The sequence below is a fragment of the Rosa rugosa genome, chromosome 1 (genome assembly GCF_958449725.1).
Source record: "Rosa rugosa chromosome 1, drRosRugo1.1, whole genome shotgun sequence".
NCBI classification, from domain to species: domain Eukaryota; kingdom Viridiplantae; phylum Streptophyta; class Magnoliopsida; order Rosales; family Rosaceae; genus Rosa; species Rosa rugosa.
In genome coordinates this window covers 18,868,433-18,938,627 of record NC_084820.1, presented here as the reverse complement: position 1 = coordinate 18,938,627, position 70,195 = coordinate 18,868,433, and the positions used below count along the sequence as shown (strand labels likewise).

The window sequence follows — 70,195 nt, the reverse complement described above, 5'->3', positions numbered from 1 at the left end:
AAACACAAATCTTAACAGGAATCATAGACATAAAAATTAAAGAACCGGTGTTGCGAGCAAAAACATTAGCTAGTCTCTCTTAGCTAGGTATCTACAAACATGGATCTCCCTCTGTCTAATAACATAAACTTTAGGTTAATCAACCTAATGCTTATTTGTTATTATATTTTACACTGATATATTTTACACTGATCAAATTTGAGGTTTGCTCAATGCTCACTGCTCGATAATACTGTAGTAACAAAAGCATATATATATATATATATATTCATGGTTCTTGCATATGTAACAATTGGTAGGTAGTTGCTCTTTGATTTGTATAGCGTGTGATCTAGGGCAGTGCGTAAATGTTTTTATGTCTGGCATCTTTCAAGCTATGTACGTATCGACTTCCATGGTCAAAAACTGCGGCAGCCGGCAGTAGGTAATATTTTACCAAGCTGCACAACTTGGCATGAATGTCTCAAACACTATGCAAATCCAATTATTTGAAGTTTTTTACCATGCAATCACTCAATGGTCGAATATATAATATCGATGTGAAAAACAATCCCCCACTGGCCTCGATCCTAAATGCTCTGCACTTCTTGATAACTGTCTTGAGGATCTTTGAACAAGACCCTGATGAAGTCCATATTGTTCAAGCATAAATTTTATACGATTTAATAACTTCGATCAAGTTACATTGACCGGTTTCGTCGCTGCTTCTCGTGAGAGCAGGCACCTCCGGAGACGATGGGGTGCCGGAGTTGTCCCGTTAACGAGGTTAGGAGTGCACTGTGAAGCGGGTTTCCTAGTGCGGGCGTTCTATGAGTCTCAAATTTAATAGGGTTTGACGTTGTGGTTGTCGAACTTAAAGTGGTACTGGTGGTCTAGATCGGCCTTTGAGCCAAGGGAGCGGTGGTCCGGGTGGCTTGTGTTTTGATCCAATCAGGTTTGCGCCTTCGCGGGTTAGGTTGCGTTGACAAATGTAAGGAGATGATGTTTTGGTAGGGCAACCACTTGATCTAGAGACATATGGGGTGAGGCTTTAATGATTACCATTAAATTGAGGACTTCATGAAGATTTTCTAATCAACGGTTGTGACCAATTTTTCGATTACATTTTGACAAGTCAACCCTTAAATGTTTAGATATTTATGAATAGATAATTTCTGGTTTGGTGTCTCGTGTGATTCCCTCTATGGATGATGAACTCTTCTATCAAGTATGTCTGCTGCACGTTTAATTTGCCCGTGGTCATTCTTGGATGTCACCGAGTCTGCTCCACCCAAGAGTTATGCGGCGGTGACGGCGTCGCCGGTTATTCCAATAGCTAACCTTCCTTTGCCGGTAATCCATGACGGCAAAACAACGGTTACCATATCAGAGGAGGGGTATCAATCTGGTTTGGAGAAGTGCAAATATATGTTGTTAGGGCGTCTTCATTTGTCTGCTAAAGACAAGCCTTATTCTCCCTCTGACTTGTATCGCAAATTAGGATTGGTGTGAGGAGAGATTGGCCGCTGGAGACTCATACCAATGGGAAGGGATACTTTTCTTTCAGTTTTTCTTCAGATGAAGCTCGTTCGATGGTTTGGGAGAAGGGTACTATTGATCTTAGGCCAGGAACGCTTAGGCTTATGCGTTGGACTCCAAATTTCTCCCCAGCGCATCAGAAGAACACTAATGCTTAGGTGTGGGTTAATTTCTGGGATCTTGGACTTGAGTTTTGGGAGCCTCTCACCCTATTTGAAATTGCTAATGGCGTTGGTGTTCCTGTGAAAATTGATCAGAATACTTTGGACAGAACTTTGGTTAATATGCTTCGCTACTGTTTTGTGGTATATTTGGCATGCTAGAAATCAAATCAGATTTGAGAGTAGGACATTTTCAGTTCTTGGAGTTTGTCGCCAAATCTCAGGGCATATCCAAGCAGCTAGTCGACTTGCAATAGGTCATATGTAGAGGTGGCAAACGGGCCGCTAAGCACGAGCACGGCATGCTTAAAAGAGGCCCGGCACGACCCAAGCCCGTTAGTGGCCCGGCACGATCCAAGCACGTTAGAATAACAGGTCAGGTTGGGCCTAGGAATATTGGCCCATTGGCCCAGCACGGCCCGAGCACGACATATTATGGGCCGGCCCGTTACAAACACAAAATTTCATTTTGTTCTTAAAAATATTAAAAAACCACAATGATGAGATTTGAATATTAGACCTCTTTATTTAAAATCTCATGACAATTCCACCAATGCTATTTCTTTTATGTTGTCAAAATAGTGAAATAAAACATTATATCCTTGTTTTGACATAAAGTATTTTTTCTAATCTCATAATAATACAACTATAAAATTAAGGAAAGAATAATATGATACTAAATCTTCATTATATTAATAAAGATTAATCTCACAATAATATAAAAGCAATATATTTTGAGTTATTTTTTTCTTTCTTTCTTTCTTGTAGTGGAATATAAAAAATTATTAGAAAACTAATCTTAAAAAGCTAAGATTAAGAAAAACATTGTAGAACTTAATTTATTTTAATTTTCTAAATAGTTAAATAAAATTAATTTTTATTTATTCAAATTAAGATTTTAAAATCGTGTTTTATAGTGAGTAGGCACGAGCACGGCCCGTTTATTGACCCGGCACGATATGGGCTCGGGCCATGGGCCGGACCGGGCTTAATGTTTAAATAAATGGGCCGGCATGAGCCCGGCACGATAATAAATGGCCCGGCCCAAGCACGGCACGAAGCACGATTAGGCCCGCTTAAAATGGGCTAGGTCGGGCCGGGCCAGCCCGTTTGCCACCTCTAGTCATATGCATAATACAATCAAGATCTACGTATCTTGAAAAGTTTTGGTGCTTGTTGTAGACCGCGACGTACTCCTAGAGTGGTTGAGGTTAATTGGCATCCCCCCATTATTGGGTGGATCAAGATTAATTCTGACGGCGCTTGGAAACATGAAGAGGGTATTGGAGGATTTGGAGCTGTCTTTCGTGATTATAAAGGTAAGTTTATTGGTGCTTTTGCTTCTAACCTGGATATTCCTAGTTCTATTGCGGCAGAAGTAATGGCAGTCATTACGGCTATAGAGATTGCTTGGCTTTGCGATTGGAAACATATATGGCTAGAGGTAGATTCATCTACTGTATTGGATTATATTCGCTCTCCTTCTCTTGTGCCTTGGCAACTCCGAGTACATTGGTTAAATTGCTTATATAGGATCTCACATATGAACTTCAAATCTTCACACATATTTAGAGAAGGGAATAAGGTAGCAGATGCTCTAGCTAATCATGGAACATATTTGTCGGAGAAAGTATGGTGGGATATGCCTCCTCCATTTCTCTTGTCGTTCTATGAGAGTGATGTTTTGGGTCTTCCATAATTTAGATTTCGTTGACTTGTTTGTTTCGCTAGTTTATTCTAGAGGTTTTTGTTAGGTCCCCCTCCACTGTCATTCGCATTTTTTTGGCTTAATAAATTGGAGTGTTAGAGAGATTGCTCCTCTGCTATCACTCATTGCATCAAAAAAAAAAAAATGAATAGATAATTTCTGCAAATTTTTTCAACCAAATTGAAAATTGTTAAGACATTTATAATCGTAATTTATCATTTATGAACATGAAAGGTTCAGGTTTGACAGATTTAGTTTGTCCATTAATTTGATCTAGTTTCGTACCTTAACAATTAGCAATTACAAACATAGTACTTTTGTTGTTTAGAATCACAAAAATGACAATTTTGAAGAAAAATGCAAATCTAGCATTTTTTGGATGCCAAAAAGTCCAAACTATCCAAACTACTTTAATTCGAAGTAGGGGTGGGGGGAAATTGTCACTATCCACTAAGGTGATTCTATTCAAACCTCTCAATTACTATTTGGACGTCCTCTCTTAATTTTTTCGTCAAATTTTTTATTTTACCCTTATACTTTACACCTGCACCTCCCATCTATACGTGATTGACCTCTACGTCCCTCACCACCTTCATCTTCACCCCATTTTTTTTTTTGTAATTGCCTCCAATAATAATTTCTGGCTTTTGACAACCTGGATTTGATCTAAGCTTCATGTCTAACATCATTCCGCATGCAAACACCAAGAAGGAGGAGATAACTAATTGATGACTAGAAATTGGAAGTCTGACAGTCCACATACCTTCTTTCAAGAAGGAGAATCAAAGCTTCATATATCTCATAAGTGATAATGTGAACTCACACTTTTAAAAATTAAAGGAACTCATAATGCCCTCAGCCTTGCAAGTCAACTATTATAGCAAAAGAGAATTGTGTTTGTGATGCCTCTCTCCAACTTGTTATGAGCTCATCTATGAGAGTGATTCGCTTGAAGAAGGAGAGAAAGATCTTCCTAGGAGACAAGAATTTAAGTACTGTACATATGCAAATGTTATCTTTGAGGGAGAGCCTTGAGGGTATAAGAGTTCCTTTAATTATTAAAAGTGTGAATTCACAATATCGCTTATAAGTGAAAACACTAGATGGTACAATGATTAAGGACTGATCAACAGATGCAGTCCTATAATGACAATCAAACAAACACAATTTGACACAAGTATTTGCTAACACAGTGTAAACCTCACCATTGAGGAAACTTCACTGCGAGGCTTATAACGTAGCCTACACAAGAATCAAATCCAATATGAAAACAAAGTGATTACAGTTTACAAGTAGTGGTATTCAACACAACCACATTAACTAGCAACAATGTTAACTTGCTTACAACTGAAAGCCCTATTCTACTCAAAGTACGAATCAATCTTTGTTGATATAAGAAACTAGACACGCCTTCTAATTCAACCTTGTCTCGAAGCCTCACTGATCTCAAGCACTATGCAAGTGAAGAATGCAGTGAACAAGCAATGAGCACAATAAAAAACAAAAGAGAGTTTTGTAAAACCAGTTTATGTAGACTTATGCAACACAAAGAAATTTCTCAATCAAAAGCTCTAACTTTGGGAATGTTGTTTCAATACCTTTTATAGAATAAAAGACTTCCCCTAAATCCGATCACATTGATCACAGATTGAGATAAACATGGAAAGGTTTTTCAATCAAATCATGAGACTTAATCAATCTTAACTCACATCATGCAATTGATATCTCAAAAGATATTTATCTGATATGCATTTTAAACGACCTTAAATGAAGATAAGATATTTGAAAACTCTTTCCTAAACTCCGATAAGATTGCAAACAGTTTAGATCCACAATATAAGCAACAATCACATGCAATATGATATGATATGCAGACTACCTTAAATCGAGATCAGTGAACTCTTCAGTTACTTGATTTACGCTGCCTTGAATGCACACGATTCATGTCAGGTACTGCAACCTCTTTGCTTGATCTTTAATCTCCCAGAGCAACAGGGAAAGTAGGAGAGAAGAGCTCTCCTAAGCCTTTGGTCCTTCAATCTCCTAGTACAGTCAGAAGAATTTGTGTTGAATGGGGACTTGCCAAAATACTTACAATAAGATATATGAAACTTTGATTCTTCTTTTTAAAAGAAGGTATGTGGAATTGTGGACTGTCAGACTTCCAGTTTTCAGTCATCAATTTAGTTATCTTTTTGCATGAGGAATAATGTGAAACACAAAGCTGAAGATCAAATCTAGGTTGACAAGAGTCGGAAATTATGATTGGATGCAGTTACCAAAAAAACAATGGTGTGAAGATGAAGATGCTAACGGATGTAGAGGTCAATCACATATAGGTGGGAGGTGCAAGGGTAACATAGGAAATTTGATGAAGAAAATTAAGAGGAAGGTCCAAATAATAAATTGAGAAGTTTAAATAAAACCACACACAATAAATAGTCTATACTCGCTAAAAAAAATGTATGTAAATGACTTTTTTTTTTTTTTTTGGTCAATATGTAAATGACTTTCTAGGTTACGGAAAAAGTGAAATCACAGTTCTGACGGTTCAAATCAATTTAGGCCTAAAGAAAGGAATTCAAAATTGGGCCGAAAGACTACATTGCCTGTGGCTCTTTTGGTCTCAGGCCCTTAGTCATATGATAGGGTCGTAGCTGTCTTATGATGAAGGGACTAAGGGAGGTTACAATATACAAGATGATATATTATTGGCTCCATTATACAGTATTCTGAAACCTTTGCTTGTTCTTTTCTTTTTTATTTTTTGTTCTTTTTTTAAGTGCAATGAAATCTTTGCTTAGTTCTGTACAGCCAACAGCTTTCTTGAAGTCCATTCATGAAAAAGTAAGTTATATTTAAAATCAGCAAATATTTCATTTTATTCACTGAATCTGTACCTGCCCATTTAACACATTAGTAATTTAGGACTTTTTTGAAACTGCTTTTGAAAATATTACAAAGCTTTTTAAATTTATCAAACACGCTTTTAGTTGAGAAGAAAGTGCTTCACAGAACTATTTTCAAGTGCTTCTAAAATTCACCTGAGTCAATTTTTTTTTTTTTTTTTTTGCATTTTATTATTATTTATAGTTAAACTTTTTTAATAATTCAAAAACCCTTATGAGTATCTGAAAAACAATTTCAAATAAGCCCTTAAATTACTCTGTGATTTGAAACTTATAAACACTAAAAGTACTGTAATAAAGTACTGTTAGACTGTAATCAATGTCTTTGACAAACAGCACATCGAAATCTTTGGCTCCCTTATTCGCTGTTAATGATTAGAACATAGCACGAGCAATTTGTTGACAATTTTTGTTCTATCAACTTTGATCATTGCCAGACGGCCTCTAGAAACGTATGCATATAAAAATGCAGGGACATACATTTGTCATTTCGGCAGATATTGACCTTATTGTCGTTCTTCTGCAAGTGCTAAGTAGCTAAGCAGAAAATTCTCAGTAGAAAGGAGTCAAAAGAAAATGCACACGAGGACGACTACACACACGAGGACGACTACAAAGCACAAATCACAAAGAAAATGGTTACATATAATATCTCTATGTCTGCCTAAATTTCCAGTCAAAGATAAGATTTTAATTAGGACATCGAACATGATGGGCCGAAAGCATCCCAATTAACAAAGTATGAATTATGCTACCATAAGTCAAAAATAGTCATTTCGATCGACTACTTCTACACTTTTGAGTCCAACTCTAGCTTTCTTAGTAGTCGCAGCAATAATATGCCCTAAGAATTCAGAAAGGAGGAGGAAGAAGAAGAAGACAGCTTAACATTGTACATATGTTTTTGGATAGGAATTTTTTTTGTTTTTTAATTTTTTTAATTTGATGGAATGGGATAGACCCAAGTAGGTTAGCTCAACAACCTTGGCTTTGTGTCACCACGAATAGCATTACAGATGACCAACAAATTAAAGTTGGTCCATCTATGTTGAGGAAAACATAAAAAATTTAGGTATTTTTTTCCAGTTAACAGTGGCCTAACAATCAATCAGCATCAGCATATATTGGCTTGAAGTAAAACTTAAGCTACAAAATCCAAGCTTGGTTGGATCAGCAGCATCAACCTTCCTGGCATAAAGTTACTCTACTTTTAAACTTGGATAGCAAGGGGGATCAAAATGTGCGAAAGATGGATGTTGGATAGAAAAGTTGTATCATGTGATACGTTCGATCCACTAATTAAATTTTTTCATGCTAAAATTCTATACTTCAGCAGTTCTTATCACTTCAAGAAATACCAAACACTTTTACTAACTACTACAATAATGTTCTATGGTTTTCCTGTATATATCCCAACAAATATATACCAACAAATTGTTCAACTTATGAGAATGAAGGGGTCGAATTGGAATTTGTTAGCTCAAGCAAGATGATGAAAATAAACAACTATAACTATAGCTGGTTTTTTTTTTTTGGGTCTAAAATAGCTAGGTTTCTTAATGGACAACCCATATACCAAACAAAAAATTTAGCTTGAGGTTTAACAAACGATAACATGTCATAACATCCGGACTTGTCTTGACCAGAGAATATGAGTCCTACGTGCTACAGATTAGGTTTCACATTCTGGGATAGATACCCGAACAAAGGGACACATTCGCTCAGCTCTAGGCACATTCCAGGGTACAGACTGTTTTAAAGCTGGCATGATCGAAGTGGCTTTGAACAATCTGATATGAAGTCAACATATATGGGGAAGCTGAAGCTTCAGGGAACATAAAGGTTCGACAGCTTCGAACCCAAACAACCGAGTCTTCACGGAGACGCAGAGCCCTCATGTTTTTGCCTGCTGGATGATCTCTGCAACTTCCCATGCAGCAACCATATAATTAAGAAAGATTATATCTCTCTCTTAAATTAAAGAATATAAATATTAAAGCCCGATTTGGTCTATATATGCTCCCTGAAAAGCAAGTTGTTGGAACTCTAATTTGTTTATTTGACTACTTCCCTGACAATTAATGTTTGCAATTTACTATCCCAAATTGTAACTATTATGGCTTTGAGATTAGAGCAGATCTGTCAGGTTCCAAGTTGTTCAGGCGAGGTCCGTTCTGGCCACCTCCAGAAAATTTTAATCCACAGCCTTAAGCTTTTCATACTGGCCGGTTAGACTAAGGACACACTACATCTTATATATATAAGTATAGATTTTTTTTTATAATCTTAGAGAATGGAGATTTGAATTTGGGGTACGTCGTCTCAAGACTAGATTTTGATGAAAACTAACTTTTTCTATAATTTCGTGTTTTTGTTTCTTTTCGTAGCTTTTTATGTTCAATCTTGCTTGATGATACCAGTATTTCAAAACTAGACATTCTTAGGTTTCAAATGAAACTAGCCTTGCTTTTTTAGAGTTCGTACAAAGGATTTATGTCATCACAAAGTTAGCTCTATGCATTAACATTTATGTTGCATAGGCAACTTTGTTATTTCATTTGTATTTCAAATCCGATCCGGACTGCAACGTTTCTTTATTATGCTTCTTCTCTATACAAGTCATACCTTATTAGGGTTTTCCCTCCTCATAAGAAATGACCCTATTCTCTCTAGCAACGCTGGTTCTAGCGTTAACCCTAACGCCGTCTACTGATGTCGGCGACGCATACGGCGGTTCCAACCACCTTCCAAATCCAAAACCTATAGGTCCAATCATCTTCCTCCCATCTGATGCCTTTGCGGGAGATGAGCATAATCCTCCTTATTTGTCAATTGTGGCACTGCCCTCTTGGAAGGGCAATTTTATGCTCAATAGTGACCTGAAATCGTGGTGGTGGTCTAATGGGTGGTGGCCTGATTGGAGGCAGCCCGATTTCCAGAAGTCTCGACATGATGGTTGGGTCCAGGGATATGGTGGTGGAGGCGATGAGATCTTGATGCCAGAGACCTCTAACTCTCTCCTTGTGACTTCAACGGCGTTGGCGTCGTCATATAAGGCGCGGACGGGTGGAGGAATAAGACTGAAGCTGCTGGCAGGAATGATGTACGGCAGGATTCGATCGGAGCTGATGAAGATAACATGCTCGATCTGGGTGTTCCGAGCCCAGTTATTGATGGTTCACATGATGGTTTCCTAGTGGTGGCCCCAGGTGGCTGGTATGGTCGTGGCTAGGAGGGTCTTTGGCTGTGGTCCAAGGGGTCGTGCGACTGACGGGATACTTCCCTATGACAGCGAGGTAGGAAACTATGGCAGGCATGCTGCTACCTGTGGGATATTGGGTTTGAACCTAATTGGGCTAGGTCAAACTATTGGGCCTATGCTTATGGCTCTTGGAAATGGGCTCAATGCTGTGGGCCAAAAAAGACAGATGAAGGAAGATAGTAATGGGCTTGGGCTCGTTAATGAAGCATTCGAGTCCATTCGGGTCTTCAAAAGTTTGGACAACTGTGGGGCTCGCTTCACTCTGTTGTTAGGCCCAATCTCTCTATGGATTGGGAAGCAATTGTGCCCGACAGAACCTCCTAGCCCTAGCTTGAAAGGCGAGGAAAAAATATAGATAGGTGTGGTAGGGGCCTATTTACTATGTCTTGCTATTTTCCATAGTTTATAGGCTCACTTTTAATAAGTGAGCGGTTAGTTTGAATATAGGTGGTCTGTTTCTATGTATCACAGTAGTTCTCTTACTACAACTTCTTGATCTGTTTAGTCAAAGGCAGCAGAAGGATATGTAATGGTCATCTTGACATGAGTTAATGAAATCCTCATTTCTTTAAAAAAAAAAATACAAGTCATACCTTTAATTCAAAAATAACAATAATAATAATAATGTGAGTTGGGGTGTGATAAGGTGCTATAAAAATGTTGCTTATAATTATTTCAAGAAAAAAGAAATGAAGGATCCTTGTCGGTTTTAAATTATGAGTGTTTAATCCTAGAACCCCTAAATTTTTTTTTTTTTTTTTGAAAACTCGACCAAGCGAGTGAAATTTATTAAAGAAAAGAAGGTTACAAAGAGAAAGGAGATATGACAGGCATAAGAAACGCCGCTAACCTCCTATCTAAAGAATACAAATTAACGAAATCAAAAATTAGGAAGACCTAAACGGTCTCTATTACAATGACTCATCATAAAATCTGGAGTGAATCCCACCAAGTAAAGCCATCTGATGAAGCACCATAGTTGGCAAGGGCATCAGCAGCTTGATTGCCTTCACGAAAGATTTGGCTAGATTTGAAATGCATTTGAGAGATACGATGAGCAATTGCTCCACTGCACACGAAGCCTCCAAGGCACCAGTCCACCAGATGAGGAAAACGGAGAAAAATAAGTATAAGGGATATTAAGTCCGCCTCTAACCATACATACTTCCAATCTCTAACCCAAGCAAGTTCGATAGCCTTAATGACTGCCATGACCTCTGCAGCCACAGAACTAGGGATATTAAGAGTAGAAGAGAAAGCACCTATAACCAAGCCTTTGTAGGGCACGTTTACTTACTTGGAATGAAATGGAATGATTACGGAGTAAAAATACCCCTGTGTTTACTAACACATAAAGGAATCAGAATGATTACAGGTAAAAGAATTCCTGTGTTTACTAACACATGAAGGAATGGGAATTGGTGTAGGTCTCACCTATTTATGAGGAATCGATTCCTGAATACTCAGGAATTCGATTACGAAAGGGGGAGATGGGTTTAGGAATCATTCATCCGGAATCAATACCGATTCCTTTCTTCTCCAATTCCACTTGTCTCCGATTCATGATTATTTTCCATTCCAAGTAAGTAAACGTGCCAGTAGTCTCTATAAACACCACCATAGCCAGCCTGGTTGGAGTCCATTTTCCATGCACCATTAGTATGAACTTTAATCCAACTAAAAGGGGGGGTTAACCAGTTTACTTCAATAATTCGAGGCGCCCGACGTGGTTTGCATATAGCACCCATTCTCTTTTAATGACACAAAGCTCCTGCACATTATTGAACATGCAACCCGAAGACAACCAACTTAAGGCTGCAACATTACTAGAAATTAACCGACTAGCTTGTGACACACTAACTTCAATACCCTCATATCGAGCTCGGTTTCTGACCCCTAAATCTAATTATATTATGATTTTAACGGGTAACAGGCTGGGTAAAATAAAATGATGATTCTAAAACAAAAATTAATAAATTGTACTAGATAAAAAGTAGAGAGCATCACAATATTTATAAAAGTAAATATAGTCGCATAATTGGTGTGAAAGAAGGGGGACCCTAAACTAGTAACTCACTGTGAATGCATATTGTCCCAGCTGGATGTCACGAAGTCACTATACAACAACGTTGTCTATCGTTTTCTGATATTGTGAAAGAGGATTCTCAGTGGCACCACATAGAAAGTTACATGCATCGGTAATCAGAAGGTCATACAACTCAAAAATGTTAATATTATTTTCGGTCATTACCTATAAATTTGATCTTTTCTATTCAAGGAAGGAAAAGAAGAAAACGAAAGACAGAAAAAGAATTGAGGGAAAAAGTGGTTATTTGTTCTCAAATTGACCCCAATCAAACTTTTGCCATTTTTACTCCTGGCTTAAATTGTGCCACCTCTTTCCCATTGGAAGGTGCATGCAACCTTCCAATCCCATTCTCTTCCAATTGCCTCAAATCCAAGCAATGAATCTGACCAAGTCCCAAAAACTTCCTCAAACATCACATTCATTGCTTAACGATCCAGGAAAAAAGAGTAAAGGCTCTTCCCGTTGATTCCTATTCCCACGCCACTAAAATTTAGAACCTGTCCCTCTTCCATTCTCCCTCCAAATTCAAAAAGATCAATTTCACCATCTTGTGGAAAAAAATGCATTGGCCCCAGAGATTCTTTCTTTACTATAAGTCTATAAGAGCAACTCCAACAGCTTCCCTATAATTTTTGTATAATAGGGAAGCAAAAGTCAAAGCTTTAGCATCTTTTTCTTCTCCAACTCCAACAGATTCCCTATTTTACAGCAATCTCTAAAATCTCCATATTCTTTCTTAAATTTTTGGAGATTGCTGTAAATATAGGGAATTTGGTTTTCTCTTTCCTCACTTTCCTTAAAATAGAGATATTTATAGGGAATCTGTTGGAGCAAAAGATGCTCATTTTTCCCTAAAGTAGAGAAAAATCAAAATATGGGGAAGCTGTTGGAGTTGCTCTAACAATACAAAATCACCCATCAACGTTATCAATTATTTTCTCTTTATAACTATTTTTCAAAACCTTATCACTGCTGGTCTTCTTCTTCTTTAAACACTTGTGAGTCCCAACAGGTATACTCTCCTCGAAAAAATCCAAATCGAATCACGTTTCTTTTGCTAACCAAAGCAATAATTTTGCTCCATAACTATTAGTAAAACCCTTCCGTTTCTGATCTGCAACTAAATCCCAAAACCAGAGAAAAGCCATTTAAGCACCTTCCATGTGAGCCCTTTTTAAAATTGAAACTTCCTCATCCTCCCTCCATCAACAGACAACCCTCGTTCTTGTTTTCCTCCTACTTATTTGGTCATCTTAAACCCTTCAAAAATGTCCCTTCACTCTCTCTGATCACACCTTTTGTGTCTCTGTTACTAGAAAATGATGACGCTTTTAGCTCCAAAACCGCTGCTGATTCTCTGTACTCTATCATTTTACTTCTCCTACGTTATGGCCTTTTCTGCCGGAGACACCCAGATCCTGCTCCGGGTAAAAACCCAACTCGACGACCCGGATGGAAACCTCAACGACTGGGTTTCCGGCAGCAATCACAGTCCATGCAATTGGTCAGGAATCACTTGTGAGGAGAAAAATTTCTCCATTGTTTCAATAGACATGTCCGGTTTTGGTGTTCACGGCGGATTTCCAGCTGAGTTGTGCCGGATTCGGACCCTTCAGAACCTCACTTTGAGCTTCAACTCCATCAACGGTACACTCTCCACTAAGCTCCTGTCTCTCTGCTCACACCTTCAAGCTTTGGAGCTCGAGGAGAACGATATCGTCGGAGAATTGCCGGAATTTCCACCCGAGTTTACTGGTTTACGAGTCTTGAATCTCAAAATGAACAACTTTACTGGAGATATCCCGGCGAGTTTCGGGCGGTTGCCGCAACTGAGAGTGCTGAAGCTTTCCGGGAACTTGCTCACCGGTCCGTTTCCAAAGTTCTTGACCAACCTGAGTGAGTTGACTCGTTTGGATATTGCTTACAATCCAACAATGAAGCCCAGTTTGCTCCCTCCAGAAATCGGAAACTTAACCAATCTCCAGGAGCTGGTTATCTTCAATATCAATCTAACAGGCAATATTCCGGACTCCATCGGAAACCTGGTCTCCCTCAGAAACCTGGACTTGTCCCAGAATTCGTTATCCGGGACAATTCCAGAGAGCATTGGAAGATTGAGAAGTGCAACACAAATAGAGCTCTATTTGAACCGATTGTACGGCGAATTGCCGGACAGTATTGCAAACTTGACGTCTCTGCAGAACTTGGATTTGTCACAGAACGGATTCACCGGCAAATTTTCTGAAAGAATCGCCGGAATTCGTTTCGTTTCTCTGCGACTGGCCGATAACCTTCTAGAGGGCTCTGTTCCGGAGATCGTAGCCAACAGTCCTGATCTGGTTCAGTTGCATCTCTTCAATAACAGCTTTTCCGGTTCACTCCCGGAAAATCTCGGCCGAAATTCAGCTCTGCAAGATTTAGATGTCTCAACCAATAAATTCACCGGCGAGCTGCCTCGGCATCTCTGCTACGGTAACAATCTCAGCAGTCTGGTTATATTCGGGAACCAATTCTCTGGAAATTTACCGGATACACTAAGCGAGTGTCAATCCCTGAACTATGTTCGAATTGAACAGAATGAACTCTCCGGTCAAGTGTCGGACAAGTTTTGGGGTCTGCCTCTGCTTATACATCTTCGAATGCATAACAACAGACTCAGCGGACCGGTTTCGTCTTCTATTTCCTTTGCTAATGATCTCGAAGCCCTTACAATCTCCGGCAACGTCTTCTCCGGCCAGCTTCCACCGCAGATTTGCAAGTTGTCCAAGCTGGTAGAGCTGGACGTCAGCGACAATCAGTTTTCCGGTGAAGTTCCGTCTTGTATGACAGAGCTGAAGAATCTTCAGAAGCTGAGGATGCAGCAGAATTTGTTCACCGGTGAGATTCCAAGACATTTGAGTTCATGGACCCAGTTAACCGAGTTGAACCTATCCAAAAACCGATTCTCAGGTCCAATTCCTCCGGAGCTGGGTGACTTACCGGTGCTGAATTACTTGGACCTCTCTGATAACTCACTCACCGGTGAGATTCCGGTGGATTTGACCAAGCTCAAGCTCGGCCAGTTCAATCTCTCAGACAACAAACTGTACGGTGAGATACCAACTGGGCTGGACTACGAGCTCTTCGCACCGGGTCTACTGGGCAACCCGGGTCTATGCAGTTCGAATTTAAAGCAGGTTCATCCATGTCAGAGAACCAAATCCCCTACTCTTTTATTGGCTGTTATTCTCTCCATTTGCGTTTTACTGCTGGTTGGATCTGTTCTTTGGTATCTGAAAATTAGAGCACAAGTTTTTGGCGGTAAAGCCAAACGGCTTTACAGTGTGACCTCTTTTCAACGGGTCGGGTTCAATGAAGACGATGTGTTACCCTCGTTAACCAATGAGAATATGATTGCAACGGGCGGGTCGGGTCATGTTTACAGAGTGAAGTTGAAGTCGGGCCAAGTTTTGGCGGTTAAGAAGCTATGGGGTGGAATTAGCAGGAAGCCGGAAAGTGAGTTGGTCTTTAGATCCGAGGTGGAGACGCTGGGTCGGATCCGGCATGGCAATATTGTAAAATTGGTGTTCTGTTGTAGTGGGGAGGATTGTAGGATATTGGCCTATGAGTACATGGTGAATGGGAGCTTGGGTGATGCTTTGCATGGAGAGAAGCTTGGGCCTTTGGTGGACTGGGCCGCGAGGTTCAACGTTGCTTTGGGCTCGGCCCACGGGCTGGCCTATCTCCATCACGACTGTGTTCCGTCCATCTTGCACCGGGATGTTAAGAGTAACAACATATTGCTCGACGAGGAGTGGACACCGCGTGTGGCGGATTTCGGGCTCGCCAAGACGTTGGAGCGTGACGTGGCATCCGGACATGGTGCCATGTCACGGATAGCTGGATCCTACGGCTATATTGCGCCAGGTACATTTGGTTTTTGAATCCTAACCTTTAAATCGTTTTTTGTCTTGTTATGACTAGCAATAGATTATGTGGACCCTTTGTGATTAACATTCAAAACTTAGAAACACATGAAGGACTTGGCTCAATCTCATGTCTTGAATCTTGATTAGTGTCTGGTCTTATTTGTGGACTTGTATGCATTATGGATGTCAATTTGTGTCCAATATACTGTTCATACATGTGGATTGTGGCTACATCTTTAGAAGCAACAAATGCTCTCTTCCAACATCTTTCACTGTCGTACTGTCATGGTGGGTGACCTACCTCATAGTCAAGTCAACCGTTTCTGTTGATGATGTAGTACTAGTTGGCGTCCATGATTAGATTTTTTTCTCTACTTGGATTTATTATTATTAGGGTGTAATGCTTTCTCCCAATAGGATCATGACATTGTTTCTACTTTGCTGTCATGAATAGTGACTGTTTTTACATAGATTTATTAGGGTGTAATGTTTTTCTCCTTTCAGAAGAAATTCTTGCATAGAGGCTGCCGCGTGGCGGTGCGGCCTTTCAATCAGAATAAACAAATTTTTCTCTCTTTTCTAAAACTGCCTCTGGTTTTTAATGTGAAATATCCAAAATACTCCCCTGATTGGACCGCCGCACTGCCACGTGGTGCGGGTGCCGTACGGTAGTCTCTCTCTTCTCCCAGTAGGATCATGACATTGTTCCTACTTTGTTGTTTTTAAATATTGATATTGATAATTGATTGTTGTCTGAATGCATTGTGAAATAATTGTTAGTTGACGTATGTTCGATCGTTTTTTGTACATATATCATAATACATTACATTTATCATAATTAAGTTGTTGATCATATGTATGTGTGGATATATGATAAACCTTCAAATATGTAGCACAAGATTCCCTCCAACTTACTAGTTTGATTTCTCATCATGGGGAAAAAGTGATTATGTGATCTGTTGTATTGCATATAGACCAAGTAACTCGTACTTCTGTAATCTATTGCAGAATATGCATACACACTAAAAGTTACTGAGAAGAGCGACGTCTACAGCTTCGGTGTGGTGTTACTGGAACTGATCACCGGTAAGAGGCCGAATGACTTATCCTTTGGGGAGAACAAGGACATAGTGAAGTGGGTTACTGAGGCTGCATTGTCTTCTACTTCCTCTTGTGATGGGGACAGTGAAAATGCAGAAGGTTGTGGGATTGATCTTAGCCAGATTGTTGACCCAAGAATGAACCCAACTACAAGGGATTTTGAAGAGATTGAGAATGTTTTGAGTGTGGCTCTTCTTTGCACCTCTGCGTTCCCAATTAACAGGCCATCCATGAGAAGAGTGGTCGAATTGCTAAAGGATCAGAAACCAGCTAGTCAAAAATGATGAACCAAATTAAACCTCTGTGGGAACTCTACGCCAGTCATTTTTGCTAGTTTTTTGACTAGGAGTAGCTTTGTGGAGCAAAATTTAATCACCTGGCTTAGGTTATTGGGGCTTTTCTTAGTTATTACGTAAGTTGTCAATATTAAGTACATGTCGTTTATTTCTCACTGTTATTTGAAGGCAAGCTCATAAGTGTTTGTTTATGAATCAAGGATAGTAAACTGAACTAAAATATGTGACGTCTTAGTTTCACATTCACTTCCTCTACTCTTTTTTCTTGGTTGATTCGGATCCAATTGTTGTTTTTTCTACCTCAATTCATCTTTGCTCACTATTCCACATATTCTACTTTCATTAAGTAGAGGTTGAGGTTCTTCATCAACTGCCTAAAGCAGATTTTGGTAAAGTGTTTTCCACACTCTTTCTCATTGATGTATTACAAATATATACATGATTACTGATCAGTTTAGATCCTAGAGATCAGCTATTACAATGAATTGAATTCAAGGACTGCTAATCAGTTTAGATCCTAGAGATCAGCTATTACAATGAATTGAATTCAAGGACTGCTAATCAGTTTAGATCCTAGAGATTTGCAGTTTATACATAAACGTCCTAAGATTAAGCAATGTATAATCAAGACAAGCAAATATTGAGCAATGTATAATCAATACAGAAAGAGAAATCAAGGTGAATTAGTTTCATTGCTTATCACCCCCCCGCAAGCTGATGGGCCGGGCACGGACAGGAAGCTTGGGAAGAAGATATTGGAATCGGTATGTGGACAGGGCCTTGGTGAAGATATCCGCGAGTTGATATCATGTTTTGTCTTAGAAAGCAGTCTTATTGTCACATTCCTTCCATCAGCATCAAGAATTCCGGAGGAGTTGGGAAATGTTACAAAATCCAGTGACACAGTACCTAAAAGCTCCAATACGAGAATCACTAATCTGGACCATGACCATAGCCATTGCAATGAGGGCACCGTAGCGCACAAAACAACAACATCTGAAGTCAGAGGCACTAATTAAGATATGACCTCACTCAAGCCAGTACCGGCGCAAATTCCTACTGCAAGAGCAGCACCATATAGTTGTAGGATTCAGATAACAATTAAGGAGACAATTCCAGGCGTCTGCAGTTCAGCAGCGCAACTTAAAGATACAAGGCAATCATTAGACCAAAATAAAAATTTAAAGGGCAGCAAAAACACCGACATTCTTTGGGAAACAACACCAGAAAATACCGACCTGCTCAGATTACAATACAAAACCAAGGGATAGAACAGCCGTTCTCCTAACATCATCAAATCACATCTGACACAGCAAAATGCAGCAGCTGCCGAATGGCTTTGTTGTTTGCTGTCCCACTCTAGGCCAATGCCAATGTATATACATACCACCATATATAACGCAGTATATAGTCTTGATCTCTCATCATCTGTACGTTCTAAAAGCGTGTCTGCTTCCTCTTGTCTTCCATATATTTAGTCAGGGCAGTCCCAAAGCCAATCCCCTGTAAAGTATATAGTGCACAGTGCATGACATGCTTCACTGAACCATAATAGCAACAAGCATTCAATTGAGAGATACATCAATAAGCATGATGTATTTGGAAGTATTACAAAGGAAAGGAGACAAAAAAAAGGCAGTTACATGAACAAAGTACAGTACTTTCAAATAAAATTGTCTGAAAGTATTAACTTTAATTCTAAATTAATTATATTACCTTCTTACTTTAACATCAAGATTTAACTCTATTAGATCAAGCAATCAATAAAAAAGATACAAGAATAAATAAAGAGATAACACCTCTAAAATTTATAACAGAACTCTCCAATTTAAGAATCATAATCTTTGAGATCCGGCATATATGTACATATATGCACATGTAAACCAGAACGCCTCGGACAATTTTGTTTAACAATATAATCATGGAGCAATCAGAAATGATTAGGCACCACATGCATAGGTTGTTGGAACAAAGTACTCTAAAATCTTTAGTAAACATAACAATAAAATATCAACCAAGAACAGCCAAAATTATATCAAAGCATATGCTCAACGTGTCTGCCTAATTATTCATAGTCTTGTCTTCTGCCTCCATGTATAACAATTATGTGACAAGCATTACAAACAAGCTTTTTCTTTCACATTAGACAAACTCAACTGGAACCCCAGAAGACCATATCAAAACAGCAGCACTCTAAATGCTCTTCTCTTCTTTTGATTAATAAAACCTTTATGTTACAATTCTCTTGAAAATATCTGTGAAAGACGAATAAACTACAATGTGTAACTGTAAAGGCATAACAAAGCTATCTATACCTCATTGCTCTATAGCAAGAACGTAACAAAAAATAATACATATCAGCAGCTAAAGAGTACTTGTGTTGAGTGCTGTTATTTATTACTGTATCACTGAAGTGTGTAACAATATCCTCGATTGGAGTCATTGGACAGCATAAATGTCATTTAAACAATTCAAGCAACAATATGATCAAAGAAGAAGATACCCTGTCTCATGTATCAAAAACATACATGCCATTGTATCGAAAACATGAATGCTATCGTATCATATGAGCAAATGAGCAAAGTCTTACCTCATGTTTGTATTCTCTGAGATTAACATACCGATGAGAGAGATTGATACAATAGTTCCTCGAACACAATCACTAGTTATGATTACTTCCTCAATTTTATCCAGTCTTTGACATTCATTTGCAATCCCCATAGCTTGTTTGTATTTGCCATCTATGATACACCTGAAAGGGAAATATGGTAATCAAGCTAGCTAAAGAAAGAAATATTGTTTTTTGAAAGCATTTAAGGTTGCATACTTATTCAGCATTCTCTCCACGATTGCCTCCAATCTAGGATCCACATTTGCTGCTTCAGCGTTTGATTCTGCTGCCTTAGACTTAAGACTGGTATACTCATCTATATCTTATTTAGCAGAAGAGAGGAGCAAAGAACAATACATGTCTACAGTCATCAGGTTATGCTCTCTCAAATTCCATATAACTAGTACACTTCTAACAATACTATATCAGAAATTATGTTATTATTGATCAATATAGATATCATTATAAATATCAAAAATTTCATCAAAATTGAAAAATTAAATGTTTTTTTTTTCTTTTCGACAAAGCAAAAAAAATTACAAAACAAACCCTCTAACACAACAAAGACCTAACTCATCAAACAGAAACACATGCGTAAAAGATTTATTCCAACTCTGAGCAGGACCGTGATGACCAACAAAGGCAATAGCATCAGCTAAGAAATTCACTTCCCTCTTCACATGCGTAAAAGAAACTGAGTTGAGAAAAGTGGCAAACTTGAGAATAGCTTGAACCAGAGGCTTGATTCTCCAAGACGTTTGAATGCAACTAGTTATACTGTCAATCAAAAGCTTAGAATCACCTTCAACTTCAATCTGGGAAAATCCATGCAACCAAGCAGCATGCAAGCCTGCTCTAAGAGCCATAGCCTCAGTAGTAAGGACATCATATGAGCCAAGGTGGTTCACAGCCGCTAAAATAGGCTCGCCTTATGCATTCCTAAAAACAAAGCCTCTTGCACTACTGTGATTCTGTAAAACTGAACCATCAAAATTTAATTTCAAGAAATCAGTATGAGGTGGCTGCCATTTAATTAAGGTATGAGAACAACTTCTTCTTGGAGGATTATGATTGGAATAATCATAAAGAAACAGATAACGGCCTGTAGTATGAACTATTTGAATTGGAATATGTATTTTATCTCTAAAGATAAGGTCATTACGAGCTTTCCAAAGTGAATAAGTAGTGTAAAGTGCTACAGTATACTTATCAGAATTTTTGAAAGATAAATTATAACTATACTAAAGCGCAAACGGAGTGACGACAAACGAAATGAACAGTGGCAACACCTTTTTGCCCTTCTTTGTTTATAGGAATTGCATAGGCCACCTGTTGCTTTGCTGAGATACCACCACTCCTTCATGTATCGCGTGCCTTCGTTTCAGCAGAAACAGATGCTCTGAGAGAGATAGAAAGGTGTTTGTTTGGGAACTTTGGGTTGTCTGCATGATCTGTATCACCACAACGTTCACCACACGTATCCAGCAAAAAAAGGATTCCTTACACGTATCACCACAACGTTCACCAGTGCTTACACGTATCTGCAACACCTTCACCAGCTCTTACACGTATAATTCAATCACTCTACACATATGACCTTTAACAAACGCTTCCAAAATAAACCGCTCAATTCAGCTCTCACCTGGAAACAGAGACGCGACGGAGCTCATACCAAGAAAGGTAATCACACTTCTTCTTCCTGTACTCTTATTCTAAGCAGCTACTCGCATGCATAGAGCCATCTAGCCTGCTGTTTGATTGCTACCATTTCCACTTCTTATACAATTCATCTATATATTCCTTTCTATTTGCTTTCTATGTCAATTTGTATCCATTAATTTAGGCCAGAGGTTTAGGTTTTTACCTGCAATTTAGCTTCAACAGAATCTTTCAATGATTTATCACAGGTATATGCGAATTCAATCACTTGGACAATGAGTTTCACTTCAACTCTATTACTTCTTCAGTTAAGTCTTTGATAACTCATTGTTCAAGTGGTTGAATTTCCATATAGCTGTCTCTACGACAGTCAATATGTAGAGCTTAATATTATTTTCGTTTGGTGCGCAGTGTGTTTTCAATCTTGCATAATTGGTATGAAATAAGAGATGTTTAGCCAATTGGGTTTTTTGGGATCATTGATTGTGTGATATTAATGTCTGTGTTCAAGGTGTGGGTGGCTTTGATCTTAATTTCAGAGCTAATTTGGACTCTAAAGCCTCGAATATCATCTGGGTTTTATCTGTTTTGGGTGCTTGGGGGTTTTGTGTTTTTCATGAACACAACTAAAAAGTAAAAACTAACCAATTTTACGGAGGTGGAGACCATGGAGTTGTTTTGAGCTTATTGGGAGAGCTTTGTTTTCATCAAACGAACTCTATGGATTCTGTTGTGTTCATCTTTGTTTTTATCAACAATGTGGTGTAGTTTTTGGGTAAAGAGCAACTTCAGTGCTTTTGCAGATCCAAGGTGCGCGTTTGCTTTTGCATTTTGCTTCTACATCACCTAATGTGATATTTCCTATGCTTTTTTTAAAATAATATCTTGCTTTTTTTGAAAGACAATTCAATTAAAATAATATCTTCTCATATTTTAAAATCTCTCATAGTAATCACTTCGATCTGTGTTCTGTCTAGAATCTCTTCTTTCTTGCTTCTGGAGCCTTCTAATTGGAGAGGAGACAGGGAGAAAATCATCAAAGCCAATAAAGGTATTGCTTCTTCTTGCACTGTGTCTTTTCAAAGCTGAGTATTGCTTGCTTTTCTGAGTTCATGGCTATTAGTGTGCATTTTGAATTGTGGATAGAGAAATACATATTCATATCCATATGGTTCAAAGAGACAATCAGCTGTGAAATGAGAAGTTAATTGTGTATAACTTCAGTTTTTGTTGCTAGAATGACGCAGCATTGATTAGACTATAAGAACACCTAACAATTAAATGAGTTCAGCAATTACATATGTAGATAGACAAAAAACCTGCAATAATGTCATTATATAAATTTCACTCTATAGAGTATGGCTTTTGACCATTTAGCTTTCTTTCTTATTTTCAATTTTCTGATTTTCTGAACAGAAAATTACTAAGGCTCTTTATATAATCATCTTGCTCAGTTCGTTAGCCAACCACCAAGTAGATATCTATTTACTTCCTGTAAAGTTAAATAATATTGAAGCAATCATACTGCTATGAGTTTTTTATAATAATACATATTGGGACTTCATATATTTCATTTAATTGCTACCTATAATTCAGCAACATACTTATATTTTTGTATCTATTATGACCATGAAAAGCAATCTGTATTGTCATTAAATTTTCCATGAGGCTAACAACACTCATATAAACATTGATACCAAATACTAACATTTAAACCAAATGTGTGCAGGAACTCAAAGCGCAAACGGAGTGACGACAAACGAAATGAACAGTGGCAACACCTTTTTGCCCTTCTTTGTTTATAGGAATTGCATAGGCCACCTGTTGCTTTGCTGAGATACCACCACTCCTTCATGTATCGCGTGCCTTCGTTTCAGCAGAAACAGATGCTCTGAGAGAGATAGAAAGGTGTTTGTTTGGGAACTTTGGGTTGTCTGCATGATCTGTATCACCACAACGTTCACCACACGTATCCAGCAAAAAAAGGATTCCTTACACGTATCACCACAACGTTCACCAGTGCTTACACGTATCTGCAACACCTTCACCAGCTCTTACACGTATAATTCAATCACTCTACACATATGACCTTTAACAAACGCTTCCAAAATAAACCGCTCAATTCAGCTCTCACCTGGAAACAGAGACGCGACGGAGCTCATACCAAGAAAGGTAATCACACTTCTTCTTCCTGTACTCTTATTCTAAGCAGCTACTCGCATGCATAGAGCCATCTAGCCTGCTGTTTGATTGCTACCATTTCCACTTCTTATACAATTCATCTATATATTCCTTTCTATTTGCTTTCTATGTCAATTTGTATCCATTAATTTAGGCCAGAGGTTTAGGTTTTTACCTGCAATTTAGCTTCAACAGAATCTTTCAATGATTTATCACAGGTATATGCGAATTCAATCACTTGGACAATGAGTTTCACTTCAACTCTATTACTTCTTCAGTTAAGTCTTTGATAACTCATTGTTCAAGTGGTTGAATTTCCATATAGCTGTCTCTACGACAGTCAATATGTAGAGCTTAATATTATTTTCGTTTGGTGCGCAGTGTGTTTTCAATCTTGCATAATTGGTATGAAATAAGAGATGTTTAGCCAATTGGGTTTTTTGGGATCATTGATTGTGTGATATTAATGTCTGTGTTCAAGGTGTGGGTGGCTTTGATCTTAATTTCAGAGCTAATTTGGACTCTAAAGCCTCGAATATCATCTGGGTTTTATCTGTTTTGGGTGCTTGGGGGTTTTGTGTTTTTCATGAACACAACTAAAAAGTAAAAACTAACCAATTTTACGGAGGTGGAGACCATGGAGTTGTTTTGAGCTTATTGGGAGAGCTTTGTTTTCATCAAACGAACTCTATGGATTCTGTTGTGTTCATCTTTGTTTTTATCAACAATGTGGTGTAGTTTTTGGGTAAAGAGCAACTTCAGTGCTTTTGCAGATCCAAGGTGCGCGTTTGCTTTTGCATTTTGCTTCTACATCACCTAATGTGATATTTCCTATGCTTTTTTTAAAATAATATCTTGCTTTTTTTGAAAGACAATTCAATTAAAATAATATCTTCTCATATTTTAAAATCTCTCATAGTAATCACTTCGATCTGTGTTCTGTCTAGAATCTCTTCTTTCTTGCTTCTGGAGCCTTCTAATTGGAGAGGAGACAGGGAGAAAATCATCAAAGCCAATAAAGGTATTGCTTCTTCTTGCACTGTGTCTTTTCAAAGCTGAGTATTGCTTGCTTTTCTGAGTTCATGGCTATTAGTGTGCATTTTGAATTGTGGATAGAGAAATACATATTCATATCCATATGGTTCAAAGAGACAATCAGCTGTGAAATGAGAAGTTAATTGTGTATAACTTCAGTTTTTGTTGCTAGAATGACGCAGCATTGATTAGACTATAAGAACACCTAACAATTAAATGAGTTCAGCAATTACATATGTAGATAGACAAAAAACCTGCAATAATGTCATTATATAAATTTCACTCTATAGAGTATGGCTTTTGACCATTTAGCTTTCTTTCTTATTTTCAATTTTCTGATTTTCTGAACAGAAAATTACTAAGGCTCTTTATATAATCATCTTGCTCAGTTCGTTAGCCAACCACCAAGTAGATATCTATTTACTTCCTGTAAAGTTAAATAATATTGAAGCAATCATACTGCTATGAGTTTTTTATAATAATACATATTGGGACTTCATATATTTCATTTAATTGCTACCTATAATTCAGCAACATACTTATATTTTTGTATCTATTATGACCATGAAAAGCAATCTGTATTGTCATTAAATTTTCCATGAGGCTAACAACACTCATATAAACATTGATACCAAATACTAACATTTAAACCAAATGTGTGCAGGAACTCAAAGCGCAAACGGAGTGACGACAAACGAAATGAACAGTGGCAACACCTTTTTGCCCTTCTTTGTTTATAGGAATTGCATAGGCCACCTGTTGCTTTGCTGAGATACCACCACTCCTTCATGTATCGCGTGCCTTCGTTTCAGCAGAAACAGATGCTCTGAGAGAGATAGAAAGGTGTTTGTTTGGGAACTTTGGGTTGTCTGCATGATCTGTATCACCACAACGTTCACCACACGTATCCAGCAAAAAAAGGATTCCTTACACGTATCACCACAACGTTCACCAGTGCTTACACGTATCTGCAACACCTTCACCAGCTCTTACACGTATAATTCAATCACTCTACACATATGACCTTTAACAAACGCTTCCAAAATAAACCGCTCAATTCAGCTCTCACCTGGAAACAGAGACGCGACGGAGCTCATACCAAGAAAGGTAATCACACTTCTTCTTCCTGTACTCTTATTCTAAGCAGCTACTCGCATGCATAGAGCCATCTAGCCTGCTGTTTGATTGCTACCATTTCCACTTCTTATACAATTCATCTATATATTCCTTTCTATTTGCTTTCTATGTCAATTTGTATCCATTAATTTAGGCCAGAGGTTTAGGTTTTTACCTGCAATTTAGCTTCAACAGAATCTTTCAATGATTTATCACAGGTATATGCGAATTCAATCACTTGGACAATGAGTTTCACTTCAACTCTATTACTTCTTCAGTTAAGTCTTTGATAACTCATTGTTCAAGTGGTTGAATTTCCATATAGCTGTCTCTACGACAGTCAATATGTAGAGCTTAATATTATTTTCGTTTGGTGCGCAGTGTGTTTTCAATCTTGCATAATTGGTATGAAATAAGAGATGTTTAGCCAATTGGGTTTTTTGGGATCATTGATTGTGTGATATTAATGTCTGTGTTCAAGGTGTGGGTGGCTTTGATCTTAATTTCAGAGCTAATTTGGACTCTAAAGCCTCGAATATCATCTGGGTTTTATCTGTTTTGGGTGCTTGGGGGTTTTGTGTTTTTCATGAACACAACTAAAAAGTAAAAACTAACCAATTTTACGGAGGTGGAGACCATGGAGTTGTTTTGAGCTTATTGGGAGAGCTTTGTTTTCATCAAACGAACTCTATGGATTCTGTTGTGTTCATCTTTGTTTTTATCAACAATGTGGTGTAGTTTTTGGGTAAAGAGCAACTTCAGTGCTTTTGCAGATCCAAGGTGCGCGTTTGCTTTTGCATTTTGCTTCTACATCACCTAATGTGATATTTCCTATGCTTTTTTTAAAATAATATCTTGCTTTTTTTGAAAGACAATTCAATTAAAATAATATCTTCTCATATTTTAAAATCTCTCATAGTAATCACTTCGATCTGTGTTCTGTCTAGAATCTCTTCTTTCTTGCTTCTGGAGCCTTCTAATTGGAGAGGAGACAGGGAGAAAATCATCAAAGCCAATAAAGGTATTGCTTCTTCTTGCACTGTGTCTTTTCAAAGCTGAGTATTGCTTGCTTTTCTGAGTTCATGGCTATTAGTGTGCATTTTGAATTGTGGATAGAGAAATACATATTCATATCCATATGGTTCAAAGAGACAATCAGCTGTGAAATGAGAAGTTAATTGTGTATAACTTCAGTTTTTGTTGCTAGAATGACGCAGCATTGATTAGACTATAAGAACACCTAACAATTAAATGAGTTCAGCAATTACATATGTAGATAGACAAAAAACCTGCAATAATGTCATTATATAAATTTCACTCTATAGAGTATGGCTTTTGACCATTTAGCTTTCTTTCTTATTTTCAATTTTCTGATTTTCTGAACAGAAAATTACTAAGGCTCTTTATATAATCATCTTGCTCAGTTCGTTAGCCAACCACCAAGTAGATATCTATTTACTTCCTGTAAAGTTAAATAATATTGAAGCAATCATACTGCTATGAGTTTTTTATAATAATACATATTGGGACTTCATATATTTCATTTAATTGCTACCTATAATTCAGCAACATACTTATATTTTTGTATCTATTATGACCATGAAAAGCAATCTGTATTGTCATTAAATTTTCCATGAGGCTAACAACACTCATATAAACATTGATACCAAATACTAACATTTAAACCAAATGTGTGCAGGAACTCATGGCAATACGCACTGTTCGAATTCGTGACATTGAACCATGCCAAAACAACATCCAAATCAGAGTCAGTGTATGCAGGCATTGGGAATCAAAAAAATACAAACCTGTGGAAAAAAATGAAGGCCTCCAATTTATATTGGTGGATGAAATGGTAAGATACTTAATACCCTATTTCATTTCTGATTACTAAATTAGGCAACAAGAACATTAAATTTTTATATTTTACAATTAGAATGATGCAATCCATGGATTCATAAGACAAGGGAACTGCGAACTACTGGCATCCAACATTGTCCAAGGAAATATATATGAAATCAGCCGCTTCTTTACAAGCTACTTCAACTACTTTCATATTGCAGACAAAATTGCACTATCAAACACAGGGAACACTTTCTTTTTCCTGAATCCGGATATGAAGGAGTCTGAGGACTACAAACAATAGTAAGCATACAATTTCTCATCTTTACACAAAATTTATTATCTTTGCAAGTTTGAAACCTGTTCCATGTCATTTTTTGTTTCATCTGTATTCTATCACTTCAAATGAAATTTCTTTCCCTGACGTCTCTAGAGAATTAATTAGTTTAGTATGTAAACACAGCTTTGGCGAACCTCATCATGCTACACACATCTTATCAACCCGACCCAAACAACCAAGGACTCCGGCAGAGTTACAGGCTGTCAAACAGATGTCTGTCTCAGATTTAAACATCTGTGATCCAAACAACTATAAGGTAAACAATTTACACTCCTAATTAATAACCAATAAAAACAATTATTCTCACTTCACCTATATACAAATACGATGTCATTCTAATGTTTTGTTTCTGCTTTACATTACAGAATAAAACTGTATATTGCACAGCGAAAATAGGCAAATTTGTGCCAGAAGAAAGGTGGTTCTATTTGGCTTGCCCAAAATGCTTCAAGGAAATGAGGAAAAAGCCACAAAGCCAATTACTAATCTGTGCAGAACATGATATGCAGCAACCTCTTTACAGGTAACGTACTAACTTTCATGCTGCTTAACTATCAACATAATTAATTCATTACTCCACTAAACTTTCAGAATAGAAATTCCAAGTTAATAAGGGTGCAGATTTCATCTTTCATGGAATACTTATGACTGCTAAACACAAATATGTAATGAGGAATGAAAACAAAGTTTATACTGTAGACTAAAGTTTGACATTCTCAATTTTTTATTTTTTCGCTTTGCAGTTGTACAAATGAAGAAGTTCAACAACAATTGAGCCAATTCATGTGTCCTATGCCTCATCACTTCCCATCACATCTGAAACTCCCTTCTATATTTGATTTTGGTTTCCAATTGTCATGAACTTCTCAATTAAACTATTTTGCATCTTTTGTGAATACTGGCATAGATATCAGTCACGTCATTATTTTCCATATATCATTCTGCGAATTTTGATGAAGATATAGCATTGCAGCTTTGTCAATGTTTGTGTACTTTGCTGTATTAAGTAAAATTTTAAACACCACTATAAATTTTTCTCCGTAATACTAGCTTCAGTTACTGACCCTAATGCAAATTTTGTTTTCTTTTTTCTCTTTCTCCAGATTCATAGTAACTGCATTGATAAATGATGAGACTGATGAGGCATCAGCCATCATAAAGGGGAAACAGGCGGAAGAACTATTTGGTACGACATGTGAGGACCTCATCCTCAACAAAAATCTTGACAATCCAAATATACTACCACCAGAAATTCTCCGAATAGAGGGCCAAATCAAACTCCTGGAACTTGAAATAGGCACTGCACAAAACGTGATTGTCAAGGGAATCCATGAAGATATTCGTGGACTGAATCCAACACAGAGAATTCAGCCCTCGAGCTCAACAGCCGACAACATCCAGCCCTCAAGCTGACAAAGTTTCAACAACAAAAAAAAAGGAACATTCAATCGTCCAACAAGCAATCCAACCAAAAATCTCAAAATGTGAGCACAGTTACTTTCACCTATAATGTTTACACTAATCACAAAATTTACCATATACAACTCTTATGTCACTTTCATCTACTGCAGGGCTGACATCCTTACAAATTCACTTGAAGACTCATTTGGAGACTCATCGGAAGACTTCATGTAAATGCTACCTGTCTTCACATGTTTCGGCCAAGCCTAACCATTTTTGGCACAATGTACATAAACAACTACTTGGTTAGCATGCATATTTTTGGAAATCTGGCTAAATACCACATTTGCAATCTGCAAAAGGCACCAGATTTTTGGTTAGCATCTATAGCCTTTAACATCTCCCTGTAATGTAGTTTCAATGTAATATATCTATAACGTAGAACAATGTGTTTCAATGTAATATATCTATAACGTAAAACAATGTGTAATATAGTTTTACTATATCCAACATATTTGCAATGTAGTTTTAATGTAAAATTCAACCATATCAATAGTATACCCGCAGCACCGCGCGGGCCTTCTGCCTAGTGTTAATATAAATATCATATCTCAAAAGAAAAAAAAAAAAAAAAAAGGTGTATTAAAAATATTGGAAATGTTCTCGGGAGTGTCAAGCCCCACAGTAAATCAGTCTATCACTTTTGCAGTTTTGCTTTGTAACTTTGAGTTCTTAAAGCACGTGCTTCCACGTGCAGTCGGCAGATACCATTCGACGTCGCTTTGAAGCCTTTTTTTCCTTTTCCGTCGTTTGGTTCAAACTTTTAAATAAAAAACCATTTCAAAATTTGAATTTAGCCGAAAATTAAAACCGTCCCGTGAAACAAGGACCGCGGTTAAATATAAAACCGTAAAAGGTAAAATCACCTTCCAACGTGCAATCCCCCTCACGCCAGCCAAAAAAATTAACTATTCACCGCTGTAGTTTAACCGCGGTTAAGAAAATCCTTCCCGCTCCTAATCCCTCTTATAAAAACCCCAACCCAACGATAGGCTACCCCATCATTGCCTTCTCTTCCACCTCAGGCGTCTTAATAAACGCCCCGTTTTGGTTCTCTCCGTCTCTGCTTCTCTCTCCGATCCCGACCTCATTTCTCCGTCAAATCTTCGCCGTCAGTTCGTCTTCAACCGAAAATGAGGGAGTGCATTTCGATCCACATCGGTCAGGCCGGTATTCAGGTCGGAAACGCCTGCTGGGAGCTTTACTGCCTCGAGCATGGAATTCAGGTACTGTTTCTCTTCGTTTCGCGGCTCCGATTTGGCTAGATCTAGGCCTATGATGCGTTTTTGTTTCCGAAATCGGACTCGTGGTTTGTAGATCTGCTTCATTTTCTGCTGGATCTAGGGTTTTTGGTGCTATATTGGTGCTATTTGTTGTACATTGACGGAATTGGTGACTGATTTTAAGTAATTTGTCTGTGATTTGCTGGATGAAGTTGGATTTGTGATTTTGTGGACGGATCTAGGGTTTCTCTTGGTCTATGCGATACAGAGCACTTGTTTGGTTTTGTTTTGGTTAGATCTGTTAAATTTCTGACTAATGATGCTGTAAATTTAGGCGAACTTGGTGTATTGCATCTTGTAATTTATGTTTAATTGGATTTCTGTATCTGTATGGGATATTAGAATTTGATTGAATGTTCTGCATTCACAAATGCTAGGTTTGAAATGCTGGTGTAAAGTGTTGCTTGTAGATCTGCTAGTATTGACAGTGCATTTTCGGTAGTTATTCGGTATAGTGTGGTTTGCAGTCCTGATACCTATAGTCAAACTGGAAATGAGTTTTAGTTATGAATTGGTTTATTTATTTATTTATTTTTGATGATATTCTAAAACTCCAAACTATTAGGATTTATGGTGGAACAGAACAAATGGTTTTGGTTTTAATCCAAGAGTACTTGCATTCCCATGTGACGTAGGAGAGGGTTTTCACTCATTTGGTTGAAATACTGATGCAATCACAAAACATTTTCACATATGAATTGGTTTGGTTGGTTTGATGCAATGCGATGCTAAAGATTGTATTTGATGTTTTCAACAGCCTGATGGCCAGATGCCAAGTGACAAGACTGTTGGTGGAGGTGATGATGCTTTCAACACCTTCTTCAGTGAGACTGGTGCTGGGAAGCATGTGCCTCGTGCAGTGTTTGTAGATTTGGAGCCCACTGTCATTGATGAAGTGAGGACTGGAACATACCGCCAACTCTTCCACCCTGAACAGCTCATCAGTGGCAAGGAAGACGCAGCCAACAACTTTGCTCGTGGCCACTATACCAGTTAGTATTTTACTCCTCTCTTTGTTTGCGATTTTTTTCCCTGTTAAGTATCAAACTGCTTATGTTTGTCTTTCTTCTTTATCAGTTGGGAAAGAGATTGTTGACCTGTGCCTGGACCGTATTCGAAAGCTTGCTGACAACTGCACTGGTCTCCAAGGGTTCCTTGTTTTCAATGCCGTGGGTGGAGGCACTGGTTCAGGTCTTGGCTCCCTTTTACTGGAACGTCTCTCAGTGGACTATGGCAAGAAGTCCAAGCTTGGATTCACTGTCTACCCCTCTCCACAAGTATCTACCTCTGTGGTTGAGCCCTACAACAGTGTTCTCTCAACCCACTCCCTTCTGGAACACACTGATGTTGCTGTGCTGTTGGATAATGAGGCCATCTATGACATATGCAGGCGCTCCCTTGACATTGAACGCCCTACCTATACCAACCTCAACCGCCTCGTTTCACAGGTAATGTCCCGTCTTCTCTTTTTAATTTAGCACTTAGCTTGTTACTCATTTAAGGGATATGGATACTAATTTCCTTTTGCTGTCTGTTTTAGGTTATCTCATCTCTGACTGCATCTCTGAGGTTTGATGGTGCCTTGAATGTGGATGTGACTGAATTCCAGACCAATCTTGTCCCATACCCCAGAATCCACTTCATGCTTTCATCTTATGCTCCTGTTATCTCAGCTGAGAAGGCATATCATGAGCAGCTTTCAGTTGCAGAGATCACCAACAGCGCATTCGAGCCTTCCTCCATGATGGCCAAGTGCGATCCTCGCCATGGTAAATACATGGCCTGCTGTCTCATGTACAGAGGTGATGTGGTGCCCAAGGATGTCAACGCAGCTGTTGCCACCATCAAGACCAAGCGTACCATCCAATTTGTTGACTGGTGCCCCACCGGATTCAAATGTGGTATCAACTACCAGCCCCCAACTGTTGTTCCAGGTGGTGATCTCGCCAAGGTTCAGAGGGCAGTGTGCATGATCTCAAACTCCACCAGCGTTGCTGAGGTGTTCTCACGCATTGACCACAAGTTTGACCTCATGTATGCCAAGAGGGCCTTCGTCCACTGGTATGTCGGTGAGGGAATGGAGGAAGGTGAGTTCTCTGAGGCCCGTGAGGATCTTGCTGCCCTGGAGAAGGACTATGAGGAGGTTGGTGCTGAGGGCGAGGAGGGCGAAGACGGTGATGAGGGAGATGAGTATTGAGTACTTATATCATCCGTGTCTAGCCAGTTAGATTGTGTTTCTTATAGTTGCTATGTGCTTGTGGTGTGTTTCTATCATTTTAGTTTGAAAACTTGAAGCAACTCTGGTGTGGTTATATTTGTTCCTGTACTAGACTTCTGTGAATGTGGCTTTGCTGTTATATTCAGAGCTTTAATGTTGAGTGTTCATCTCGGTACTATTATTCTATGATCTGAATTCGACTCTTTTTCCGTTACCAAGAGAAAAAAAATGTACACTACACACGTGCAGTGCAGGCACATAACCAGAGGAACCATTGGAGAAAGGGCAGTTTGACTACAGCAGTATAGTAGAGGGGTGGTCTTCCATACACTAAAATGTGTTCTTTTCTGTAGTGTTGATCCCTTAGTTCTTTTTTAACATTTATTTATGCATTTTTTTTTATCACATAACAGCGGAAAATTTATAATAATAAGTTCTGAGTTGAATTTAGAACCTCCTACTAGTTATAAAGACTATTGTTACTCGATAAAATTGGTGCCTGTTTTTTGAAAAATGTTTCGTTTTGAAGCGTATTGTAGAAGAAAAGTTTTCCTTTGTTTTTGCGTGAGATAGGAGAAGGTCTTGTAATTCAAACATTGTTGATCTCTGTGTATCGAAAAAAAAAAAAAACACATTATTGATCTCTGGTTGGGTAGTCCTCCTCTTCTTATTGATAGGGGGAAAAAAAATTATGTTTTCTTGTTGTCCTTTAGGCTAGCTGAAGTGGTTAGAGAGAGAGCTCGATTATTTGAGGTCAGATTTTTGTTTCTCTGTAGTTTGAAATTTGTTTTCTTAATGGAAAAATCACTTTTATATGGCCCCTAATGACTAGTTTCACACTTTCATGGTAATTTCAGCGGGTAACGTGTTTTTTATTTTTTGTTTTTACGGAGTTCGTTTTCTAGAAGAAAATTGCTAAAATAAGTGAAGAGAAACACAAATTCCCACAGCCTTTTGTTCCAAGTTTTCTCATGGAGGTGTCTCAATTCTCACTGTTGGTCTTGGACTAGAATTGCAAAGTGCACCAGGTATAATATTGTAATTTACTTTTAGGGAAATTCGTCCAAACAGTGTCTGAACTTTTCCAGACTATTAATTTTCGTACCTAAACTTTGAAAAATATCACAATGGTACCTGACGTTTTGGCCCCGACCCAATTTCCATACCTGGAAACAGTAAAATCGTCTACGGCGTTAAATTTTGAAGGATATTTTTGTCATTTTACTATTCATCATCTCCATCCTCTTCTTCTCCTCCACCGAAACCATCACCAGCCTCTTAGTGGGTTAATTTCTGAGTTTAATTTCAAACGAGATTGGAGGGATTGGATTCATGAATCTGACGATTAGTTTCCAAGTTTTGATTGAATTAATTGTATTGGATTTGAATGTTAATTGGATCCGAAGTAGGATTGTGATTGCAACCGCCACGTGGTGGAATCATTTTCATGAAATCAGAAGCAATTCGCCATGTAGCTCCTTGAAGCCTTCAAACTCGAAAGAGATCAACAGCCCCTTCCAAACCACCAATCTTTGATGCACCGCTGCAATCATAGTAACCCATCTAGTTCCTGCCAGACACCCACTGCGAGACAACAAAGAGTCCAAAAAAAAAAAAAAAAAACTCGGTCAAATCTGCAAGCCTAGAAACAAGCCTGCTTAGACCCGAGTCCTACCGGATCTGCCCATCGATCACCATCATCGTCACCCAATATGCTCTACGGAAAACTATTTTGGTGATACTGAACCTAGCGCAAAGCGCTCGACTTTAATGGATGGGCCACGAAGCCGGAATCGGAGAGGGAAGGGATCAGCGGGGAGATTATATAAGCCTCGGTGGGGTGTAGATTACCGCTGCTGGGATTGACTCTGAGAGACCAGGTGGAGAAGCCGGTGGTTTTCCAAGCGGAGAGAGCTAGAGAGTCGTAAAGGAGTTGGGAAATGGTGGATTTGGAGATGGGTTTTGGAGGAGGGAGGGAGGTGAAGAGGGAGTAGTGAGGGGAGGGGTGATCGTCGGGTGGTGTGGGGTGGAGGAGAGGGAGGAGAGGGGCGGAGAGGTAGCGGCAGAATGGGTTGGGCTGGTTGGCCCAGTCGAATCTGCGAGGGCCTCTGGCGTAGCGAGTGAAGTGGTGCTTGGTGTCGTTGTGGTACGTGAGGACTTGCAAGGGGTTTTGGTCGAGTTGCGGGTCGGGTTGTTTGGGGGTGGAGAGTGAAGAAGGGGAAGGAGAGGAGGAAGAGAAGGACATGGTTGTGGTGGTGGGGATGGAGGTGGAGGGGAGAGGTTAGAGGGAACGAGAACCTTGTGGGAGGGAGCGGTGGCATTATTCCTTGCATTCGTTTTTGTAGAGGAGAATGGTCCTCTAAGTTGTTGAAGTTCTAGAGCAAGAGAGGTGCTGGTGATGGTTTCGGTGGAGGAGAAGAAGAGGATGGAGATGATGAATAGTAAAATGACAAAAATATCCTTCAAAATTTAACGCCGTAGACGATTTTACTGTTTCCAGGTATGGAAATTGGGTCGGGGCCAAAACGTCAGGTACCATTGTGATATTTTTCAAAGTTTAGATACGAAAATTAATAGTCTGGAAAAGTTCAGACACTGTTTGGACGAATTTCCCTTTACTTTTACAAAATATTAGTTTGGTCCAAGAACAGACAAATCTGCAACAGGAACAAGAACCAGAAAAGCCTGTGAAAAATTCCTTCACAATATTCTCTGGGGTTGAAGACATTTGGGCCCTTTTTTTCCTGCTCCTTCCTTTATAGCTTTGACCCCCTTTGTCTTTTCCCACATATACTATACCCTACAGCTACTGTGGTCTACAGCATAGGCATAGCAACTTTACTCTCTACTTGAATATCAGGAAGCTTCTCAGAGTATCACAAAGAGTGTCCTCATAAGCTGGAAAAAAAGAATAGCTAAAAGATAAAAGAGGGCTCTTTGATTAAATGCAATGGAGAAGAAGAGGAAGAAGGATGAGAAAGTTGCTTGCACCACTAGTCAAGAACCGGAGACAGACCACCATATCTTGGTATGAACCCTCTTTTTCCTTTTCTAATTTTTCTGCAATGGTTTGTAAAAATTGTGGGTTTAATACTTCAATCTAAAGCTTTATAATGAAAAAAAGCACAATGCTAAGCTTGACCTCTGTGGGGTTTCACTGTTTTTTGTTTTTTTTTTGGGTGTTTTCTTTTCTTTTCTCTTTTGGGTTTTCATCTAATCTTGTAGTTTATTTGGCCTAAAGTAAGAGAAATACACAAAGATGTTGTCTTTGAGGGTTTCTTTCAATCCCTTCTTCTTAGGCGTCTGATTCTTACATCTCTGTAATTGGGTAGTTTAGTTCATCTATTGCAAATGACAGTAACTCATCCTTCTTTTTGTTTAATCTGTCATTTTGTGTTTGTTAATCTGTAATTGTTACTGTTTACCTGCTTCCATTGTCTGAGATATTGAGAATTCTGAAGAAAATTTGAGCTATTTCCTTGTATTTTGAACAATAAAAAATGCATGCTCTAGTGAACAAGACTCACAATTTGTAAACTTCCACTTTCTTCAACCTAAAAAATGGTCAATCTGTACCTACACAGAGCAAGGATCACCAAAGCCAAGTCGATACTGAACCTCTAACAAAGAGTACAAACACTGATAGTCCTTCGAATGGCAATGTACCTTCCCTATGTCACCAATACCCAGTAACTTTTCCATGGCCGTACACGCCTCAACATGGTGGGGAGCAATGTCCTTTGGTGTCTAGACCCTTTGTTGCAACTCAATCACCGCTGCCTGGCATTATAAGCCAATGGCCGCAGTTTCCACATCAGGTCCAGCATGGCCAGCCACCACAGAACTATTCCCAGTCAGCTGCTCCCTTTTGGCTACCACAGCAGCCTGGTTATCCATTTTCTGCCTCCAATGCACCGCCAACTTGCCAGCCATTTGTTGCTGTTGGAGCAACTGATATTAGTGGTGGAACTTCAACAACAAACCAAACTCAGGTTCCCAATTTCTATTACCATGTTGGGTACCCATATCCAGGCTTTCCAGGTAAACATGTAACTTTAGTCATTTCCATGTTCTGCATCGTCACATACTTCTTTGCGGCAGTATGACTGATTGATCTGCATACATTATATCTTTGATGCCTGACTAGAAAATAATCAAAAACCATTGTTCAATACTATATGACTTGATAATTGATAGTTTGTGTACTTAATGCAAGTTTGCTGTCAAAGTAAAAATTTTGTCAGCAACTTTGTCAGCAAACTTGCATTATACTAAAAACCATATAGTATTATACAAGAAACTTTGTAAACATGTCAGCATTTCTTTCTTGTATAATGCAAGTTTGCTGACAAAGTTTTTAGTTTGATATTTAGAATATCAGCAAGCGGCTAAAATTTGAGTGATAGCACATATGAAGGTGAAGCTTTATTGTTTACAGGTTCATGTGATTCCTTATCTTGGTGGAATCAAGCACAAGCACCACAACCTCTGTGCACATATGCTTTTCCAGGAGGCTGCATCTCTTCACCACCTGCATCGCTGCCTAGTTGTTCTGCAACTCTTGGGCAAACCTTTGAAAAAGGAATTATCAGGCCACCAGCAAAACTTTCTAAGAAGCACCAGCAGCTTTGGGATGTTCAAGTACGAATCTTTATTTTCCTTTTAAACGTATGTATTCTGATTTTATGATCTAGTCGATGTGATATAAACTGAGCATTTCTGGTTCCGAGATTGTAGTCTGCAGAAAATGTTCAGCTATGGAGTGCAATCAACCACTTGCAATCAGAAGCAACTGATTACAAAAATTGCTTAACAAGGCTCGAAGCAGAACTGTCTTCTCTTAAAGCAGGAGCAGAAGAGACCACTGCTCAAGTTAGCGGGGCTGTTTTATCTGCAAAACCATCAAAGAGAGGGAGACCAAAGAGATCAGTTGCTTCAGCTGATGCAGTGCATTCTCCTGATAAGTCTCATCGCCGAGCTCGTGGCAGAAAATCTGTAGTATGCAATGCTCAACAGTTTGATAGTAAATCACATTTGTTTGAGAAAGTAATCCTCAACAAGGTGGAAGACAAAGAAAAAGCATGTCACTTAACAGCCGCTGTTGAGCAAGGAAACAATGCCTCACATGTTGTCACACATTCTGGTGGCAATATGGAGATAAATGGAACCAGTTCGACAATGCCTGCATTCCACTATCAATTTCAGCACGAACTTCCTGCTGTCCAAACACGTGGAAATGGGAGTTCTGCTTCTTTGGAAATGAAAGGTACTGATGTCAAGGCTAACAACTGTAGGACTACCTACCCTATCTATCCTCAGAACATCCCATGGCCTTATAACAATACCTCTGAAATGGAGAGAAACGAGCTAAATATTGGCCCCAATGGTTTGTACAATAGCGGTATTGTTATCACACAAGGGGGACAGATCATCCCTGGATGGAGTTTTGGAAATGAAGAGGATGCTTCAGAAAAGCAGGAAGATGCCATGTTAGGATCAGGAAAGAATGACAATGAGGAGACCATGGGAGATGAATCCAGTTCAGGAGCAGAAAAAGTTGCTCGAACAAACAATGAGGGTGGCTTCAAAATGGATGATAGAGAAGGAACTAGCAATAAGTGTCTTGCTCCACCCAATAACTAGTGACAGAGTTTATTCCACTAGTCTGCATTTAGAGTTTATATGATAAGATTTTGATGCCTCCTGCAAGATGGGGCTTGCTATTCTCTGCACAGAAATGTTGGCCCAAATTTTGTAGCTAGGAAGAGCAGGATGGTATAATCTTGGAAAATGTGGTAAACATAAAAGGGGATTTTGACTCTCTAAGATGCGGCAAAGTATATGTAAGAATTCGATCTCCAATTTAGGCATTCGGTTTTCATATGGAACTCTCGTCTTTCTTCTTCAATCTTTCTACTAGCTATACTAAATTCTAAATATTGCACTATACCATTTTTTTTTCTTTGAGAATGACATATTGCACTATACATAGATGAGACTCTTTAAAAGATAAATCAGTGTCAGTGTCTCAGCGACAAGATTTGCTCAAATAAGCAGGGAAACTCGCACTCTATAGCATAATGTCAGGTTCTCGATCACTAGAACACGAAATTTCATGACTTCAGAAGTATCATGGAAAAAATGGTCTTAACCATTAGAACTCAAGCTTTCACAGAACCAGAATCATCTAAACCATAATGATTTTGTCTTGATCATCTAATCTTTGACACATGCATTTACAGTGGCAAAACAAATAATGCCAGAAATTAGTTAAGGAACACTACCCATATAATCATATTTCATTCTCTTAATTAATCAACAAAGGGTCATCAAACTTGTACTTTTGCATTTGAATTTGTCTAGGGTTCATAGTTCATACATGGCCCTCTTCCCTGAAAATGTGGTGTTGCCTATTAAACTGCAAGTCTATGTTGTAGGGTCAGGTCTAAGTCGTACTCTGATGAACAGATAAAAGGAGCAGTTGAGATTCGTGCCCTACGACAAATGGTATCGCGTCATATTCTTCCTAAAAAGGTCCAGGACTCTAGAAGGTTTAAGTGTTTAACGACTATGAAGCATGAGACGAAGTTCCAGTCGGGCTCCGAAACCCTAAAATCTGGCCGCAGAAGAAAATAGGGTCGTTGAATTATTAGCACACCTTTGTGTCACTTTCAAGACTTGAAACCAAGCTATGAAGACTGGGCTACGTTACAGACAGACTTATTTAAACCGACTGGCTACTGCAGCATCAATCTTATTCTTAGTTGAAAAGTCTCCTTCTAGAGGTATTTTGTAATTCTATTCACCCCACTCCAATGTGGATTGGACTCAACATAGAAGACAAGTTCTTTACGTAGTGGTATTTCTGTTCATGATAGTATATGAGTCATAATAACAAATAAAGAATTACACGTTTCAACTTTCAAGAGATTAAGACTCAATATTGCTGCTCGTGGTTTTACAAATAATCACCATACCACAGTTCATAACATCGGAGCGAACATTATTTTAATTGGCATTAGTCTTTCTTTTATAAATAAGAGGTATTGAATGAGTTTTTCTATTGGAACCTCCAAATTTACTCACTTGACCTCTATGCTTTTTACACCTCTTATCAAATTTTCAAATACTAAATTTACTCATTAAACCTCACTAAACTTCCTCAAATAACCTCACTCATATAATTTGCAAACAAATTAATGAATTATTATCTTTAAAATAAAAAATTTAGTCATTTCAATGATTTAATCACTCTATAAATCTTAAGTAAATATACATTTCTTAATCAAACTTGAGTTTCAAAAATTAATGTCTAATCAATAAGAAAATGCCATGAACTATTATGTTTTTTTTTTTATATTTTAGCTGTGCAAAAAAAAAAATGAAGAAATCATTTGTTTTTATTCTCAAAAAAAAAAATCATTCATTTTTTAATGTTTATTTTTTTTCTGTATTTTTTGTACCACATGATTAATTATTTAAATATTATTATTATTATTATTATTATTTTTTTTGCGAATATAATGGATTGACTTAGATTTAGGTCATAAATCATAAGAGAATTTATTTTGTTTTCCCTCACCAGTATGCGTTCAACATATATATCATACATTTTTATGTCACATGATCTTAATCATATTTTTAATTCTTATTAAATATATATGAATGCTTTAATGAGTATGTAGTGAAATTGGAAAATGAAAATAGATAAGGAAATAATAAGGAATACAATCTAATATTATTGAATTCGAAAGTCTACTTAAAATAAATATAATATTTTTTTAGTATAATTATTGTCCTTAATAGTCATTTTATAGTAGGTTATATATGTCATTTAATATTCATAATAGAATGAGGTCAAGTGAATAGATTTGGAGGTCCCAATAGAAACTCTCGTATTGAATTCAACTCACGGACTAGTCATTATGTATTATTAGTTATTATGTAATTAATAAAGACAAAACAATTTAAATGGTAATTAGTTATCTCATCGAATTTCTTTTAATAATTAAATTGTATGATTAATCTGTATCTAGTATTTTAGCTAATCTGGTCGAAATGTATCTAACAGTGTATCTAACATTTGACATGTGGTACGTTTCTGTAAATCTGGACCAAAGAAGTATAAACTTAAAACAGATTTGAATGATATTTATTTGTTAACAATCCAATCTAATAAAAGCTGGGCAGATAAAATTGCCAAAGAAATTGGTCAAATGACTTAAATTGGAAGACTACTAACCAAGCATAAAATGGTAGTTTGTTGGTGTTCAACATCTCTTATTTCAAAGATTTGGATACGAATAGTGTACAACAAATGACATCATAATTCCTAACTTCAACTAATTTGTCTTCATATACAAGAAAGAAAAGTTGTTACACAGAAATGAACATCTTGATTACGTTTTCTACTCCGACTAGGTACTGTCAGCTAGGTACAATTCTCAAAGTTCGATTCACCTTTCCCTAATAGCCTTCACAACGAAGGAAATCCCATGTTTCCATTTTTTTGAAAGGGATGTTCTCTTTTTTCATATAAGAGAGATTTTTCTACTATTTTGTTTTTTTTGGGCAAAAGAAATAGGTTTTTCTACTTAATAGGTTAACTTGTCAACTAAGACTGGAAAAAATTAGCAAGTCTCCTCATGCATGTTCCATCACACACGCTCACACCCAGTTTTCCCGATTAAGGAAGGCAAACCCATGTTTCCATCCAAAAGAGACGTTAGCAATATATATGACTCTCTCCTTCACAGTCAAACACCCTGGCCTCCATCCTTTTTCTTTCACTCGTTTATAATTCTTATTCCTTCCTCCAAATCTTCCGCTATACAGTTATCAAATCCAAAGCCCCAATTCACAATCTTCAATTCTTCATCACCATTTTCGATTCGATTGATTTTCCCGAGTTCTCAATTTTTCTCCGATGGCCAGAAACAGCTCTCAGGCGACTGTCAACAAAAACCTCGTGTGCTTCTCCATCGCCGCTTATGCCAAAATCCTCATCAACCACTTGAAATCCTCTAACATCCCAGTTGAAAGGGGCCTCACCGACGCGGAGCTCGCGTCGATTGAGGCCACCTTCAGTTTCACTTTCCCACCGGACCTCCGGCCCATTCTCCAAGAGGGGCTCCCTGTTGGGCCGGGATTCCTGAACTGGCGGGCATCCTCGGCCCAACAGCTCAACATCCTCCTCAACCTCCCGGCCCTCAGCCTCCTCAAGCAAGTCTCCGAGGGAAGCCTCTGGTGTCCGAGTTGGGGTCCGAGGCCCGACCGCGGCGGAGTCAAGGCGGGGTTGGAGAAAGTCAAAGCTCTGTTGAGGAAAGCGCCGGTTTTGGTTCCGGTATATAGGAACTGTTACATTCCCTGCGAGCCGAATTTGGCGGGAAATCCAGTGTTTTATATAGACTCCCAGAGCGTGAGGGTTCTGAGTTTCGACGTCACAGGGTTTTTCAGGGAGTTTGGAATGGCGCACGCGCCGGCGTGGGCTCCGAAGGAGGCGAGGAGGTTGGAGTTTTGGAGCGACGTGGCGGCGGGTGGGGCCACGCGCCGGTGGTGGAGCGGGAAGCTGGGTGGCGGGTGCTTGGATGAGGTGTGCAGGAGGCTGAGGGAGGGAGGGTGGAAGGAGGAGGAGGTTAGGGAGATGATGATGATGGACGGTTGTGGTGGAGAAATGGAGTGTGGGACTCAGGTGATCGGGCGGTGGAGGGAGGAGGATGTGGGGTTGTTGTCGTTGGTTTTGTTGCGTGGGGGATGGGCCAGGGAAGATGTGGTGTACTCGCTTGGTCTTCATGACCAGAACATGATAGGGGAGAACGGGGTTGTTGATGAGAACGTAATAACGTATTTAGAGGGTCAGCTTTGTAATTAGACCATCTGGTTAGATGATTTTTCTTTTTGGCTAATCATTGATTAGATTAATGGATCTAAAATTCTAAAGGAACCAAATTATTTTTTTATTTGATGAAAAATGTTTATTCCAGATTTAGATTTTTTCAGTCTGTCAGCTTAGATTTTGAATTGGTTCATAACTCCGATTTATTGGGTTTAAATTATTATCCATATCAATTATATTAATTTTAAATCGAAATCAGAGTACAAAATACTAAATTTGAGGGTGTCTTTTTCGGTATATAGAATTTTTTTTGGCAAATTTCAACGGTACTAGGGGGGCTGATAGATTTTTTTTTTCAGTCGGGAAAAAGAAATATGTGGTACTGTGAAGAGTAATTAACATCAATAGAACAAGCAAAGAGGAAGGAGGCATTAAGGATCGCGCACCCGTGTATTTGCTTAAAAACAAGGTTACCTTGGTTAGCCTAGAACAAGAAAGGCAGGCAAAAAATTGACCATCTGTATTTGGTATCATCCACAACAACAAAACAGACAAAATTGAAGCTAGATATATTCGTGATTCCATATCAATTGTGGTCCAGTTTTGTGTTGAATTATTGAAGGAAAGAATCGTATATGATTAGGAGTTTAATGTGTGTGATATTCTGTAGTATCCTTAATTAGTTGGATGAGATATTTTACTATACTTAGACCTAGAATAGTGGATCTGATTTGTAACACAATGCATATAAGTTGTACCAAGTTGTAATAGAATGGTTAAGAAAAGAATTTCTTCACAGTCTCGTTTCTCTTTATGGTATCAAAGCAACGACTCTGAGGCATAATTTGAGGCAAAGAAGCTCCAAACAAATCCTCCATGGCAAGAGACGAAGACATGAAGCTGGTCGATAAGAACACGGCCTCGGCATCACAGAAAGCCCCAGAACCATGGGAGAACTCTAATCATCCACTCTTCCTCCATCATTCGGATCAACCTGGCGCAGTCCTTGTGTCACAGCCATTGATGGAAGATAACTACACAACATGGGTCCAATCCATGAGCATGGCCCTAACCATCAAAAACAAGAAAGGTTTTGTTGATGGAACTCTCAACAAACCGGCTGACAACTCTAATGAACAACGGCAATGGGATCGTTGCAACACGCTTGTCAAAACTTGGCTGCTAGGAGCCATGTCGAAGGAAATTTCAGCTAGTGTCATTCATTGCAAAGATGCAAGAGGCATATGGCTTGAATTGCAAGAAAGATTTTCTCACACTAACACGGTTCAACTGTTTCACATCGAGAATGCAATCCATGATTGTGAGCAAGGCACAAAGTCGGTTACATCCTTTTTCACAAAGCTCAAGGGCCTATGGGATGAGAAGGATGCACTTTGTGCGTTTCCCCCTTGCAGTTGTGACACAGCCACAGAAGTGAAGGCTTATATGGAGACGCAAAAGACCATGAAATTCTTGATGGGGCTCAGCGACAATTATGCAACTATCCGAAGCAACATAATAGGGATGGATCCTCTCCCAAGCGTGAACAAGGCATATGCAATGGCGTTGCGTCATGAGAAACAAGCAGAGGTTTCTAGTGGAAAATCAATAGCACCACCCGAGGCATCTGCTTTTTCAGTGAAAAAGACAAGCCGTGATGATGATCCTACAGAAGAAGCCAAATGTGAGAAGTGCAACAAGACCAACCACACCACAAAGAATTGCAGAGCACACCTCAAGTGTACCTATTGCAACTGGAAGGGACACACCTATGAATATTGTCGTAGGAGAAAGGCTGCAATGGAAGGAGGACAAGCACGACCAAGAGGTAATCATGTAGCCTCCTCAAATGATGACAAGGAGACTATGAATACTTTTCCTTTTTCAAAAGAGGAGTGCCATCAGCTTCTAGGGCTCTTGAACAAAAACAAGCCTGCTTTGATCAATCAAGTCGGTAATGTGCCAAATTATGAGGAACTTTCAGGTAAAGCCTTTTCCCTTTCACAAAATGGTAAAGAGACAATATGGATATTGGATAGTGGTGCCACTGATCACATAGTATGTAATCCCACTCTACTTACTTCACTAAAGCCTGTTCATAATCGTTTGGTCAAAATTCCTGATGGAACCTCGGCACTAGTTACTCATATTGGGACAGTGGCTTTCTCTTCCCATTTTATTCTTCAAAATGTCCTATGCGTCCCATTATTCTACCTCAACTTGATCTCAGTGAGCAAATTAGCTTTTGATTCATTTTATATTACCATCTTTCTCAGACAAATTTGTGTCATACAGGACCTACGTTCGGGGAAGATGATTGGGACGGGAATTGAGAGGGAGGGGCTCTACTGCCTCAATCAACCACAGAAAGGAACATGCAACGTGGTACACACCAAAGCACACAACCTATGGCACCAAAGACTTGGACATCCTTCTAGCAAAGTATCTTCATTATTTCCCTTTCTCGCAAATAAAGCTTGTGATACAAGCAATTGTTCAATTTGCCCTTTAGCTAAACACACTAGACAATCTTTCCCATTGAGCACTACTTCTAGTGAATCTTGTTTTGATTTAATACATGTTGACATATGGGGTGGCTACCATGTTCATTCACTCTCTGGTGCACAATATTTCTTGACCATAGTAGATGATTATTCAAGGAGCACATGGGTATATCTAATGAAACACAAATCTGAAACACGAACCCTACTCATTCATTTCATTCACTTGGTTGAGAACCAATTCGGTAAGGGAGTTAAGGTTGTACGGAGTGACAATGGTCCAGAGTTTAAAATCACTGAATTCTATTCATCTAAGGGTATCCTTCACCAAACCAGTTGCGTGAACACACCACAACAAAATGGTGTTGTTGAGCGTAAACACAGACATTTACTAAATGTTGCTCGAGCTCTCCTTTTCCAAGCAAATTTGCCCAAACAGTTTTGGGGGGATGCTATACTCACTGCGGCCTACCTAATAAACAGAACACCGACACCACTCCTTCAAGGAAAAACACCCTTTGAAAAACTCTTTCACAAAGAGCCAAGTTACTCTCACCTACGGGTATTTGGTTGTCGTTGTTTTGTGTCCACCCATCCAGTGAAACCTAGCAAGTTTGATCCTCGTTCTACTGAGTGCATTTTTCTTGGATACCCTCATGGTCAAAAAGGATACAAGGTATATAGTTTGAAAGATAATAAAGTTTTAGTGTCACGGGATGTAATCTTCTTTGAGGATATGTTCCCTTTTAAAGACAATCATGATATTCTTTCTCCACCAAACATGGATTTGTTTCCCCCACTAACTCAATCATCACATTTAGACTTTGATCCCATTTCCACTAATATTCCTAGTGCACCAGACACCACAAATAAATCTGACCCTACCACAAATCATCATAATCCCACACATTCCGCTGATACACAATATTCTGATACCTTACCTCCTTCCAGCCCATCTTTGGATATTCACACATCATCAGATACTACCTCTCCTATGCTGCCGTCCCCATCCTCACAGCCCTCACAATCTTCACCACCACCACCACGTAGATCTTCTCGACCCACCAAAACTCCAACCACACTGCAGGACTTTCATATTGAAGCAGCTCTCCCCTCAAGGACCGGTTCATCACATTCTTCGAGCGAGGTCGTCCCTTCAGGTACTGCTCACTTTCTCTCTAATGTATTATCATATGATAGACTCTCTCCTCATCATAAAGCTTTCACCACTAAGATAACTATCCAGAGAGAGCCTACTTCTTTTTCTGAAGCAGTTCAAGACATCAAATGGAGAGAAGCCATGCAGCAAGAAGTTCACGCACTTCAAGCTAATAAAACTTGGAGTTTAGTGTCACTCCCAGCTCACAAGCGACCCATAGGCTGCAAATGGGTCTACAAAATCAAGTACAATCCCGATGGCTCTGTTGAAAGGTACAAGGCACGTTTAGTTGCTAAAGGATACAACCAAGTTGAAGGGATCGACTACAGAGAAACATTTGCACCTGTGGCCAAGTTAACAACAGTCAGAGTTTTACTTAGTCTCGCGGCCCTGCAGGGCTGGCATCTCCATCAATTGGACGTCAACAATGCATTTCTCAATGGCGACCTTCATGAGGACGTCTACATGCAACTTCCTCCTGGCTTCGGACGAAAGGGGGAGACTAGGGTTTGTAAATTACACAAGTCACTATATGGGTTGAAACAAGCTTCAAGGCAATGGTTTCTCAAGCTCTCCACCGCTCTCAAGTCAGCAGGCTTCCAGCAATCTTGGTCTGATTACTCTCTATTCGTCCGAAACCATCAAGGTCGATTTACAGCCCTGTTAGTTTATGTGGATGATGTCATTTTGGCAGGAAATAGCTTGAAAGATATTACAGAAACAAAACTATTTCTTTCGAATCATTTCAAGCTAAAAGACATGGGACAATTGAAGTACTTTCTTGGGATAGAAGTGGCGAGGTCTAAGCAGGGAATTACTTTATGTCAAAGGAAGTATGCACTAGAAGTTCTTGAAGATACAGGGTTCCTTGGAGCCAAGCCCTCACGGTTTCCAGTTGAACAAAACATAACACTCACACAAGGGAGTGGAAGCTTGCTGAGAGATGCATCCCAATATCGAAGACTTGTGGGAAGACTTATTTACCTCACTATCACAAGGCCAGACCTTGTGTATGCTGTTCACATACTAAGCCAATTCATGGACAACCCCAGGCAGCCGCACCTTGAAGCAGCACATAAAGTGTTGAGGTATATTAAGCAAACGCCCGGTCAAGGAATATTCCTGCCATCCACGGGGCCATTGGAACTGAGGGCATACTGCGATGCGGACTGGGCTCGTTGTAAGGACACTAGAAGATCAATAACTGGTTATTGCGTCTTTCTTGGCAATGCGCCCATCTCATGGAAGACGAAGAAGCAAAGCACAGTGGCACGATCAAGCGCGGAAGCTGAGTATCGTTCCATGGCCACCACATGTTGTGAAATAACATGGTTGCGAAACATATTGAGGGATTTGAACGTTGGACATGCACAACCAGTAAGATTATTCTGTGACAATCAAGCTGCCATACACATAGCATCAAACCCTGTGTTCCATGAACGCACGAAGCATATAGAGATTGACTGCCATGTTGTGCGTGAAAAGGTGCAGAGAGGACTAATTAAAACAGTGCATGTTCGAACCAAGGAGCAGCCAGCAGACTTGTTTACCAAGCCACTGAGCTCGAATCAGTTTTCTGCATTGTTAGGCAAGTTGGGTGTAATTAACATACACACCAACTTGAGGGGGAGTATTGAAGGAAAGAATCGTATATGATTAGGAGTTTAATGTGTGTGATATTCTGTAGTATCCTTAATTAGTTGGATGAGATATTTTACTATACTTAGACCTAGAATAGTGGATCTGATTTGTAACACAATGCATATAAGTTGTACCAAGTTGTAATAGAATGGTTAAGAAAAGAATTTCTTCACAGTCTCGTTTCTCTTTAAATTTCAAATATTCTGCATGGAAAATTGCTACACGTCTCAAAATAGGACATCTTGTGCTTTGTCCGCTTTGTCCTGGACATAGGAGCATTTTGGGATGATTGAGTATTAGAGTGTTGTGCTTTGCTACACAATTACACGTACGTCGATCGTTTGCATCTTAGAAAGTTAGAAGTAGAGTGTTGTGGCTGGTCCCATTAAGCTTGTCTCCGTCAATTCGACAGTAGCTAAACGCGGCATCTTTCAACTGTTTGTGTGTATAATATCTAGTTTTTTTCTTTACATTTTTTTGTGTTTTCTCAGTCAAATGAAATATTTGGTATGACAACAAAAACATAACTTAGTCATATCTTCATTCTTGGCGAGTTAATTTCATTCTATGTGTATTAAGATGGATTTCTCATAGTTTTCATATTAGTGAGTGATATCACTAATATGAATCGCCTTCTAAATTTCACTGTTTCTCCTTATAATTTCTCAATTCTCATCAAAATAATGGTCCACTTTGTTACTCACTAAATAGCCTTTAGATTAATTGTTTTTCTTTTGTTATTCATTTCTGTTATGCCTTATCAGTCTTCTGGTGTTAATGTTCAAAATTAGAGTCAAACTTACAGCTCATGAAGCTACAAATTAATATTTCCAGTTCCATAATGCCTGAGCTTCTTTTACTTCATCATTATATGATGCAAAACCCTTCTGTTTACAGCTAAACAAACAGAAAGCAGTTCGATCAAATTGTTGACTAATCAGTTTGTTTCATTTCTTTTACATAAAATCGATGCAACATTTCTTATACATAAATCTTGCATTCGGCTTCAATATATCTGCCCATGCCACATGAAGCAATAAGAAGTAAGAACACAATAAAATCACAGCAGAAAGTGATATTAGTATTTGGTTATTCCTGCTTTTGGTTTTAAGGGAAAATGCATACCTGTATGTCATACACACATTTATAAATGTGACAACAAATTTATTGTCAAAATGGTAATGTCGTTGAGTCCTAATTTAAGAAACTTAGTTCTGTTAATGATAATTACACCACCTACAACCTAATTACAAGTTTTTAAACAAATTCGTTGTCAACGTTATAATTTTTGTTTAATTATATGTAAATAGTGTAAATGAGTATGATAATTTTGTTCTCAATGTTGTAATTTTGATCATATCTATTGTAATTTTTGTTCAAATAGATGTAAATTGAGTGTATGATAAACATCACAAGCTAGTATAAATCAAGATGCATTAGTTAGTCCGGCCAAGAATATCGACACTTAAGTTTCTTAATTTGAGCAATGTCAAGAAGAGTAGTCTGCACTATCAATTCTGTGTTGAAATTGCAAATCAAATCAATGATGCAACTATTGGAATATTGGAGGCCATCTAGATGGCAATCACGTTTTTCTTCTTTAATTTACTTTTTACCTATTGCAGGCTATACATATAGCTAGGCAATTTAGTTTGAATAAGTTTCATTGCATAATTATTGTTTTCTCATTTGCATGGTATAGTAAGTCAAGTTGTACCATAGACAATGCATTCAATGCTTTGTCTGCTATGTTTTGTAAGAATCCCTATATAAGGGATGAGCTAGTACGTGTTGTAATCATCCTGACTAACTCATTGAAGAGTTCATCAATAAGATAGCAGTAGCTAGTCTTCCATTTTCTCTCTTCCTTTGCTATGTTATATATTCTTGCTTCTTTTCTTTAAGTGTGGTGTGATTTGTTTGTAAACCTATCACCCATTGTAGTTGGTGTTAGCTTGAAAGCTTAAATACCAACATTCTGTAGGTAAATGATTTTTGAACCGTTGATTATGCAGAATCTCCACACCTGGGTCTTCAGTACTACTGATGCTAGCAAATGCTTGGGCTAGAGTATTACCTCCATTTAGTTCAAAGTGAAGCAAACCTTTCGGAAAAACAATAATGTCACCTTCCTTTGGAGTTTTCAGATAAACTTGGTTATCTAAGGGGATGAACCCAGCTATTAGTTTGCCTTTCACAACATGTACAATTTTTGAAGCTTCATGGTGTGTATGCATTGGAATAACTCCTCCAATCTCAAAGTCAGCGTGAACCATTGAAATGCATGCCAAGGCCATTCAGATCAGGGAATTGAGCAACAAATGCAGGTTTAAGTCAACATTGTAAATGTCGAAGGTCCTACCAGCAACTCTTCAACCAGAGTACACGAAATCATCTACTGTAACATTTGCACGGTTTTTGCAGGAGTACCCTGCAGGGCCTTGAGGAGATGTGTGGTCTGCAACACAGAAGTCTTGCACATAAGCATAGGAAGAGGAGAAAATGAGATAAAATATGAAGAAGATAGGGGAAATCATCATCATATGTAGAAAGTTGGTGAATTTCTAGGTGTCTTCTTTCAGGGGTGTCTTACTGTGAAGTTTAACTCTATGGGTGTTTAATTAGGATAAAGTCTGGCTGTATTTAATTTATAAAATAAAGGGGAGTGCTAGACTCACACTCACTGAGTGTGTATGAGCCACACTCACTTCTTAGCTTACCACGTGTGTGGAGAAAAGCCCATAGAAATTTGATTTCTCCGTTTCCCTTCTTACCCTTTTTAAATTAAAAAAAGAGTTAATTACTGTTTACTCCCTATACTTATAGGGTTTCATCGTTTCAGTCTCTGACATTTGAATTTCACCTAAAAAGTCCCTAAATTCTCAATTTCCTCCCAATTCGTCCCTGCCGTCAATTTTCTGTCAAATTTTTCGTTAAATTGCTGACGTGGCATTCCGTACACACTGAAGTGTCTATTATACCCTCACTAACTCTTTTTTTTTTTTTTAATTTATTTTTTGTTTCTCTTTTTTTATTTCTTTTGACCTTTTCTTCTTCCAGCTCTCTCTCCTCCTTTGGTTATCTCCGTCTTCTTCGTCCAAAAACAAACTCAACTCTCTCTCCATCTCCAAATCTTCGACGACACCAACGCCACCCACCGCCACCATCACAACCCTCATTCCTCCCCTAACCTACGCCCTCCCTTCTCTCCTTATGCTACACCCCAATGTCCTCCCTTCAACCCCCCGCCGCGGTGCTGGTCCGACAACGAGGCTGAAGCCCTCATCTCCATCTTCAAGGACAAGTGGTCCTCTCTCGGCCGCATCAATCTCAAAGCCACCAACTGGGATGACATCGCCACCACCCTCGCCGCCCAATTCCCACTGGTCTCACCTTTCAAGACCGCCGCGCAGTGCCACAACAAGATCTATAAGTTCCCGAGAGAAGTGGAGGTGGGTTCGAAAGTCAAACAAGAACATCTTTGGGATGAGATCGGAGAAGAAGAATACTGCCATTAGCTCTCTCTCTCTCTCTCCCCCCCCCGATCTCTTAATTCGTTTTCGTTTTCTCTAGAAAGTTGAAAAGCTTGTGTGTTAGTTCAGCAATGGCTGCCACTGATAAGATTTCCAAGCTCAAATATGAGGTTGCCTCTCTCAGCCAGATCAGGTATCTATATATCTTCATCTCCAATCCATTCATATTCTTCGTTTTTGTTTCCAATTGCCTTTTGATACGAGCTTCATTTGCTTCTATCTGGTGCAGCGAGAATGAGAAGAACATATTCATCAACCTCATCTCTCCCTATTTCAGGTAATTCAATTATGCTTCCTCTCTCCTCATTTCAATTTCTCTGCTTTTCTCTGTCTTTATGTGATTCTGGGATCTAGTTCGTGTAGATGTGAATCTGAAATGGTTAATTTGTATTGTATGAATATGAATTTGTTATAGGTTTTTTCTTGATAGCGCCGGACTGGTTTTGGTTTGTGAATTTGTGATCTGAAGCATTTGTTTGGCTTTGTTCTTCTTGTGTGGTATTGGATTTGCGATTGCGATATTGTATTACATTTTATAGATTTGAGATGATTGTTGCTTCATTTACTGGTTTGGTTGCGATTAAGTTATAGACGTGAGTTCAGCTTGTTTTTACTTTTCTCTTGTAGATGATGGAGGTGGTGGGTGGCGTTGGCATTGGCGAAGGAGGAGATAAACAGAGGAGGAGAGAGAGTTGGAAGAAGAAGAGGAGGTAAAGAGAAAAAAAAAAAAAAAAAAAAAAAAAAGGAGAGAATTTTTTTAAGTGAGGGTAAAATAGACATTTTGGCATAAAATGGCTGCCACGTCAGCAATTTAACGGAGAATTTGGACGTAGCTTGACGGCAGTGACGAATTGAGAGGAAATTGAGAGTTAAGAGACTTTTTAGGTGAAATGGGCAGAAACTGCCCTTAGGGTGGCCCGAAGTGGCCGCCACAGACGGCGGCAGAGCCACCGTCAACCACCACCAATGGCGGTGCAACCAGGCTACACCCCTGCGTTTCATCGAGTTGAACAACTTTCACAACTAGCTCGAAGTCAGAAAATGAACGGAAGTGGTCGAAAATTACCAAAAACAGTCGCGGTTGGCCGAAATTTTTCCAGAAACCGGCGAAGCTCCGACGAACGTGAAAACGTCCACAACTTGGCCCGATCCTTTTTGTAAAGCTTGTTCAGAATCTTGAGGCGAGTTCAGAGAGCCAAGAATCTCGAGCAAAGGTGGCCGGAGTTGAGAGAAACTGGCGTTGACCCAAAATGAGGTTTGGATCGGGTCCGCCGTGCACCGCCGCGTAGACGCCGAGAGGAGATGAGATGTTACCACGAGGAGGTAGAGGAGGAAGAGGCGACTCCAACGCCGGTGGTAGCTCGTCCAGAGGTGGCCGGACGGTGGAGAAATCAGCCGGCGAAGTCTTGAGGCGATTTCCGGTCGGGGAGAGAGAAAAAGGGGTATGACTTTCTAATTTTGGAAAGTTAGGGTTTTCTGAAAATTTTCCCAAATTTTTCTATTTAACCCAAAATGGAAACTTTTTCCTAATGCCATAACTTCTTCATACGAACTCCGATTTTCGCGTTCCGCATATGCACGAGCTCGTATCGACGCGCTCTACGATTTCCGTGAAGGAAGTTTTCACAGAATCCTAATGTATAAAAAGTCAAACTTCGTAACCCCCCCTAAAACGTGTATTTCGAATAATTAATCGTCCAAAACAATTTCGCTCTATCCTTGAACCACGAGATCGTACTAACGAACACTTTATTAATTCCAGGAAATTATGAGAAATTAATAACGAATTTTCGGGGTATTACAGGCCCCGACCTTTTGCACTTCGCTCTCAGGCAACACCGACCTCTCATCAAACCGCCGCAATCCATCGCCATTAGATCCTCCACTCGGTTGAGACAGTGCCGCCAACCCCCCATAGCGCACACTCCGACTAGGCCACTCTCTAACAGACACTAGGTCCCCTCGGGCCGGTTTGAAGACGACGCCGCAAGGGCGCGCCGTCGGACAGAGTATCTCTCTCAACACGGTCTAGGTTTTCTCCTCTGTTATTTTTGGAGCTCTCTCAGTAATGTTTATTTGCTTAATAAAAGAAATTATGCTCAATCACCCTTCAATCTAAATCTGATTGTGGAAAAATTATTTTAGTTTCTAACGTTAGATCTAGATCGACAAAAGAATTTTCTTCATTAGCTCCATTTAGTTTAACTCCATCAATAGAAATTACTTGACAAATGACTCACAAATCAGTCATGCCAAAGCTCGAAAACAAAGATCTAACTGGACTAGCTGTGACATCTTCCAAATGTTTTAGATAAGTTTCTGATTACTTTTTTTTTGCATACATTACATTTCGTTAAATACGCCTATTTGACTAAAAATTTCTCCACATATCAATTTCGCCAGTCATATCAGTTGGAGTGCAGTACTATATTGCTGTTACATTCCTTTATATACATATTTATTTTGGAATCTAAACCTCATACATGTGCAATAATCTCACTCAAATGATATTTTGGGTATATGCCCATAGAAGACGTAATGTTTTCATATTTTTCTTCTTAATAAGTTAAATGTATGTGTTGTTATCGAAAAAAAAGAAGAAGAAGTTAATTCTATCTATGTGTGTTAAGAAGCAAAGAAAGTCAGCAGACAACAAGTCAACGTTTCTTCATGATCCAAGTTTTTCTCATCGGCTAGAGCAACACGTGTCACAATTCTGGAAATTAGTTGTGCAGTTTGTTATTTGGTGTTGCTTAATTAGCTGTTCATTACATATATAATGCCTCACTCAGTTTTTAAATTTCTTCTTAAGCCTGTATAAGAGATTTTGTCTCTCTCTCTCTCTCAAAACCCAGATTAGCTTAATTGCCTTACATGGATTTTCTTGTGTAGCTTAATTTCTACATCAATCTTCAACACAGTTCTTACTGTTCTTCATAGTTTCTTATGTATGTATACCCAGATATATGATATATTTATTCATAGTTTCGATATCACTAGTATGCATCACCCTATAGGCCTATAAAGTCACAATGGTTCTCCTAATGATTTCCCAATTCTCATGACAGTAACTGATACCCTCAGCTTGGAGGAAGACTAAATGGGTGGGTTACTACTTCCTTTAAGTAAAAGAATGAGCTTCTAGCTCAGTCTTCAGCCTCCTAAGCTAGCTAGCTGAGAACTCTCACAAATCACATGGAAACAAAGAGTTGTTAATACGGAGACAGATGACTGAGCAGCTACTTTGTTACTCATCATCAAGCTTTTAGTTTAATTTCCTTTTGTTATAAGTTCACTTTCTGTTAGCAGAGAAATGTTTGCCAAACAAACAGAAAAGTTCTATCAAATTATTAGCTAGATGGACTAGTCAGTTTATTTCATTTATTATACATAAGATGCAACTAAATGAAGCAGTAAGAAACACAATAAAAACACAGAATAAAGCAGAAACATTATGTGGTTACAATATATTATTCATCCTGTTGGTTTTACTATGCATCAATTAGTACCACCAAGAAGACCCTTAAGTTTCTTAATCTCAGCACTGTCAAGGAGAGTAGTCTGTGCTATCAATTCAGTACGTAAATCGTTTTGAAACAGTGCAGTCTCCAGATTCTGCACACCTGGGTCGTCACTGCTGAAGCTAGCAAATACAAGGGCTCGAGTATCACCTGCATTTACTTGGAAGTGAAGCAAACCTCGAGGTAAAACCATAATATCACCTTTCTTCAGATTTTTTACATAAGCTTTGTTATCCGAGGTGATGAACCCAGCTATAACTTTGCCTTCCGCAACAAGTATGACCTCTGAAGCTCCGCGGTGAGTGTGCATCGGAACAACTCCACCAACCTCCATATCCGCACGAGCCAGCGAAATACCAAGGCCATTTAGACCAGGAAATTGAGCAACAAATGCAGCTTGAAGTCGGACTTTGTTTAATTTTAAGTTGTTACCAGGAACTCCCAGACCAGAGTACACGAAATCGTCCACCTTAACATCTGAGGGGTTTTTGCAAGAGTATCCTGCAGGGCTTGGAGGAGCTGTGTAGTCTGCAACACAGAAATCCTGGACAGCAGCATAGGAAGAGGAGAGAATGAGAAAAAATATGAAGAAGATAGAGGAAATCATCATGATATGTTTGGAGATTATCGTCCACCAAAAAAGTAGGATTTTATTCAAGATTGCTTACAAAGCAAGACTTGGCAAAAGAGCATGTGATTTTTTTGAATATATATAACAAACAAGAAGCATATAATCAAGATTAGGTACCAAACCAGCTATTTAATTCAGCACCACTCCTTTATGAAAGATTTCTTACCAAAAAGATTATATTTAGTAAAAATCTATTGGTCAAATATTATTATCATGAGCTCTCCTTGGCTGCATTAGTGGATTTAGTCAATGTACCAACTCTGTAGGGAATACATTAAGTCTCTATTATTGCACTAAAGATATTTTATTTAATCCCTCGCATTTTTTTATTTGATCAAAGACCCGACAACATAGAAATAAAATAAAATTATATATACAGTAAAGGGTGGAAAAATAAGTTATGATTCAAATAAGTTTGGGGATTCAATCTCTCTTGTATGTATGTCAGCAATGACAGTTGTTAAGACGCGGGGACGAACAATTTTATGATGAGAAACGATAATTTTTAACTTCATGGTGTGAGTGAGAGTGATTTTCATAGTATCAGTAATTCCAAATAACTATCAGGTCACAGTTTATTGAAGTTGTTAGGAATAGATAATTGGATTAAATTCAGTTTAGTCCATCGAACTTTAGGCCTAAAATCACTTTGGTCACTGACTTTTTTTTTTTAATCAAAATGGTCCATGCACTTCCAATTTCCATCATCTGGGTCCAAAATTTAAATTTAGCGCCAAAGATGACGTCATGTGCGCTACTAGAAAAATGCCCTTTTGACCGATGAGAAAAAGAATCCCGACCGATGTCTTAGTGGGTGATGAGAAAAGTCCGGAAAATCCAGACATCGGTTTTTAGCCGATGCCTAGTATCATTATACACATCGGTTCCTCATTATAAATCGATGTAAATACGTTTAAATGATAACAAATTTGTATGTTTATATATTGTCAAACCCTCATTTTATTGCCTTTAATGCTTAAAGAAATATAGATCCTACAGCACAACTATGCATTTTAACATCGTTATTCATTTAAAAAACGATGACTGATACTGTTTCACACATTTGTTTTCTGGTTTTCATCGATGACAATACTTATACTGGACATCGATCTCTATCTAAAACACGATGTGCACTAGTTTGTGGCACATCGGTTCTAACATAATAATTCGATCTCCTGTGGTTAATAGGACATCGATTTTCATTTTGAGACTGATTTATTTCTCTCAATGGACATCAGTCTTTATTGTTATAACTGATTTAAACTTTATGTATAGACATCATATTCTTTAGATGAGGATGATGTCTGCAAATTTACTAAGCACAAGAAAGTACAACAGATGATATATATATATTCACCACAGTCAAACTATTCTTGTTTTGAAGGACTAGAGTATTCAGACTACAAAGACCTAAAGGAAACACCTCTGCAAATTTACGAAGCACAAGAAAGTACAATAGATGATATATATATATATATATATATATATATATATAGGGGTTCTCTACTGCGGACGTCCGCAGTTTTTCGATCCGTACGGATTTCCAGTTTTGATCCACTTTTCGATAACATTTTCACATCTTAACCGTTCATTTTTTAGGTTCTAATGTATAGATCACCTCTGCAAAATTTCAGTAAATTTGGTGATCATTAAGGCATTCAAAACTGCAAATTACAACAATATATACGAACGGTTCCGGTTCGACAGATTTGGTTCGTTCGTGTAAATTGCAGTTTTGAATGCCTTAACGATCACCAAATTGGCTGAAATTTTGCAGAGGTGATCTATACATTAGGACCTAAAAACTGAACGGTTAAGATGTGAATGTGTGATCAAAAAGTGGGGAAAAACACAAAATCCGTACGTTTTTGCTTAGGTGCGGATGAGCAAGATTATATATTATATATATATATAGGATTTTTCTTAGGTAAGGATGTCCTTAGTTTTTCTTATGGAACGGATTTACTGTTTTCACCCACTTTCCGATCACATTTTCACATCTTAACCGTTCAGTTTTTAGGTCCTAATGTATGGATCACCTTTGCAAAAATTCAGCCAATTTGATGATCGTTAAGGCGTCCAAAACTGCAATTTACACGAACGAACCGAATCTGTCGAACCGGAACCTTTAGATATTGTTGTAATTTGCAGTTTTGGATACCTTAATGATCACCAATTTGGCTGAAATTTTGTAGAGGTGATCTATACATTAAGACCTAAAAACTGAACGGTTAAGATGTGAAAATTTGATCGGAAAGTGGGTGAAAACTGGAAATCCGTACCTAAGAAAAACTAAGGACGTCCTTAGTGTAGCCGGACTGTATATATATATATATATATATATATATATATATATATATATATATATATATATATATATGACTTCTTGTTTTGAAGGACTAGAGTATTCAGATTCCGTCACTTCCGATGAGGCAGTAGATGACATGGAACTGCTAGCACTTGCTCCATTGCTTAGGCTCTTTGATGCTACTGCAGGGTTTCTTTGAATATATATATATCATCTGCCTGCCCACAAACCTGAGAAAAATGGTATGCATTATGAGAATTTGGTCTGCAACCATGAGGCTCAGCTTACATAATATGTATGACAAGGGCATAACATCAGAAAACAATAAGTGCCATAAGAATATCAACCAATTGGATTCTAAATGACATTGAATCATGTTATTTTAATTTGAAGTAACTGCTTAAATGCTGAGACGATTGGGTTTTACCTGCTTATACCCTTGCCCCACGAAGCGTGCACGCAAAGTGGGTGTGGTTAATGTTGAAGTGCTCACATCATTTATAACAGCAACCTCTGATGAGGGTTCTAAACTCTCTATTGGAATTGCAGAATCAACACTTCCACTTGAGTTGCCAAATAAGCGAGCACCTTGGAGATACCTGTATTTTACATATTTATGGCCCATTTAGATCGGTGCAGTTTGCATTCAAGCCACTATTGAATTCAAGGTGCAACTAAAAAAGTAAGTGCACTCATATTCTTTGATGGTGTCTTACATTATCTGTGAGGTCTACCACAATCAAGATCTCAAGAGTGTTGCTTATTGATTCTTACCAATACAAAAAAAAAAGAAAAAAAAAAAATGTGTGTGTGTGTGTGTGTGTGTGTGTTTTGTTAGTGCCATTCATACGTGTGGTGTACTGTCCAACATATCTAGTTACCCTCATCTAGTTTATATAATGCTGCAAGATCTTCTGATGGAGCAGTAGCAATGAATACAGACTACTACAATGTATACTACAGCAGTAGCCAATTAATTTACCCAAAAGTAGAGATGGTTTCATAAAGTATATCCATTCATATAAGAACACAAGCAAATCTGAGAGCACCAAACAGGAACAATTTGAGTTTTACCTCCCAGCGATACATACATATTTCCGTTCAGGAGTGTAAACAACTTTTGAGCAATTCTTTTCAACATAATACAGGAGTCCCCTTGTTTGATCAATAACCCCGTGGTCTGCACAGAATATAGGTGACAATTATACGTCAGGAAGAAATTTGAATTAAGCTTTTGTCGATGGAAACACATAAGATAATATAACATGTTATCAGTAAGCAAGCAGCCCTCAAAGACACGATCAGAGGGATCCAGAATTCTTAGCAAGAACTTATCATGAAAAAATTTAATAACCTACTAGTGGGGGGTTCCAAGAGTCAATAACAGGGAAATATCTGATTTCCCATATTCTTCCATGTAGAGACGTGTAAGCCATCCTCCTGCTGAATGTCCAACTAGGGATAAAGGTCCACCTAAAATGAAAAACAAGAAAATAAAAGGAATTCAAGGGTTTTAGATCTCCGAGAAATGAAGCAAATAAAACCATTATCGTTGATGAAGAACACTAATGTACAATGACAGAGGATGGCGAGGAAGGACAGACCACATGAATATAATGGTTGAAATCTGATGGTGAGTTTTCCGACATCACCACTCTGATGATCATGTGTTCAGAAAGAACAAGAATTTCTCATGGCTTTTTGGAGCACATTATCTAACCCATTATATATTTTGACTCTCCTCTGTCCCCCTAATCTCTCTCGCTCTCTTGGTCTCACCGAAAAGTCAAGGCTAGGGAAGGTAATTACTCAATGTTACATTGAGTAATATATAATAACTAATAATGAGACTTCAGAATACCAACAATAAGGTTGGAATAAATCAAATAACTCAAACTCAAGTAGTCAAGTATTACCCTTAAACCTACAAAGAGTGCACAAGTTCAATCTGTAGGTTAATTGGTCTACTCAAACTCAATTGGGGTCAAAATTTTGTTGCTTTATTGATAAGTTTGACAAACCCAATTCAATAGAGAAAGGACGGGTTATATGGTAGATTTCACAGTATAGTTGTGCTTCTAGACCAGGCAGAATTCACATATACCACTTAACCATCTCAACAACATGAATAATATCATTCTATCTCAATAATTCAAAAGACAAAAATTCATCTTCTCGACATTCCTTATCCAAAACCAAGGTATCAAACCCACAATTTCAGATCTCTGACCACAAAAACCTAGAAACCTATGTCAGGTAAGCCTCAATAAACAAAGCCAAATGAACCCACTTCGAAAAGAAAAAAAGATATATAGCCAACAAAGCTCGAATACCTACATGGGTTTTCTCTGTGAATGTGCCTCTGAAATCTGAATATAAGCGAAGATTAAAAGCAAATTCCATATCAAATGTGCTTCTTGGAGACAAACAGAATTTGGATAACAAAGACCCAAACTTCAAATCAAACAGAGTTTGGAAAAAGAATTTACCTTGACGATTTGATTTGCAAGCGTTGATCTGAAGACGTGAACATGAAATACAAACTAAAACATAAAACACACAAAACAACTGAGCATCAAACAGAGTTTGGAAAAAGAATTTACCTTGACGATTTGATTTGCAAGCGTTGATCTGAAGACGTGAACATGAAATACAAACTAAAACATAAAACACACAAAACAACTGAGCATCAAACCGCAAAAACCAGAAGAAACTATGAATTAAAAAACTCAAAAAAGCCAAGTGCTCATCCAATTACCCAGATTCCTTTCTTCTTCCCGTCCCCCTCCTCTCCTTCTCTCTCCGATCAGTCTTATGTAAATTTCGCCCTTCTTCTCTGCGCAAGCCACGAAACAAATAATTACAAAAATACTGAACAATTTTACAACAAAAATGACAAAACCTGAATGAAAACAGGACATCGAATCCAAGGCCGTATAGAGGAGATCTGATGGCGGAGACTCGTTCTCCTTGGAGGCTTTATGCTTTCACGGAGGCTTGCCGGACTAGGGTTTGGCGACTGGGGCGGCTCCATCGTCTCCCGTAAGAAATTGTGGCGCAGATAGACTTCATCTCCGTCAATTTCAGAGAGAGACGGAGAGGATTTTAGAGAGAGAATGTGAGATTCAGAGACACAGAGAGAGGGAGAGGGAGAGAGAGAGAGAGTAGGGTTTGGAAAGACAAGGGAGCGAGAGAGAAGGAGAAGAGAGATAGGTGATGGTCGGAGGCGGAGTTGGAGAAGGAGAACGAGCTAAGGTGGGGGACGCGAAGAAGGAGGCGCTGAAGTCAAAGTGAGATCTATTCATTCATTAGGGTTCGAAACTTTCAAAGTGAAAAAAAAAAAATCAAGTGTTGGGGGGAATGAATTTTGGTCCCCGCGTTTCTTAAACTTTGTAAGTTAGTCCCTCCGCATTTTTTCAAAATTTTTGAACGAGACTTTACACATCGGTTAATTTAACGACCGATGTTTATAATCACAATAGAAATCGATATTTCATAAACCGATGTTAGGATGTATTTTTTACATCGCGTGCAATTCCGACCGATTTAATAGTGGTGATGTCTGATGGCATAATTCTAGTAGTGTGCTGAGTTGGAGCCGACACTGGGGCCCACTTTTCAGATTTTAGAAGAGCAAAATAGACATTTCTAAATTAATCTAATTTCTAATTCTTTTCTCTAATTTTCTCTATTTTCTTCTCTCTCTCTCTCGGGTTTACACCTCAATCAAATTAAGCAAATAATATATCAATTTTATCCTACTCGAAGTGACCATCAAGTTTGTGTAATCAGATCATAGATTTGAGGACTAACAAGAAAAAATAATTTCACCAACAACAATATTTTCGACCAAAGCAGTAAAGGAGGAATATGCAACTAACACCAAGCTTCATACAACCAAACTTTCATTTGATTGAAGTTCTTAACAACAGAATATAGTAGATACTTGAAATAGACATCTCAAGCGGCAAACCAATAAACTGAAAACATCAATCGAGACAGAGAAGGGAAAACAATAAGCCATAATCATTGAACTATGAAATTTGGAGGTTTTACTCAACTCTAACTACTCTGCACCAAAACAGGACTTCAACTTTCCTCTCTATTCTTCCAGACTGATGCAGAGCCCTAGATCCCTGTAGTTAATGGGCAAAATCCCAAAAAATGACTGCAATTTGATTCAACAAATCTAAATCAAAGTCAACAAGAGCAATTTGAATCCAATTCAAATCCAAAGAAAAATAGTACTTACTCATGGACGAGTACTTGATTTCCTTAAGAGCCTGAGGTAAGGAGTGCCCCACCTGCAGGCATAACCGCTACTGTTAGGGCTCTCTGGCCCGTCGGCCTCCAGCTCCGATTTGGTCCTCGCCCATAGAATACCACCACCTCCATCACACCCCAAACCCTCGATCAATTCCTTCACTTTGCAATCTGGTTGGGCTTCGGGTCGAAGTTTACGTCGCCGGAGCTCGACTCGGAGGTCATGGAGAAACCAACCGGGGGTGACATTTAATGGAATTGGGTGAATGTGAGAAATTAGGGCTTTATTCGGGTTTGGGGAGATAGAGAGAAGGTTGTGCCTACACCACCGATTCCGATCGAGGAGGAGGACGAGGAGCGAGACGGCGTGGTGTGGAGCTTCAGATCGAAGGGAGGTGGAGGTGGAGGTGGAAGTGGTAGAAGGGTTTTCGTGGTCGTCGATCTAGAGAGGAAGAAGAGAGAGAGAGAGAGAGAGAGAGAGAGAGAGAGAGAGAGAGAGAGAGAGAGAGAGAGAGAGAGAGAGAGAGAAGAAAATAGAGAAAATTAGAGAGAAAAAAAGAGAAATTAGATTAATTTGGAAATGTCTATTTTGCCCTTCTAAAATCTGAAAAGTGGGCCCTAGTGTCAGCTCCAACTCAGCACATGACGTCATCTTTCGCGCTAAATTTAAATTTTGGACCCAGATGATGGAAATTGGAAGTGCAGGGACCATCTTGATTAAAAAAAAAAGTCAGGGACCAAAGTGATTTTAGGCCTAAAGTTCGAGGGACTAAACTGAATTTAATCCTAGATAATTTCATTATTTATCCATGACCAGAAGGCACGTACATCATATATATGTTGTCTTACACCAAATAAAAACCTAGATGGCACAAGCTGCCAAACAAATGACAAGTAACCCTCATTGTAAACAAAATGAGCACAATTATTAAACCTAGCCATATGAACACAAATCCAGACTACCTATATCCTTGCCAAAGCAACTCTAATCGCCTAGAGACCTCAATTGGTGTACAACTAGAGAAGCTAAACTTAAATAGCAAAAGACCAAAATCCAAATGCTGGGTAACGAGAACAGAAAGCTTAAAGCTTCCCTTTGCCCTTATCTTTAGGGCTAACCTCGTGAACAGCAGCAGCAATAGGGTAAGTGAGACGCAATGGAGTCACACCTACCTTCTTTTGTGAGCGAGGATTCTTGTTCTTGCTCGTAAGTGGTCTTCCCACCATCCAAGTGCGGTGAAAGTGAGATTTGAATGCCGTAGTGGTCTCCCCACCATCCAAGTCCTAAGTGGTCTTCCCATCATCTATGTGCTCCTAACTGGCTTGAAAGTCATAGGTTTTCCAATTAGAAAGGATTGGGAGGACCTGCGAACAGGACCACCACCAATCTTCCCTAGGTCAGGAGAGTTGCCTCCTTCGGCGAGTGCAAGGGAAGCAGCGAATCTTGCGGTGACATCATCAATAGAGGTCTTGGGTGGAGAGAAGTTGAGAAGAGAGCGATAGAGGGAAGCTAAGAGGTGGAGACTAGGGCGTCGTTGAGAAGCTACATTGAGAGAAAAACTCTCCTAGGCTTTCAGTTCACTGAAGTTGTTATATATTAGCATTTTGAGAGCATAATTTGTGTATTATCGAGTGCAAGGAACAATTTTAAAACACTTATTTATTTACTTTTAATCTCAACCCTTTATATTAAATTCAAGAGTGAGTGACCACAAAATTTTTGGTCACTTGATGACCGTGCGAACATTAACATTACTCTAAGGAAAAATTCTGCGCGCAAACAGTACACCAACTAAATGCCACTAATAATTTCTATACATAAAGTTTCAAAACCCAGCATTTTGGTACATGAAATCTGAAGCCCAACCCACTATCTAGACACGACGTCATTGACGTCGTTTACTCTTATGTCATTACTCATTTGTCAGAGGGTAATTTAGTACTCTCTCACTCTGACTCTTTCTTTGGTCTAAAAAAAAATGGTTCTCATCTCTCTCTTTCTCTCCACATACCCAAACCCAGAAAGCTCTATATGACCCCGGCGACCACCGCATCTCCTCCACCTTCCAAATCCATACCCACCAAACTCGACCCCACTTCTAATCCCACCAAAACCCTAATTCTAATTCTAATCCCAGCCCCAGCCCCATCCCCAATCCTACCCTCCATCACAGTCAAATTTGATCTTACACTTTCTCTTGGATCGAGTAGTGGCTGTGGCTCTGGTGCGAGAACATAAAGGTGGAGTCTTTGGTGCCGGAAATCTACACAACGATGTCGTTTGGTGTCGCTTTCTTCTCCTCTATGGTGGGTTTTTACTCTTCACTATTGCACAAGATTCAAAATTTGAGTAGAGATGGAAACACAATAAATAAAGTTTGAATCTTTTTGGCCAGAAACTTCAAAATCCGGCCATTGTGCAATTAAAATTGTTAAAGATTTATATATAGCACCCCCAATGCTTCTTTTGAAATCAGTGTAGATTTCTGGGTAAGTGGGGTGTTAAGAAAATGAGGTGTATCAACTTTTGGTTAAAGATTTATGCTATGTTGGGGCTGTGAATTGTTGACCATAGACTGACAGAGAGTAATCTAATTTGCCAAGCCATAGAGAGGGAGAAGAGAAAAGCTAGTTTCGGAAACAATGGTGTCGAAGCTTGTAGTTTTAAGCTTATCAACTCCCGATCTGAAAGTCGATTATGGCACAAAGAGGCCGAAGAGCAGTGGCTACGCGGTTGGCGAGGTGGCGATCGAGGTCTTCAGCTGCTTGGTGATAGGAGCATTTTAATGCGACGTTTTAACTGTTATTCCTCATATTTAATTCGTTATTTCCTTAAATAAATCCGTCTTTTACAGGAAAGTTTCTACTTTTAGGAAGTTTCCATTTTGTAGTTTCTATTTCCCATTTTTAGAAAATTTCCACTTTCAGTTTAGGAAAGTTGCCATTTGTCATTTTAGGAAAGTTTCTATTTGTGGTAACAGTTTCTATTTTCAGGTCCTTGGAATAAATGAGCTGAAATGAACTCATAAATGGAAAGAGGAGCTGGTCAACGTTGGAAGGAGACAAGATGAGGTACAAAGGGCTGCATAAATGAGCTGAAATGAAGAAAAGAAGTTTTCCTACTCCGACCAGGAAATCCTGTCCAGGAAAGGAAATGATTCCTAGGCCGTTTAAGATGTATGCTCGGAATGATGAAGTGTTATGGCGTGAGAGAAGCTTCTTGAAGACCTTAGAAGATGACATGGCAAGGAGGTGACGCAAGAAGGCCCAAGAACCTTCATGGGAATTGGATTTTCGGCAAAGATGGATAAAAGCCCAAATGAATTAGGGTTTGTGACGCATAAAAGAAGAATGATATGTGTTTGCCGTGAAATTCCAAGAGAGAAACAAGGAGATGGCGTGAAAATCAAGAAGAAAACAAAAGATTACGCCAAGAGATTTTCTAGGGAGAGTTTTAAGGAAGGAGATATTCTTGGAGGAGCTAATTTTGTTGATTGCCGTGAAAAAGGAGAGAGAACAACGTAAAAATAAAAGAAAATATCAAGGATATGCGTTGGAGAATTTCAAGGGAGAAGTTTAAGGAAAGAAGAAGTGTGGACAACAAGAAAAAGCTCAAAAGGTGTCTAGATACATTCCCTACTTTCTCTAAAGAGTTTTGGCCAAAATTGAAGTATAAAATCAGAAAATATCTTGTATATTTCGGCAACTAAATATTAAGGAGTCATTTTAGAGAGTTTTGATTGGTTGGACCACATCACAGGGCTTACTTGGCAAGCTATCATTGGTGGAAGCTATGTGGAATTATTAAATTAATTCTGTGGAAAATAAAGGAAGAATAAACGGCTTGGAGACCAAGGTTGCCGTTCCCTATATATACTCCTCTATTCTTGACGCCAAGGTTACACTTTACACTCCCATAATTCAGAAAAAAATCACATAGAAGCCGTGAAGTTCTCTCTCCCTCTCTCCATCCTCTAGTGCATCCCACGGATTTCAAGCAAGGCCGAAGAAGAGAAGAAGGAGCCGTGAGCAATTCATCCATCAACCACCATTGAAGACTTGCTTTCAAGCTTCAAGGACCCAACGTCAAGCCTCCATCTCCATCATCCATCCACGGTGTAATTCAACCTCTTTCTTTGTAACCTTGTTTGATTTCTGTTGGATTGTTTCTAGTTGACATTGATGTTTGAACAAAGTTGTTAATTCCGAAATTTATATGATTGAATGAGATTTTTGATTCCTATATTGTGATTCTTAAGTTGCTTTTGTGAGATTGTTTAATTAAATTTGCTTGATTGATGTCCTTTATGTGTTTATCTTATGTGGTTCGAAACACTTAGGGTTTACATATAATTGTTGCTAGATTTAAGAACATGATTCACCTAACTGTTTTGTGGACTTGAATCAAAAGTAGTAAAGGTTTTGGACAAAAACCGAATTTAATTGGAAAGGATTGCAATTAGATGAACTTTTTCATACAAAACCCATCATGAATCATATTACAAAACCCATTCTTTTTGTGGCTGCTACTAATTATTTTAATTCTCAAAGTTTTTTGCTTTTTCTTCTTCAATTTGTCAAATACTTCTCAATCCATCATTCTTCTGTCAAAAACATAGAACCTGATGGATTTGATTTCTCATCTTTAAACAAGAAACCATATACTTTGATCAATTCTTAATCACGCATTTCTTGTTCTGCAAAAAAAAAAAATTAATAGATCAAGAACATAAGAAAACAAAGAAGAGTGAATCTGAGAAAATGGGAAGGAACAAGGGAGTAGTGGACTTCGACGAGTCACACTAGATGACTTCGATCTGGCGAATAAGGACTCGGTGGCGATGCTGGAGATGAGGATTCTTCGAGAGAAGCTTCGCTAATCCTACCATGTCGAAGGCATCAACCACCTCCAAAAGTATCGCCTCCTCTGCGATCAATACCTCGAGTCAATTTTAGAGAGAGATCTGCGTCGTCCACTTGTACTTCTTCTCCGGCCCCGCCTTGATCTCCGCCGCGTACGTGTACTTCAGATCGCAAAGGCTGGCGGCGGCGGCCTTGATCTTCGCGAGGCGATGGAATCGCGACTCCAGCTCAGTGTCTCGGTCGCTGAGGCTCTGCAAGCAGAGCTCCCCTCCGAGCCTCTCCACGCGCTGAATCAGCTTGTAGGACAAAAGCGACGGCGCAGTCGTCGGCTCATCCTCCTCCTTATGCGGGTTCACCCCCCCACCGCCCAGAGGCACTAGCCCCGGCTCCGCTCTCGGAAAGCCTGTTGTCGAGAAGAGGTCCAAGAGGGCTGCGCGTATGCAGATCCAAAATGAAACCATCTCTGCCGCCAAAGCTACTCTGAATCCCGTACACACCAACATCATCATGCCCATAAGCACAAGCAGAAAAAGGTCCTCTCTTTCTTTGCATCTGCTGCTTTTGATATGGAGGTTTCGCGGACGAGAACCGCCGACGGCGGTCGGTAGTAGTAGCAGGGCTCGACGAGCTAGATCTGGAGTGAGTCAACGGAACAAGTCGGATGATTTGGGTGGGAATGTTTGTGTGTGTGTGAGGACGGCGCTGGGTCTGGAGGTAAAATAAAGGCATGGGCAATTTTGGAATTTTACTTTTCATGTGGGCCCCACCTGAGCTGAGTTGGCAGGCCTAGTCAGCAGTTTAACGACACAATTTAACGGAAGAGTGACGGAATGACCTATTGGACGCGATTTGATAACGCAGGGGTGTTTTTGATGAAATTGAAAGTGGAGGGACTGAATTGATTTGGGACTCAAACCACAGGGTACTAAACAGTATTTAGCCCAAAAAATAAACTATTTTGGATTCAGTCTGTATAATTAACGTATCATCAATTTTTTATACACCAAAAGAGAATACAAAAAGTACAAGTGAGGAGCTGTATACAGTCATTCTTAATAAGTGACGTGTTCCTGAAGGCTGAAGTGTTGTCTATATGAGTGAGGTTCTAATAAGGACCTTAAAATGATGATTTCATGATAACTTTTAAAGTAACTGTTGAATGACATATGTGTTGTAAAATTAATATTTCAACTAAAATTGGGACCACTCATCCAACCGTTGATTTGAAAGTCATAATTGAGTTCTCATTTTAAAGTCAACACTAGAGCCTCTCCCCTGTCTATATAGTCATTGGAAATTTAGTATGTTCAATTTAGTTTGTAGTATGAGCTACTTTCCCTATATTCATACACCGAAGAGAACAAAACGTGCAAAAAAAGGAATTGTAAATTCATTAGTTTTGTGTTTGTGAAGCCTACATAAGATTCCAGGATGGTAAAAACTTTCCCCACTATTGTTATGACCTCAATTTGTATGTATAAATGTTTTCTAGGTGATGTGCTATTTGTTCTATTGCTTACTTATTGCCAATGTATCCTCTATAGAATAAGTCCCCTAAGCTGGGTCAGTTCCAGAGAGACCAGATGATTTGCAGGAGTTCTCATCTGCGGATGGAGGAGACCGAGCTCGCTAGAAGCAGCTCATTCTTTTACCTGAGAACCTGCCCTTCAACAACACCATCTCTCCCTTTGACCTATACTAGAGTGCCCTATGTTGGTATACACATACCTCCTAGGCACAAGTATCGGAAGCACAAGACTCGTATCGCCTATATACCCGTATCCCCTAGACGCCAGCTGGGGATTCCGATACCCCTTGGGGCGATATCTGGATCCCAAGCGTCCCACACCGAAAGAAACAGAGCCAAGCTCCCACAAACTGGCTACATTAGGGTCATCTCCAACAACCTAAAGAGGTAACTGTTTACTATCGCTTTCCATTATCATTATCTAATCCGATACTGACTTAGGCATCGGAGCGTTGAAGGCCGGCACACCCGGTCTTCCCTCTGACCTTCGTCTATTTTGTAGATAAGAGAGACCGATAGCGATAGTAGCAGACCGATACAACCCGTGTTCAGTTGAACCAGACAGCTCTCGAGACCACTGAAACATTTGGCGCTAGAAGGACTCCTCTCGCTCCTTGTTGGCAGGACAACACATCGATGGCTACCAGCAATCCCGATACCAGCATCGAGGATCCGCCTCGGGAGACAACGACTCGCGAGGTCCAGCGTATTCTCGAGTTCCAGAGCCCAACTACCGAGACTCAATCAGTCATGACTACCGATCCGACCACAACACTACAAATAGCAATGCGTGACCTTATGGAGTCACGTGCACAGGTCGAGGCCGAGCGCGCGGCGGCCACGGCTGCCCGCCGGGAGGTCGAAAACATGACCAACCAGAATCGCACCCTACGAGAGGCACTCCAGCGGCGAGTCGCACATGACGATGTCTTAGACAGGACCCATCAGCAAGAGACCCCGATACCGACCATTGGCGGCGTCCCCACACTGGGACCGGTCCTCACTACAGACCCCGCCACCAGCCTCGCTGGCACCTTCATGCCCCCAAACCTCACGTCGGGAAGCCTCGCTGGCCCCACACACAGCAATACCAGCACAGACCCTCAGGTGGTCTACCTGAATTCACCACTTTTTCCAAGCCACCTCGGCGCCGCACCAATTCCTCAGCCGACTGCCGATATGGCGGGAACCTCGTGCGCAAACACCGCTACGACCGCCAACATACCACCACCCTATCCCAACACCCGGCTATTGCTCCAAATGAGTGAAGCCATCGCCTCTTTACAAGCACGAGTGGAGAGCACCGAAAGTAGAGCTGGGTGGCAGCCGATCACAGCCGGTTTCCAGGGAAAGACAGGACCCTTCATCGCCCGCATGCAGGCCAAGAAGGGCCCACCAGAAGCCAAGCCCCTCAAGATCGAAAAGTACAATGGGACCCGAGACCCATACCATCATCTAGAAGTCTTCCAATCCATACTCCATGGAACCCGATACACTGACGCCATGGCCTGCCACGCGTTAGAGGAAACTTTGACGGACGAGGCCTTGCATTGGTTCCTCAACCTGCCCACCAACTCAATTGATAGTTTCCAAGAACTGGGAGACAAGTTCCTTCGACGATTTATCCTGTGCGGTGGAGGGTATCGCACAACTCCCGACCTATTTTGGCTCAAGCAACGACCGAACGAGCGACTGCGAGACTTTGTTCGCCGAT

General features: G+C 39.2%; 7 protein-coding genes and 1 pseudogene across 20 annotated transcripts; 5 read left to right on the top strand and 3 right to left on the bottom strand.

The window, feature by feature from the left end:
* Positions 1 to 12,597: 12,597 nt before the first annotated feature.
* LOC133722537 (LRR receptor-like serine/threonine-protein kinase HSL2) lies at positions 12,598 to 17,198 on the top strand. The gene is made up of 2 exons (XM_062149421.1): positions 12,598 to 15,553; positions 16,564 to 17,198. The coding sequence occupies exons 1-2, from the start codon at positions 12,967 to 12,969 to the stop codon at positions 16,938 to 16,940; spliced, it is 2,964 nt and encodes a 987-aa protein (XP_062005405.1). The 5' UTR covers positions 12,598 to 12,966; the 3' UTR covers positions 16,941 to 17,198.
* Positions 17,199 to 24,507: 7,309 nt separating this feature from the next.
* On the top strand, positions 24,508 to 29,707 carry LOC133727488 (uncharacterized). Of its 2 annotated transcripts, XM_062155075.1 has the most exons (8): positions 24,515 to 26,334; positions 26,502 to 26,575; positions 27,254 to 27,409; positions 27,491 to 27,699; positions 27,860 to 27,992; positions 28,102 to 28,259; positions 28,840 to 29,220; positions 29,308 to 29,707. In XM_062155075.1, the coding sequence occupies exons 3-7, from the start codon at positions 27,260 to 27,262 to the stop codon at positions 29,147 to 29,149; spliced, it is 960 nt and encodes a 319-aa protein (XP_062011059.1). In that variant the 5' UTR covers positions 24,515 to 26,334; positions 26,502 to 26,575; positions 27,254 to 27,259; the 3' UTR covers positions 29,150 to 29,220; positions 29,308 to 29,707. The 2 variants fall into 2 exon arrangements, with proteins under 2 accessions (XP_062011060.1, XP_062011059.1); XM_062155076.1 differs by lacking the exons at positions 28,840 to 29,220; positions 29,308 to 29,707 and adding an exon at positions 28,480 to 28,804 and having other exon boundaries at positions 24,508 to 26,334.
* A 485-nt stretch (positions 29,708 to 30,192) lies between these two features.
* Positions 30,193 to 32,865, top strand: LOC133722526 (tubulin alpha-3 chain). Its single transcript, XM_062149411.1, has 4 exons — positions 30,193 to 30,423; positions 31,238 to 31,472; positions 31,558 to 31,928; positions 32,021 to 32,865. Exons 1-4 carry the CDS (start codon positions 30,331 to 30,333, stop codon positions 32,675 to 32,677), a joined length of 1,356 nt encoding a protein of 451 aa, XP_062005395.1. The 5' UTR covers positions 30,193 to 30,330; the 3' UTR covers positions 32,678 to 32,865.
* Positions 32,866 to 33,925: 1,060 nt separating this feature from the next.
* Positions 33,926 to 38,645, top strand: LOC133722515 (uncharacterized). Its single transcript, XM_062149401.1, has 4 exons — positions 33,926 to 35,726; positions 36,283 to 36,739; positions 37,137 to 37,339; positions 37,436 to 38,645. Exons 1-4 carry the CDS (start codon positions 35,649 to 35,651, stop codon positions 38,339 to 38,341), a joined length of 1,644 nt encoding a protein of 547 aa, XP_062005385.1. The 5' UTR covers positions 33,926 to 35,648; the 3' UTR covers positions 38,342 to 38,645.
* A 2,499-nt stretch (positions 38,646 to 41,144) lies between these two features.
* On the top strand, positions 41,145 to 42,680 carry LOC133727487 (uncharacterized). The gene has a single exon (XM_062155074.1). It carries the CDS (start codon positions 41,625 to 41,627, stop codon positions 42,567 to 42,569), a length of 945 nt encoding a protein of 314 aa, XP_062011058.1. The 5' UTR covers positions 41,145 to 41,624; the 3' UTR covers positions 42,570 to 42,680.
* A 6,594-nt stretch (positions 42,681 to 49,274) lies between these two features.
* Positions 49,275 to 50,380, bottom strand: LOC133718851 (auxin-binding protein ABP19a-like; annotated as a pseudogene).
* Positions 50,381 to 54,704: 4,324 nt separating this feature from the next.
* LOC133727485 (auxin-binding protein ABP19a-like) lies at positions 54,705 to 55,601 on the bottom strand. The gene has a single exon (XM_062155073.1). It carries the CDS (start codon positions 55,496 to 55,498, stop codon positions 54,866 to 54,868), a length of 633 nt encoding a protein of 210 aa, XP_062011057.1. The 5' UTR covers positions 55,499 to 55,601; the 3' UTR covers positions 54,705 to 54,865.
* A 2,252-nt stretch (positions 55,602 to 57,853) lies between these two features.
* On the bottom strand, positions 57,854 to 61,127 carry LOC133727484 (uncharacterized). Of its 13 annotated transcripts, none has more exons than XM_062155072.1 (7): positions 60,586 to 61,127; positions 60,431 to 60,484; positions 60,165 to 60,196; positions 59,186 to 59,300; positions 58,919 to 59,007; positions 58,255 to 58,426; positions 57,854 to 58,057 (listed from the first exon to the last, which is right to left on the bottom strand). In XM_062155072.1, coding segments are annotated over exons 3-7 (429 nt in total). In that variant the 5' UTR covers positions 60,167 to 60,196; positions 60,431 to 60,484; positions 60,586 to 61,127; the 3' UTR covers positions 57,854 to 58,006. The 13 variants fall into 13 exon arrangements, 12 of the variants coding, with proteins under 12 accessions (XP_062011056.1, XP_062011047.1, XP_062011052.1 ...); XM_062155063.1 differs by lacking the exon at positions 60,165 to 60,196 and having other exon boundaries at positions 58,902 to 59,007; positions 59,182 to 59,300; positions 60,586 to 60,695; positions 60,729 to 61,126; XM_062155068.1 differs by having other exon boundaries at positions 58,902 to 59,007; positions 59,182 to 59,300; positions 60,586 to 61,124.
* Between the last annotated feature and the right edge of the window lie 9,068 nt (positions 61,128 to 70,195).

What these genes read in the sequence shown, in the direction of transcription:
- LOC133727484 (XM_062155061.1), bottom strand. Translation starts at nt 59,374, where the DNA reads ATGGTTTTATTTGCTTCATTTCTCGGAGATCTAAAACCCTTGAATTCC. An exon ending in TATGTATGTATCGCTGGGAG is followed by an intron (nt 58,427 to 58,901) that starts GTAAAACTCAAA and finishes TGTAAAATACAG; the next exon opens with GTATCTCCAAGGTGCTCGCT. An exon ending in TGGGGCAAGGGTATAAGCAG is followed by an intron (nt 58,058 to 58,254) that starts GTAAAACCCAAT and finishes CATTTTTCTCAG; the next exon opens with GTTTGTGGGCAGGCAGATGA.
- LOC133727487 (XM_062155074.1), top strand. Translation starts at nt 41,625, where the DNA reads ATGGCCAGAAACAGCTCTCAGGCGACTGTCAACAAAAACCTCGTGTGC.
- LOC133722515 (XM_062149401.1), top strand. Translation starts at nt 35,649, where the DNA reads ATGGAGAAGAAGAGGAAGAAGGATGAGAAAGTTGCTTGCACCACTAGT. An exon ending in AGACAGACCACCATATCTTG is followed by an intron (nt 35,727 to 36,282) that starts GTATGAACCCTC and finishes GTACCTACACAG; the next exon opens with AGCAAGGATCACCAAAGCCA. An exon ending in CCCATATCCAGGCTTTCCAG is followed by an intron (nt 36,740 to 37,136) that starts GTAAACATGTAA and finishes TATTGTTTACAG; the next exon opens with GTTCATGTGATTCCTTATCT.
- LOC133727485 (XM_062155073.1), bottom strand. Translation starts at nt 55,498, where the DNA reads ATGATGATTTCCTCTATCTTCTTCATATTTTTTCTCATTCTCTCCTCT.
- LOC133722526 (XM_062149411.1), top strand. Translation starts at nt 30,331, where the DNA reads ATGAGGGAGTGCATTTCGATCCACATCGGTCAGGCCGGTATTCAGGTC. An exon ending in GCCTCGAGCATGGAATTCAG is followed by an intron (nt 30,424 to 31,237) that starts GTACTGTTTCTC and finishes TGTTTTCAACAG; the next exon opens with CCTGATGGCCAGATGCCAAG. An exon ending in TCAACCGCCTCGTTTCACAG is followed by an intron (nt 31,929 to 32,020) that starts GTAATGTCCCGT and finishes TGTCTGTTTTAG; the next exon opens with GTTATCTCATCTCTGACTGC.
- LOC133722537 (XM_062149421.1), top strand. Translation starts at nt 12,967, where the DNA reads ATGATGACGCTTTTAGCTCCAAAACCGCTGCTGATTCTCTGTACTCTA. An exon ending in CTACGGCTATATTGCGCCAG is followed by an intron (nt 15,554 to 16,563) that starts GTACATTTGGTT and finishes AATCTATTGCAG; the next exon opens with AATATGCATACACACTAAAA.
- LOC133727488 (XM_062155075.1), top strand. Translation starts at nt 27,260, where the DNA reads ATGGCAATACGCACTGTTCGAATTCGTGACATTGAACCATGCCAAAAC. An exon ending in TCTGAGGACTACAAACAATA is followed by an intron (nt 27,700 to 27,859) that starts GTAAGCATACAA and finishes ATGTAAACACAG; the next exon opens with CTTTGGCGAACCTCATCATG. An exon ending in GTGATCCAAACAACTATAAG is followed by an intron (nt 27,993 to 28,101) that starts GTAAACAATTTA and finishes TTTACATTACAG; the next exon opens with AATAAAACTGTATATTGCAC.